Source organism: Eulemur rufifrons, chromosome 20 (genome assembly GCF_041146395.1).
Source record: "Eulemur rufifrons isolate Redbay chromosome 20, OSU_ERuf_1, whole genome shotgun sequence".
Lineage (NCBI taxonomy): Eukaryota > Metazoa > Chordata > Mammalia > Primates > Lemuridae > Eulemur > Eulemur rufifrons.
The window spans coordinates 51667269-51734862 of record NC_091002.1 but is presented as its reverse complement, the minus strand read 5'-3'; the positions used below and the strand labels follow the sequence as shown (position 1 = coordinate 51734862).

At 65.4% G+C, this 67594-nt stretch overlaps 2 protein-coding genes across 6 annotated transcripts in view; both read left to right on the top strand.

The window, feature by feature from the left end:
- The window catches only part of EEF1A2 (eukaryotic translation elongation factor 1 alpha 2), an 8986-nt gene extending 6681 nt beyond the window's left edge, over positions 1-2305 (top strand). Inside the window, exons 6-8 of the mRNA XM_069495797.1 lie at positions 1-168; positions 948-1182; positions 1938-2305. The exon at positions 1-168 is cut by the window's left edge and continues 89 nt beyond it. Of these exons, the coding sequence (XP_069351898.1) occupies positions 1-168; positions 948-1182; positions 1938-2065 (531 nt within the window). The 3' untranslated portion in view covers positions 2066-2305. The remainder of the gene's footprint in view (positions 169-947; positions 1183-1937) is intronic.
- Positions 2306-11375: 9070 nt separating this feature from the next.
- KCNQ2 (potassium voltage-gated channel subfamily Q member 2) lies at positions 11376-51431 on the top strand. 5 transcript variants are annotated; one of them, XM_069495472.1, is made up of 17 exons: positions 11376-11722; positions 26311-26401; positions 27092-27218; positions 27500-27675; positions 28151-28276; positions 29317-29427; positions 30127-30222; positions 32962-33056; positions 34307-34336; positions 36111-36179; positions 36332-36361; positions 43990-44213; positions 44865-44970; positions 45417-45548; positions 47015-47122; positions 49467-49590; positions 50706-51431. In XM_069495472.1, exons 1-17 carry the CDS (start codon positions 11427-11429, stop codon positions 51429-51431), a joined length of 2667 nt encoding a protein of 888 aa, XP_069351573.1. In that variant the 5' UTR covers positions 11376-11426. The 5 variants fall into 5 exon arrangements, with proteins under 5 accessions (XP_069351573.1, XP_069351574.1, XP_069351578.1 ...); XM_069495473.1 differs by lacking the exon at positions 47015-47122 and adding an exon at positions 40404-40457; XM_069495477.1 differs by lacking the exon at positions 47015-47122 and having other exon boundaries at positions 44026-44213; positions 44868-44970.
- The last annotated feature ends 16163 nt before the right edge of the window (positions 51432-67594 follow it).

Genomic DNA, 67594 nt, shown 5'->3' with positions numbered 1-67594 from the left:
GAGGTGAAGTCGGTGGAGATGCACCACGAGGCGCTGAGCGAGGCCCTGCCTGGTGACAACGTCGGCTTCAACGTGAAGAACGTGTCAGTCAAGGACATCCGCCGGGGCAATGTGTGCGGCGACAGCAAGTCTGACCCGCCGCAGGAGGCTGCCCAGTTCACCTCCCAGGTGGGCAGCTGCGCTGGAGTCCAGTGGGCCCTGCCTGTGCAGGACAGCGGGGCCGCCCTTGGTGGGGTTGCTGTCGGGCACGTCGCCTGGTGCCCGGCAGGAAGCAGCCCCCATCTCAGGCCACGAGGGGTGAAACCGCTGCTGGGACGGGCACCAGCCTCTGTGCACTCCTGAGTGTGCGGATCCCACGGCTGTCCTGGAAAACGCTTTCATTCACTTACTGCCTGAGACAGCTCCGTTATACTTTTATTCTCTCCATTTTTCATTGCACCCTCTTTGGCCACCTCTTCATATGATAATGATTTCTGTTTTGAGACAGGGTCTGGCTCTGTCACCCAGGCTGGAGTGCAGTGGTGTCATCATAGCTCACTCTAACCTCAGACTTCTCAGCTCAAGGGATCCTCCCACCTGGGCCTCCCAGTGTGCTGGGATTACAGGCGTGTGGTGCCATGCCCAGCCTGACACTGATCTTTAAAAACTGCTTTGAGATACAATTGAAATACAATAATTGAGGTGCAATTGTGTTGCCCCCCACCCTTCCCACCTTAGCTCTGGCCAGGGTTGGCAGCGTAAGCGCTGCCCTGGCCTTTTCAAACAATGCACTTGTCAGGTGTTTATCCCTCATGGATTGTCACATGCTTAATGAGGACGCTGGGTCCAGGTCTGGGGTGTGGGTCCCCACAGCCTGAGCCTCCTCCGCAGTTGGCACTCTGGGCCCCGCGACTGGAGCCTCCCCTGGTGCCCACTGTGCCTGATGGCCACGTGCAACTCTGCCCCAGGTCATCATCCTAAACCACCCCGGGCAGATCAGCGCTGGCTACTCGCCGGTCATTGACTGCCACACGGCGCACATTGCCTGCAAGTTTGCAGAGCTGAAGGAGAAGATTGACCGGCGCTCGGGCAAGAAGCTGGAGGACAATCCCAAGTCCCTGAAGTCGGGTGACGCCGCCATCGTGGAGATGGTCCCAGGGAAGCCCATGTGTGTGGAGAGCTTCTCCCAGTACCCGCCTCTCGGTGAGCCAGCACGGTCGGTCGGGGGAGGTGCAGCCCTGGGGGCAGCTGATCCAGGCCAAGGGCAGGGACTGCTGGGTGGCAGGGACGGGGGCGCTGGGTGACAAAAGCAGGACCTTCTTTATTATGGCAACCTTTTCTGCTGAGCTCAGGCTTAGAGTGTAGCAGGAGACCACGTCCTCCGTGTGACTGGGCAGACCTGGGGTGGCGTCCTCTCCGCACTCCCCTTGAGTGACTAAGGCCCTCAGTCTAGTAGCTGAATTAGGATTGGCCCGCCCCAAGTGGTCAACCCACAGACGTCCATCTGACAGCTGCCTTGGGCAGGGCTGCGGCTGGCCATTGTCATCACAGCTAAAGGGGCGCACTCCGAGTCAAACGGTTTCTAAGGACATTTCGAACATCGTTTAATTCCTGCACCATCGCCTTGGGAGAGCCCTATATGCTAATCACGGGGCCACACAGCCAGGCAGGGCTTTGCAGACGCAGCCGGGGAGCAGTCGCAGAGCAGGAGCAGAGCTCGGCTGCGGTGGCTGGGCCTGCAAGGGAGGATGCGCGAGCGCCAGTGCGCCTGCGCGCTGCATCCTGCTCCGCCGGCCGCCGAGCCCCGCCCCGGCCCCCGCGCCCTCCACGCGCCCCCCAGCCCCGAGCCCCGCGTCCCCCACCCCTGGGCCACACGTCCCCGGGCACCCCGGGTCCCCGACCCCTGGGCCCTGCGCCCCCACCCCCGGGCCCCGTGCCTCACGCGCCCCTCCCCGCAGGCCGCTTCGCCGTGCGCGACATGAGGCAGACGGTGGCCGTGGGCGTCATCAAGAACGTGGAGAAGAAGAGCGGCGGCGCCGGCAAGGTCACCAAGTCTGCGCAGAAGGCGCAGAAGGCGGGCAAGTGAAGCGCGGCCCCCGACAGCGGCGCCGCGCCCCGCCCCCGGCCCCGGCCCCGCCCCCGGCGCGGCCCCCGCGCCCCGCCCCCCCTGGCGCACGCCTGCACCTCCGCCTGCCCGGGCCCGCCGGTGCGCGACTGGATGCTCGCCATCAAGGTCCAGTGGAAGTTCTTCAAGAGGAAAGGCCCCGCCCCGGCTTCCCGGCGCCGCCGCGCTCAGTGCCCGTTTTGCCAATAAACTGAGCGACCCAGAGCCGTGTGCGCCTGCTGGGGGGTCGCGTGCGGGGGTCGCTGCGCCGCGCTCCGAAGCCCGTCGGCCCGGTGCTCTGCCGGGAACCTGAAGTCCTGCCGGGACCGTCCTCCCGCGCCCAGGCCCGGGCCCGCACCGGAGCCCGGGGTCCGAGGCCCGCGGGCCTGGCGTCGGAGGGCGGCCTGGGACAGACGCACTCCTGCAGACCTGCAGGGCAGGGGCTGAGCGTTTTGGGATCTCTCTGAGGACCTGATAAGAGCTCACCATGAGTGATGGCCGCCCCCCCATACATGTTCTTCATAGGGCTGCGGGTCCCTGTGACCTTGGAGCCTGGTCTTGCTCCCCGTCCCAAGCCGGTCACCTGTGGCTGGAGCCAGTGCTGGTCCCTCCCCCTGCCCAGCCCAGGTCCTCGCCACAGGGGTCGTGTAGGGTCTTCACCCCTGGAAGCTGGGAGGCCAGTGGGCCTGGGGGCTTTGAGTCTTCACTGGGGCCCTGGGTACATCTGGGCCAGCCCGTGCCCTGACCATGGCCAGCGAGGCCAGGCAGTGGCAGGACGCTGCTTTGGCAGAGACCCCTCTCTGCTCCTGGAAAGCCTCCTGGCCCATGCCGGGTCTTCCTGTCGCAGACCAAGGTTGGGTCAGGGTGAGGTGACACCCTGGGGCGTGTGCACAGTGCCGAGGGTGAGGCCTCTCACCTGCAGTGGTGCCGGACTGCAGGGTCCCGCGGGGCACTCAGGACGACTAGTGTGTGAGTCTCTTAGGGCTGCTGTGACAATGACCGCAAACAGCATGGCTTCTGGGGGCCGTTCAGAATCAGAATCACCAGCCCAAGTGGAGGTGTCAGCAGAGTCGCCCCTCTGTAGGGGGGAGGGAAGAGCCCATTCCCAGCCCCTCCCAGCTCCCAGGGGTGGCCGCATCCCTGGGCTTGTGGCCGAGTCACTCCTGTCTCTGTGCTGTGACCTCGCCTGCTCCTCTCCCTGGGTGTCAAGTCTCCCTCTTACGGGGATCCCAGTAACCCAGGACAATCTCCCCATCGCCACGGGGATCCCGGTAGCCCAGGACGATCTCCCCATCGCCACGGGGATCCCGGTAGCCCAGGACAATCTCCCCATCGCCACGGGGATCCCGGTAGCCCAGGACAATCTCCCCATCGCCACGGGGATCCCGGTAGCCCAGGACGATCTCCCCATCGCCACGGGGATCCCGGTAGCCCAGGACGATCTCCCCATCGCCACGGGGATCCCGGTAACCCAGGACGATCTCCCCATCGCCAGGTCCTTAACTGAATCTGCAAAATCCTTTCTTGTGATGTGAAGTCACAGTCCCAGTTTCCAGGCACGAGGGCCTGATGTCCTGGGGCACGTTGAGCCCACTGAGCTGGCTGAGGGTGGACTGAGGAGTCCGTGTCACGGCAGTTCCGCCATCCAGGAGAGACGGGCAGCCCAGTCCCTGGGAGACCCTGGAGGGGTGCTGGTATCTCCACCCAGTCCCGAACTGGGGGCCCTGAAAACCACCTGGAAGGAGAGTAGGACAAGGAAGACCCCTGGAGCCAGGCAGCAGTGTGGCTGGGAACTCGTTCCCCAGGGGGTGCTGGCAGCCACGGGCCCACGTGGGAAGGGTTGGGCAGATGGTGTCAGGCCACCGAGGCCTCCGGAGAGGGCAGCCGAGTCAGCACATGAAGATACCGGATGCCAGTCAAACCCGAGCCTCAGATAAATACCAAACAATGGACCTGCCAGCCCATCCCAGGCCTTTCCTGGGCACCATCACTGATGCTTGGGACCTAGAGTGGCCAGGTTAGAGCTGGGGTCAAACTGGAGAAATTTGTCAGCCTGAGATGGGGCGAGAGTGGAAAACAGCCCCTGGAATCGCCGGAAGCCCCCTTTGGGCAGTCCCTGAGGGGCCAAGGGGTCCCCCAACTGCAAACTCTGGCCTCCTTGGAACCCAGGTCACCCAGATGCTGTGGGTGGGGTGAGACCAGCCAGGTGCCTGGGTCTGCCACTCTGCCTGCAGTGGTCGGTTCCGGAGCCGCCCTGCCCCCTCCAGCTGGGGCAGGGCCCAGGAGGGCGTGGGGACGGGTGGGGGCACTCCCTGCTCCCCAGAGTGCTCAGCAGATGTGCTGGCTGGGAGGGTGAGATCTCCAGGGAGGGTCTCAGCCTTTGGCTCCCCTCCTGGGGTGGGGTGGCGAAGGCTGCCAGGCAGGGCTCTGGGCCTTGCTGCACCCCTAGTGCACCAGTGGGGTCCGGGGCGGGGCTGGGCTTCCCACTACCTGTGGGGGAGGGGCAGCACATGCAATCAGGGCACCAAGATTTTTCCACCGACTTCCAGGGGTGCCTGTCCTGTGTCCAGCCCACTGTCCACTCTGGGTTGCAGCTGTGGCTTCTGGGGAGTCCCTGCAGCCGCCCACACTCAGGGTGGGAGAGGCTTTGGGTGGGCAGGTGGGCACTGACCGCAGACCGGTGTGAGAGAGGAAGGGAAGGGGGAGGTGCCCCGTCAGGGACAGGGCTGGGGGACGACAGGCAGAGCGGCAGGTGTTACTCCAGGCTGCGATCTCACACCTGTGGTCTCAGGACCCTGTACAGGCTACATGTCACCATTTGGCACTGGAAATTAACCATGAGAAATAGTGAAAACACAAGCAGCAGACACAGCACAAAAGCATCGGCAGGTGCCCTGTGGCCTCTGGAGAGCGCTGCCCGGGCAGGAATGGGAGCCAGGACCCTCGGCGTTGTTGTGAAGACAGGTTTGGCCCCGGGGCCTTCTGGAAGGTTTTGGAGGATGCTGGGCAGTGGGCGGCACTCTGTGAGCCTCTGCTGTAGGCAGCAGGGTGGTGGGCAAGCGTGCAGGTTCAAGTCCGAGCGCTGACGTCTGGCGTAGAACAATGGAGCGGGGGCGGGGGGTCGTCTCCGCGCCTCGTTTTTCCTACAGTGAAAAGGTCAGATGGCACCTGCCAGGGGGGCACCTTCCCAGGGGAGCAACCACCTAGGGAGGGCCTGCCCTGGGGGCCATCCCCGGCATTAGGTGAGAGGATGCTTGGTGTGGGCGGGTGTCTAGCTCCGGGAGTTGCACTCAAGCAGGCCTGAGAGGGAGGTGCAAACTTGGGGCTCCCCTGGGCCCAGAGGGGGGTGGGCCTTTCCCCACAGCACTCAAGCAGAGCTCTCTGTGGCTGAGGCCTGGGCAGACCCCCTGAGGCTGTCCACTCGGGGAGCCTGGTGGGCAGCCGGACGGGGCGGGGTGCGGTGAGAGTGGGCACCACAGCCAGGACAGTGTCCCTGGGGAACTGGCACATCCTGGCAGGGCTGGGGGCCCAAGAGGGGACGTGGGCTGGTGCTTGCACCCAGCTAGGGCACCGGGGCTGCTGCGTGGCTGGGGAGGACGCTGGTGCGCAGAGCGGTGGCCCAGCACGGGGGGCTGGTGAATAATTCAAACAGGATCCGCCGGCTTCATCTGCACTTGGGACGCTGTGGAGCTTGGGACGCTGTGCAGCGGAAAGGCGGTGAGGCCCTGCTGAGCCGGCCGAATCCCATCTGCCCCCTGCCCTCATCTGCCCAGGACTCCCGCCCCCTCCCCCAGGTCCCCAGGGTGCTGGGGGGGGTGACAGTCCTGGATCTGAACAGTGGCTTCGGGACCCTGTAGCCCTGGGAGGAGACCTCGTCACTCCAAAGGCCCCACCTCCTAACACCGTCACACTGGAGCTGGGGTTTCAATGTGTGGATTTGGGGGGACACAGACATTCAGTCCCCAGCAGGCTCCGAATGCTCACCGGTCTGCTGAGGCCGCTCAGGTGAATCGTGTGCCCCTCAGGGTGTCCGTGCTCAGGCCCGGGCAGGAGCACGAGCTGCGGGGGCCATGGGCGGTGTTTGCTGGTGAAGGTGGCTCTTTGGGGCCACCGCAGGGCCCTCGGTACTGGCCAGGGCTCCAGCTCCTGCCCAGGCTGATGTGTCCCTGGCTTGCTGGTGAGAGAAGCGTTTGGCGACCTTGTCCTGGGCGAGGGCAGGGCAGAGGTGGAGACTCTGGCAGCCCATGGGCCCTGCCCCCGGCCAGACACTGTGCAAAGCCTACTGGACATCCGTCCAAGCCAGGCACTCAGACGAGCCTGGGCTGGCAGTGGGCGGGCAGCCAGGGCAGGGGCCGGCAGCCTGTGCTTGGGCAGGACGTCGCCGCCGCACCCAGCTCTGCGGCCCGCATCCTCCCGGGCCTCCCGGCAGCCCGAGCCCACGGCCCCTGGCCAGCCAAGGGCAGCCCGACGGGAGGCCCCAGCACGTCCAGCTCTAGGTCCCAGTGACAGAGTCGATGGGCACCTTCCCTGGGTGGGCTGGGGGCTGTGACGGCTACCTGGGCCCCTGGCTGAGCTCGCTGGGCAGCGGGGGAGGCAGCACTAGGGGGAAGTGAGTGCGAGACCTGTTTGGATTGTGCTGAGGAACCAGAGCCCAGAGACGGTGTTGGGGGGGTTCCCGCCCCAGGGAAGCCCCTGGGCAGGGCCTGCCTGAGAAGATGCAGGGTGTCCCCGACACTAGCAGAGGAAACAGTCCACACCAGGGCTGCTTCCCCTGCTCAAGTGGCACCCAGGTGGCGGTGTTCCCGGGTTGGGGCAGAGCGGCGCGGCGCAGAGTGAGTGGCGGGCAGGCTGCACAGGTGAGCAGCACGCAGTGTGGAGGGTGCCGAGGGGTGTGTGGACGTGCAGCCACCCGGCGGGCCGCAAGCACAGCCCCAGAGAGCCGTGAGGCCTCCGTGCCTCACAGTTTAGCTGCCACAGAACAGGACGCTGGTCACAGCTTCTTCATTTGCCTGTAGGCGCAGGAGGGGCGTGTGGGAGGCCACTTACGACCCTGCGGCCGGGATGTCAGCCCCTTTCTGGACGCTGCCATGGCCACCCTGGCCGTCACAGACAACCACGGAGGAGTCCAGGTGTTCCCGGTGGTTGAGAAATGCGAATAAACACCCTCATGTAATTATCTGGCTTGCCAGGGGCTAGGGAAGCTTGTTGGGAGCTCCGGTCCTTTTTAAAAAACTATAAATTAAATTTTCATTGACTTTAGTGTAAGATGTTAAAAAAAAATCAATGCTTTCATATCTTAAATCTTTTCCTCACGTCCCTGCTCCCCTGCGGCTGAACACAGCCTTCCTTCTCCTAATAACGGAAAATTCCTGGGGGGCAGGGTGCTGGCCCCGTCTGTCTGGTAGGTACTTCCTGTTGTCCAAATTATAGGATTAAAACAGCAGCAGCTCCGACCCAGGTTAAGTGATTGAGAACCTGTCTCTTCTCATTTCCCCAAATGAAGTCTCGCTTCGCGGCTGGCGGAGCTTTCCTGGGCCTCTGCTGGGTCGTGTTTCCCTGCAGGCCTGTGGTTGGGGGGTGCTCTCTCCTTTCCTCGGGGCGCACACGGGGGGAGGGATGAGGCAGGAAGCTTGGCTTTTCAGTGCCCAGTGTGCAACTGTCTGCAGAGGTCGCAGGAGGTGGAACTCAGGTGTGGCTGAACACCTGGACACAGGGAGCATCTGCGTGGCGGCGTCAAAAGAGCACTGGGGCGGTGCCGACAGGGGCTCCAGCCAGCTGCTGTCCGGCTGCTTCTACCTGCACCTTGGACACGTCCTGCACAGCTCACGGCGGCTCCCGCACCGTGGGGCTGGCGGCTCCGGCCAGCGGCAGCCTGTGCGGCGTCTCCACTCACATCCCTGTGCGTGTGCTCATCTCTTGCGGTCCCAGCGTCCCAGTGTCCCAGCATCCCAGCGTCCCAGCGCTGATCCTGAGACCAGGGTCGTGGCCCAGCAGGGCTGCAGCCCCACCTGAGTGAGGCAGAGAAGGGCGATGCAGGCGGTACCGAGTGTGCTCCTCCAGCGCGTCATGCGGGCAGGGTCCCCGTGTAGGTTCCCCAGAGAGGGTCATCCAGGTTGCTGGACTCGCCTCCACCATGGCGGCCACGACGACCACTGACCGTGGGCCCTACCTGTGGGCACAGTCCGGGGCACCCGGGAGCAGGCAGTCACAGCCCCTTGCAGGAGCTTCCGATGGGGGAGGAACGCACGGGAGGGCTTTGGGGCAGCTGGGGATTTGGGAGGGCTCAGCGCTGCGTGCTCCGGCCTTGACCGTCAGTTTGGTCGGTTCAGTAGTTCAGTTCTCCAGCTGCGCAGGGCAGCGGGCGATCTGGCTGGAGCCCCTGTTGGAGCAGCCACGAGGCCACCTGCCCCAGCAGAGAAGAGGGAAGCGGGCTGGGCTGGAAGCTTCCCAGGGAGAGATTGTGCTGAAAGAACAGCGCCCGCAGACGCCCTGGCCACCGGGCGAAAGCCGTCTCCCAGCTGGAGCTGGGCGTCGTGTGCGGCTGAATTTTTCCACTCATCCTCTCTGGAATCCTGTCGATGCAGTCTTGGCAAAGCCTGTTTGAGCCTGAAAGCTTTTCCCATCTATTTTTAAATAAATGGAATTCCTGCTGCTTACATGAAATTTACCCGAACCGGGCATCTTCACGACCCTGCACGCTTTGCCTGGGTGCGGGTGGGGTGGGGCGGGGCGGCACGAGGGTGCCCAGACTGCTGACAGCGTACAGCCGTGGGTGTGCAAGACACAGAATTAAAAGCATAAATGATTAATGAGCTGGCTCCTTGAAAGGACATCCTAAACAAAGGAAGCAAAGATTTTCAAACCTTGATGGCAGGATTCACTTTCCAGAACCTTCGGGGAGGGGGCAAAGCTGCTGGCGCAGAGGCCGGGGGCAGGCGAGGGTGGAGGTCTGCCTGCGTCCGGGGCTGGCCCCTCGGCCTGGCCGCGGCGTCCTTCACAGCTGCCCCAGGAGACTGCGAAGGCAGCCGATGGCTCCCCCAGACCTCAGGGATGTGTTCTCCTTTTTTCTGAAAAATAAGACCAGCATGTTTGTCTCTCCCCAGTGTCCTGGAAGCCGAGGGAGCCCTAAACCCTGCTCCCATCTCCGTGCTGGTGCATCTGCGGCAGTGGAACCCGGGAATCTCTTTTCCCTCACTCTCCGTGAGCCAACCCGTACCACAGGCCCCACTTTGCTCTGGCATCAAACCCGGGACGCTTGTTCCCCAGGAGGGACCGTGCCTAGCTCAGGAACTGCCCAGGTGGTGCCCGGTAGTCTGGGGCTTGCCCGTGACAGAGTGAGGCAGCTCAGCCCTTCCAGAGTGCACACATGTGAGCCGTGGTTGCTTTGTCCCGCTTCCGGTGAGTGTGAAGGAGGGTCGCCCAGAGGCGGAGGAAGAAATCCGGCCAGCTGTGCAGGGAGATGCAGGCGGTGCAGGGAGATGCAGGCCGTGCAGGGAGATGCAGGCCGTGCAGGGAGATGCAGGCCGTGCCTTCTTCCGTTTGCACCAAGAGGTCTCCCCCACCCCTGAGGGCCGGCGCGGCGCCTCCTCCCTTAACCCAGGCCCGGGCTTGGCTCAGTACGCTGGGGGGAGGCATGCAACTGAGAGGGACTGCAGCGGCATGGGGCAAGCCCACCTAACGCCGGTCACATAGCCAGCGTACTGGCATGGGGGCAGGGAGGTGGAGGATCAGGCGTGTGCCCAGGGGCGTGTACATGCTTGTGTAAGCTGCCGTCCATCCCAACATTCTAGATAATTTACAAAGTAGCTGCCTGCATTGACCCTCATGCTTCCAGTCTAACTAAAAAAACCAACAAACCCCATGGTCACTAGCTCTGGAAACCACAGGGCTGACCCTGTGCCAGGGTTAGCACTGTTTATATATTTAGTGACAAGTTCTCACTCTATCACCCAGGCTAGAGTGCCGTGGCGTCAGCCTAGCTCACAGCAACCTCAAACTCCTGGGCTCAGTGACCCTCCTGCCTCAGCCTCCCGAGTAGCTGGGACTACAGGCAGACTCCAGGCAAATGCCACCACACCCAGCTAATTAAAGTTTTACTTTTTGTAGAGACGGGGTCTCGCTGTGTTGCCCAGGCTGGTCTCAAACTCTTGGCCTCAAGTGATCTTCCCGCCTTGGCCTCCCACAGTGCTGGGATTACAGGTTTGAGCCACTGTGCCAGGCCAGTTAGTGCTGTTTTATGAGTGACCTGTGAGGACAGTGCCAGCGACTCAACAGAGGGCCTCTCTCTTAGTAGACCCTGTGGTGCCAGGGGAACGCGGAAGGGGGCTGGATGTCGTCAGGAGATGCGCCTGCAGCCGACACCCTCCCAGGTGTGCAAGGAAGGCTCCGACCAGGTGAGGCGCTGAGGGCATTGAGTGCTCCGGGGCCCTGCAGGGCTCAAAGATGGGTCCCTCTGGCCTCCCAGCAGCAGCTTCCAGGGGGACCCTCCCAGGACACCCACCATTCCCTGGCAGAGGGGAGGGCACCTCTGCCCACCCTCCCCCCAAGGGGACACCCTCCTTTGTCCTGAATGGTGGCACTAGCATGTGGCCCCCGCTCCAGCGCCTTCTGGATGATTCTCTCAGGCGTCCCCTCTGCCTGCACTTTCCCTCTTCTGGCCTCATGTCCTCTGTGAACGCCCCTCCCAGGACCCCTCCAGGTGGGGCTCGGGCCACCTCTTGGGAAGCCTCAGTAGCCCCTCCCTGCATACAGCAACCTAAGGGGCCTAGCGTGAGGGCCCTGGGGGCTGAGCCGCAACAGAGGGCTCAGCTAGGGCCGGTCCCCTCCCCCTTTCCGGAGATGTCCACCCCCGGCTAGGGGGAGAACCCAGCCCTGCCAGGCGCTGGGCGCTTTGGGACCCCTGGGAGAGCAGGGCCCGTAGGGCTGTCCGCTTGCTTGGTCCTGCCCAGCTCAGACGTGACGACGGGCCGATTCCCGGTCAATGTGCACGTGGCCAGGGGAGCGGGAAGGGGTCGGTCGGGTGGCTCAGATGACCAGTCCGGCAGGTCCGCCTCCCCTGCCCTCGCGGTCCCTGCTGCGTCCCGCCTGGCGTCGCAGGGGTTAACGCGGGGCGGGGCGAGGCAGCGGGCGGAGCCGGCGCGGCTCCGGGCCAGGCGCCGAGGCGCGCGGAGCGAGGTGGCCGCAGCGTCCCCGCGCGCGGCCCGGGCCCGGCAGGAGCGCGGAGCCGCCGCCGCCGCCGCCGCCTCGGCCATGCGGCTCCCGGGCCGGGGGCCTGGGCTGAGGCCCGCGCCGCCCCCCGCGCGCCGCGCCCGCTGAGCCCGCGCCCCCGGGCGCCGCCGGCACCATGGTGCAGAAGTCGCGCAACGGCGGCGTGTACCCCGGCCCGAGCGGGGAGAAGAAGCTCAAGGTGGGCTTCGTGGGGCTGGACCCCGGCGCGCCCGACTCCACGCGGGACGGCGCGCTGCTCATCGCGGGCTCCGAGGCCCCCAAGCGCGGCAGCATCCTGAGCAAGCCGCGCGCGGGCGGCGCGGGCGCCGGGAAGCCCCCCAAGCGCAACGCCTTCTACCGCAAGCTGCAGAATTTCCTCTACAACGTGCTGGAGCGGCCGCGCGGCTGGGCGTTCATCTACCACGCCTACGTGTGAGTGGCCGGGGGCAGGCGTGGGGCGCGGCCCGGGCCCGCTCGCGACCCCGGCCGGGCGCGCAGCCCGCGACGGAGCGGCCCCTGCGCGCGTGTCCCGGGGCTGGGTCGGGACCGCGTCCCCTGCGAAGGCGAAGGGCGGAGATTGGAGAGCGGTTTTGGGAAGGCCAGGCAGGAGGGAGTTCAGGGAGTCCTGGGGTCAGGGGCCGTTCCGCGGCCGGGAGGCCCCCGCGGGGTTGTGTCGCCCCTCCCCCGCAGCGCTGGGAGTGTCGGGCCCCAGCCCCCTCCTCAGCCTGAGAGGCCCCTCCCCGCGGCCCTGCGCCGAACAAAGGCCGGCGCGGAGGGAGGGCGGCTCTTCGGTCCTGCGCCGGGTCTGGACAGGGGACCCTCGGGCTGGGCACCCCCCCTCCCAAGTGAGGGTGGCGGGGGAGGGGCTGGCGTCCCTCCGCCATCCTCCGAGCCTCTCTCTGCCTCTCCGGCTGGGGTGAGCTTTGGGATTGCTGAGGTGGGGAGGGGTCCCCCCATTACTCCCCATCCCAGCGGCAGGCGAGGGCAGCGGACCCCATGGGTGCCTGCACCCATCCCTGGCCGGGCCCCCAGCGCAGCTCTGACCCATCTCTGCAGCTGCCTCCGTGCACTCTCTGGGCTCTGGACCCCTCGTGGGCAGAGCGGAGACCCTGCAGGAGGGGCTGCAGCTGTCCTGGGCGCCAGCCCTGGACCTAGAAGGACCCAGAAAGGCTGTCCTGCCTCCCCAGGCCTGGCGCTGGGCGCATGGCAGCGTCCTGGAGCAGGGAGGCGGGGGCGGCCCAGACCCACACGCCGGAGCCCATGGGCGTTCTGCGTGCCATTTGCACAAGTCGCTGCGTGTGGGAGTGCGTGTGCGGCCTGCGTGGCTGGCGTGCACAACCTCTGGGCACGAGGGCGCTTGCTCTCCCATCCCAACCCAGCCAGGGACTCGGCCATTTTGTGTGAAAGAGGCATTTTGGGATGGGAGTGCGGAGCGCATTCTGGGAAATGGTCTCTGCCGGGTGCCCACGGGACAGAGAGGGTGCGTGCCCACAGCGTGCCCTGGGTGGGTGCGTTCTGGACAGACCCTCCGTGGAACGTGTGGGGGAGGGTTTTTGGGTGGGGGGAAGGTGCTAGAAGGAGGATGCAGGGCAGTGTCCTGGGGGAGACCACGGCCTTGGGAGGGCCTCTGGGCACGTCCAGCCCTGTGCTGCACACACCTGCCGGTCCTGAGACTCCAAGGAAGGGCCAGGCCTGGCGGGGGCGGGCAGCGCAGGGAGCGCCAGCCCCACCTCCGTCCCCACCTGGCGGGAGGCCGAGGGGCTCCCAGTGGGACTGGCCCTGTTCAGCCAGGTCCTGGCCTGAGGTGGCTTCTGGGACCTGGACAGGACAGAGCCCACCCCTTACGGCCACCTGCCAGGGTGGCCCTGGGCCCGGTGGTCAGTGCCCCCTGTGCGTCCGACCTGCGTTCCTGCTGACCAAGGCTTGGTTCTGCTTTGGGTCCCGTGGGCTGGGGCTGGGCAGCCCTGGCTGGCGGCATTTCCAGGGGCTGCCCTCTGGGTCAACAGCCCTCCGTGTGGCCAGTCCCTGCCCGGGCCTGCGTTGGTCAGCCCCTCCGTCCCTCCTGCCTGTTTCCTGTCTCCTGACAGCTGCTGCGTCCAGCACTTGAGCAAATCGTGGGGAGCCCTGCACGTGTTGGGGGCTGTGTTGTCCCCACCTGGGCATCCCCGAGTCAGGACAGGCCTTTCCGGAGAGCAGCTCTGCCCTTTCTGGGCGAGACCCTCAGCATCGGGGGCTGCCTGGCCTCAGCCTGCTCGGCCTTTGCTATGAGCACAGGGCGTCCTCTGCTCCCACAGGGCGGCTCGGACTCAGGGGAGGCGGCCCCACTAGCTGGGGGTTTCTTCTGGGAGTGGGCAGGAGGGACAGTGCTAAAGAGCAGGGGCTCCAGGACTGACTGACTCAGTTGGACACGTGCATCTGGTCTCAGAAGCTCTGCAAGCCTCAGTTTTCCCGTCTGTAAAGTGGGCACGGCTGCTTGCCCCCAGGGTGCACGGAGACCACTGAGGGTACCCAGCAGGCCATTTGTGAAGGGGGCACATCTCAGCACCGCTGTTGTAACTCAGCACCCACCCCAGACCCCAGGTGTGGAATCCTCCACTGTTCCTGACTCGAGGCCCGTCCGGGGACCCAGCTCCACTCTGACTTCCCGAGGGTGTGCCCCATGTCCCCTGCCTGGCCTGCCTGGCCCGGCCCATGTTGTGCAGTGGGCATCATTTGGTTTGTTTATTCGTGTCATGAAGATCGAGCTGAGCTGGGCCTGGGGTGGAGGCTGGGGCTGGGGTTCCGCAGCTGCTGTGCTCGGCTGGAAGCAAGTCCCCTCCTGGTCACCTGCCTCCTGCCTGTTGCCACCAAAGTCTGGCTTCTGAGGAGTCAGGTTGTGCCAGCCTCTCTGGGTGTCCCTGCTGGGGACAAAGGTGGAGAGGGAGGCTGTGCCCTGTGCCCCCAGGGCTCAGTGGTCTCGGGCCAGGCCCACCGGCGGCCTCTTCTCTGCAGAAGGCCCACTGGCGGCCTTTTCTCCACCGGTGGCCTCTGTGCGCAGCCACGGCCACCGCTCGCTCCGCTGTGAGCTTCCCCAAAACCTCTTCTGGACACAGCGGCCTTCCCTGAGTCAGAAGGGGTTGGAGAACCTGCCCTTGGCTGGGGTGGGGGCTGAGGTGTGGACCCTCCTCCGTCAGCCCCCCCAAAGGGGGTGTGAGCCACAGAAAAGGCACCAAACTGGCATATGTGTCCCCATGGGGCTGCCCCAGGGAGCTCCCTGGGGTGTCCCAGCGCTGTGGGGGGTCTTTTTGGAGCCCGAGTGGGGCGCCACCCTCTTTCCATTCTTGTGCGCAGGACGAGAGCCGGGCGGTCACTCCCCATAGAAGTCAAATCTCTACCTGGCTCAGGTGAGGTGGGGGACCGCACCTGTGCTCCCGCCGTGTGCCGTCTCACTGCGCACCTGCAGAGGGTCGGGTAGCCCCATTTTTACTGAGGGGGAAACTGAGGCCAACAAAGGTTGTGTGAGCCCCAGAGCTGTCCTGCAGGATGAAGGGGGTCCCAGCCTCAGAGATGAGGGCTTGGGCCGTGTGGCTGGATCTTCCCAGTGCACAAGCCACTTGGATTGAGTCTGACACAGGCCAGATGGAGACTCTGGCTCAGTGGTGACGGCCCGGGCGGGGCCCGGACGGTGTCCTGTGCACGTGTCCGGGTGGCCTCCGGAGGCTCCAAGGTCTCAGGGTCCTGTGGCCACGGCCATCTCTCAGCAGTGACAGTGGGTGTCCCACAGAGGCGGGACGGGGCCACACCCTGTGGGTGCCCTGTGTACGGCTGGGCGCTCCCCAAGTGGCCCTCAGTGACCCGAGGGGGTGGGGGCCCCCTGCATCCCCCTCAGCTCTGCTGCTGGCCCCGGGAGGGCCACTTGGGGGTCCCCGGGCATGGTGGTGGGTGTTGGCCGCCTTTGAGGGGCAGGTGCAGGCAGGGCCACCCGCAGGGCCAGGGTCCGGTCTGCTGACCGCATTTTGTGCCGAGAGAGACCTGAGTCTCCGAACGGCCCGGCCGCGTCTCCACTGCCTGCGTCGGAGCCTCCCTGCAGCTCCCGGGTGGGAGACACCTATTGATTGAAGAGTTGAAGAATTTTATGGAAATTTCCCAAAAGGCGAAAGTGCCTCAGAGGGTTGTGGTTTCCAGGGAAACCTGGTGTGTCAGACTCTCTGGGCCTGCTGGGAGGCTGGAGGATGGTTTAAAGCAAAATTAGTCTAACATGATAAAATATTTTTAATCGCTATGTCTAATTATGTTATGGAATGCATCTCTGTAAACATTCTTATATGTGCCAGGTAATAGAAAAAATAGTTAACATTAATAGGTAGGTAGGAAGCTCAGTTCTTGACGACTTCACAGATCAGAGCGGAGAAAAATCTCAGCTTTGTTAGAAATGGGTACAAGTCAAATGTTCAAACCAATCACCACAGGGAGGCGGGCTCGGCTGGCCGGGCCTCGGGGCCTCTGAGGCGGACGCCGCCGGCCCCCCGGTGCCCACTGTCTGGGTGCGAGCCCCATCTCCACTGTTGAAAATGCTTCGGCCCTGAGTGTTTCTGGAGAAGTTTCGCTCCCGCGGCGTCTGGAGACAGTGTTTCCCCAGTTTGTTTTAGTCAATAAATTAATTAATCCGCAGATCTTTTCAGTCCCCGTGCTCCTGGCGCGTCCACGCAGCGTGCTCACTCAGCAAGACGCTCCGGGCTCTGCCGGTGAGAGCGCAGGGCTGGCCTCCGCCCCGGGGCTGACAGTCCTCGGCCGCGGCACGCGCTGGCCTCCGCCCTGCAGGTGCTGGCAGTTTGGACAGGAGTTCGCTGCACAGAGGGGGAAATGGCCAGGCCCAGGGGACTAAGGACCCTGGGGGAACTTCGTGGAAGGTGCTGACAGCAGGGCCTTGAGCCTGGGCAGGGCAGAGCAGGGCAGGGCCCGACCAGCATGCAGACAGCGGGCCTCGTCTCCCACGGAGGTGGCCCGTCTGTGCCTGTGCCCTGGGTCACGTGTATTCCCTAAGTGGTTATCACCGCTGGGGATGGTTTAGAGGCCCTGAGCTACCTGTTGGGTGCACAGGATGGTCAAGGTGGGACCTGGGCTCTGGCTGGAATCCTGCCTCCCCCAGGAGGACCCTGGTTTCCTTGTCTGGGTCACAGCTCTGTCTGCCTGTCTGGTTGCCGTGGTGCTAATTGGATGTGGGTCCACACAGTGCTCTCTGTGCCGACGTGAGCCAAGGGCATCGCCACAGAGGTGGTGGCGCGATGAGGTTCTGCAGAATGGAGTCCTCACCTGTCCTGGCGGCGTCCCTCTGCCGTCTGCCCCGTGGGCAAGGTACCGGTCCCGTTGGTTAGCTGCGAAGGGGTCGAGGCTGCCCCTCCCCTGACAAGGAGGTTCAGGTGCCGCTGGAGGCGAAGAGCGTTTGTTCAGGTGCGAGACCCGGTTCTGAGCGTCAGAAGCTTGCCGGCCCGTATGTCTGGTGGGCCTGGCCACAGAGATGCTGGCATCTTCCTAGAACGGAGCTTGCCTGGTCCTCTGCCAGGTGTTTGGGGACAGATTCCTGTTTGTGGCATCCTGAGGGTTGGAGTGACTTTGGCTTGAAAAACACCATCGTGGGCAGGTGTTATCAGTGGACACCTGAGACCGTGAACGGAGCCCTGAGCCCCGTGGACATGTGGATTCCACGCAGACGACATCCAAACCCACACGACAGCTTGGCCTGGCAAGGTTGAGCCCCTAGGACGGAGAGCTGAGCACTGTCCCCAGAGCGTAGGGATGCCTGAGCCCCCAGGACGGAGGGCTGAGCACCGTCCCCAGAGTGTGGGGACGCCTGAGCCCCCAGGATGGAGGGCTGAGCACCGTCCCCAGAGTGTGGGGACGCCTGAGCCCCCAGGACGGAGGGCTGAGCACTGTCCCCATAGCGTGGGGACGCCTGCCAAGCATGGCCCTTCCCTCTGCGGGGCTGGAGCTCGGCTCTGCTCTCGACAGTTGCCGTGGCTGCAGGAGGAAAAGTGCCTTCCTGTTTTCATGGGTGACACCTGTCCAACTTGCTTAGTAAAGGCCAAAGCAGGTTATTGGATCAAGGTAGAAAGAACCTGCGGATCTGCGGCTGTCCCCAAAGAACATTCTGGAACTGACTCCCCTTCGCTGGCCAGGCCTGCCGAGGAGCTGTCAGCTGAAGTGCAGACCGGCTCTGACTTCTCCCAAGCGACTGTCCCTGCTGACCCGAGCTTGCTTCTTCCTTCCAGGAGGGGTGTCCACAAGCCCTGCAGAACCAGGCTCTGTCCCCCTCACTCTGGGTGAGGTGGCAGGAAGTGGCCAGGGATGGTCCCCGAGTCTGCTCCTGTCGTGTGAGAGCCCTGCCCACCGTGTCGGAGGAAGGCGGCCTGGACGCTGCTTAGCAGATGGGGCGGCCTGGAGTTGAGGCGACAGGATTGGGTTTTTGCCTGAACCTGGGTGGGCCACGCTTTTCATCCACCCAGGAGGAAATAGGGCCCGACCCGGAGCCCAGCGCTGCCCGTGGACCTGTGGGGCTGGCGTTTCTGGAAGGATAAGGAGACTCTGAGATGCTCTGCCCTCAGGAGGTGGCAGTGGCTTGTTTTCCCTGCAGCCACTCGGGGTGTCTCCGGTGTGCCATGACCCCGCGGGGAAGGACGGCGAGGCGAGGTGCCACACTCTGTCCCGCTGGGGAAGAGCGCTGCCCACGTCTGCGGCTGGGTGACTCCCAGCCAGTGCCACTGAGGCAGCAGGACCCCGACCCCCACTGGAGTCCGGGAGCCCTTTGCTGGCCCTGGGGCAGGGCTTTGGGTTCCAGCATCGGGGAGTTAGAATCTAAAACGTTTCCTCCGTTAGAAACGGGCAGAGCCGTGCTCTGGGGGGGTGGGTTGGGCGTCACGGTGGGGGTCTCCCAGGAGGGGGTGAGTGACCACGTGCTGTGCAGACACACCAGGGTCTCCAGGATGGCAGTGATGGGGGACACGGGGTGACAAGAGCCTCTCGGGCCTGTAATCCCCAGACACCAGCGAGGGGGGGACTGAGGGCTCTCGGAGAGTGGCCGCCCCTCGTGTGCTCCGGGTGGGAGTCCGCCCGTGAGGAGGCCCCTCTGCTAGCATCTGTCCTGCTGCCTGCTGGCCCGGGCTGGCCACAGGGTGGGGACCCGGCACAGCAGCGACCGGCTTGTCAAGCAGCGTCTGGCAGAGGAAGTGATGGTTTGGGGACAGTGGCCGCTCCGCTTAGGGGATGGAAGGGTGTTTCCCAGGCACGCTCCAGAGCTGCCATCAGGCTCTGCCGGTTACTCGGCTTGAATAAATTAAGTCTAATTTTTGGGGGGTTACCGGGAACAACTTTGTCAATTCGCAGAAGAGCAGGTGTCCAGGAAGCCCCGGCGGGAGGTGGAAACAGGCGTCTCCATCCCTCGATCATCTGGGGGGCTGGGCCCCCAGAGCCTCGTGCGCATCAGCACAGTGGGGGCCGCGCCCCTGGCCCCCCGCCGCCTGTGGGCTTGTCCTGCCCCTGGGAGCCCTGGGCGCGGGAGGAAGGCCAGCGTCCTGGGGGAGGGGTGAGAAGCTTCCGGAAGCCCGTTCAGAAGGGGCCGGAGAGCCAGGCGGGTGGCTGGGAAATGCGTTTCTGCCCCTGCTGGGGGCTCAGGCTGCCGGGCCTGTGCGTGGGCTGCGAGGGTCCGTCCGCGGCGGCGGGCGCGGCGCGTGTGGACTCAGCGACTGGTTCCCCTCGGGCAGACACCGGGGGTCCCAGCGTTTTGCCCCCACAAGCAGCACTGTGGTGAGGCCTCCGTGCACACGTCTGTAGGATGAGTTCCTAGAAGCTGTCTGGTTACTGTAAAAATGTTCTTATCCCAAATGGCGGTTTTCCTTGGGCCAAATATGCAGGGGAGTCAATGTTCATTGTTAGTGAAGAGCTACATTTTGTGAGACGCGTCCTGGCCGGGGAGGCCATTGGGTGCAGAGAGGGAGGCCCCAGGCCCTGCGCTCGGCCCTGCCCTGCCGAGGTGCTTGGCCCTGCCGGGGTGCTTGGCCCTGCCAGGGTGAGCTCTAGGGAGGGGGTGGGGTGTGGCTGCTGACCGTGGTCCTGAACCGGAGCCCACGGCTGGGCCTCCTTGTGGGCGGAGGGGCCGGGTGGTGTGAGTCCCAGGTGGGCCCAGCCCAGCCCACAGAGGGTGGGAGTGGCAATGGCGGGGAGGGCCTGGTGTTTGGGCAGCACCTGCCGGGTGCAAGGCTCAGGCCTGGTGGGGCAAAGACACGGGAGGCCTCTTTCCCCTACGACTGGCATTTCAGCCAGCGACTCGCAGAGCATCTCCTCGACGACGAGTGCGGTTTAATGAGCCAGAGCTGAGTTAAGGTCACGTGGAAGGGCCGAGTGCTCCGCCCTGAGCCGGGGCACACCGGGCTGCGTCTCTGGGGGGCTCTGGCGGCCCCTGCCCAGCGAGCCCTGCTTGGTTTCTTAGAGAAACGCTTGTGGTTTATTACAGAAATGGGGCATCTCCATGTAGCAAGCTGGGAAAGTGCTGGAAAACGAAGAGGGACATTGGTTCTTCCTGATCCTTTCCGAGCATCTGCTCCCATCGACGCGGTCCCTAACCGAGCAGGGCTCCGGCTGGCACAGCCCTTCCTGTGTGAGTCTGTCCTGCGATGTCCTCGTGGTCAGACGTGCCCGTTGGGCAGGTGCTCGGCCGTCTCTGTCTTGGGGCTGCCCTTCCTGTCGCGCCGTCCATGGACACTCAGCCGTGCCGGTGACCGGAGTGTCACTGTGCTGCACGAGCATCCCTTGCAGAGCATCCCCTGCAGAGCAGGTCCCACCCCCGGGACTGGTCGGCCCCACAGAGTGGCCCGGAGAGTGCCGGGGGCTGCCTGGGCAGGTGGGCCGGCAGCCCCTTGCAGAAGGGGGCACTGAGAGTGAGACTGGGGCAAGGAGGAGGCCGCCCTGGGATGTGCAGGGGAAGAGGATTCGGGCGGCAGGAAGAGCATGTGCAAAGGCCCTGGGCTGAGACGCAGGAGGGAGCCGGGCGGGTGGTGTCTGGTGTGGCCGGAGCAGCGTTGGGGGCCAGGCCAGGACCTGGGTCTGTCCTCGGGATGGGGGCTGGGTGGGGTGACTGGTTTCTCTCACTGCTTCTGAGCTGGCAGTAGGGCGTGGCTGTCCCCGTGGTCTAGGGGGCAGTGGAGAGTGGGCGCAGTCAGGACGGGTTGGAAGGAAGGGCCCTGGGAGCTCCTGGCGGCCAAGTCCGGGAGCACCTGGGTTGGGGGCCATGAGCCCGGGGGCGGGGGCTGGGGGATGCAGCCGGGAGGGTGGGCCAGGGACCTCTGCGTGGGACTGGGGTGGGCGCTGCGGCCAGCCCTGCCTGGTGCACCTGCTGGGTCTCTGTAGCACCTGCGGTCTGTGTGGAGCAAATAGCCATGTGGGGCTACCGTGCCTGGGGCGAGGCCGTGCCTGGGGGCAGCTTTTACCGCATGTAGCACCAGTGGGCTTCCTGCCAGGGACCTAGGAGTCCCCCCCCACCCACAGGTCCTGGGGCCTCCTGTAGGTGCTACAGCAGTGCGGGGGTGGTGCTCTCTGGGGCCCTGGGGGGGTCCCTGTGCACCTTGGGCATCTGGCGATGTGCGGAGAGGGCAGGACTCTGACTTCAGCACCCCACCGCCCCATCCTAGGAGAGCCCCGGCTGGCGGAGGGACGCTGGGCGTCCTGGGTCACTGGCCTGTGGGGAGGGGCCGGCAGCCGGGTGCAGAGACCATGAGCCAGAGCCAGCAGCTGGGCCTTCCCGAGCTGTGGGCTGTCAGGGCCCTTGGCGTGTGCCAGGCCTCAGCTCAGGGGGCTTCCGCGAGGCAGCCCCAGGGCTGGGAGGTTCCGGGAGAGGGGGCTCTGTGTGCAGTGATCCGCACGCCTGCTTCACGCCTGCGTCACGCCTGGAGCGGCCGTCCCCAGGACTGCTGTCCTTCACTCCCGAGATTGGACGTGGCAGGGCCTGGAAGCCGCAGTTCATTAGGGGTGAAATTAGATTCCGGTGGCTGCGCGGCTGCCGCCTAACAGGCAAGGTGGTGGGATTCCCCGCTGCCCAGCAGCCTCTGGGGCAGGCGGCGGCTTTGGCCCCACACTGGTTTCTTGCTCGGCCCGGGGCCCTGCTGGGCTCCTGGGCCCCCGGGGGGGGGCACGACCGCACCAGGGTAGAGGAGGGTGCAGGGTGGCTGCAGCCTGCTTGGGCTCGGGCCCCTCGTCAGGGGGGCTCTGGGCCTCTGTTGCTCACCTGTGAAGTGGACATGCGTGTCCAGGGGTTGCTCCCTGCCTGGCTCGGAGACACCCAGACAATTTTAGCCCCTGGGGTCTGGGAGTGGCCACCAGGGGCTGGGGTGGCCGAGGGAACTGGAGGCTCCTCCCCTTCCTGCCCTTTGTGTCTTAAATTTCAGTTTTGTTGACGTGAAATGAGGTCAGTGACTGGGGAAGGGGCCTGCCTGGGGCACCTGGCCGCAGAGTGGGGGTCTGGGCTGCGGGACGGGCCTGGGCCTCCCTTCCCTGCTGCCACCCTCCCCTCCCCGAGCGCGTGAGGTGACTCAGCACCGCGGTGGCAGCAGCTGTGTCATGCTTTCCTAGAAAAGAAATGTCCCCTGTAATGGGGGGGGCGGGAAAGGGGGAGGCAGAAGAGAGGAGTCTCCCTGGAGGTGGGGGTCCCTCTCTTGAGCGCAGAGGCACACGCATGCACAGCGTACATGCACGAACACGCAGGGACACGTACGCACACACGCCCTCCTGCGTCTTAGGACCTGCTGGTGCCGGCTGTGGGCGACCACCCAGGGTGCTGTCTGGCCCCAGTGGGGGGCCCCTCTGGCCCAGTGCCTGTGTCCCCCCCAGTCCCTCCCATGGCCCCCAGCCCTGTCTCCCCCTCTTTGCACATGGGGCTCATTTCAGAGGAGGGGCTGCCACCGAAGCTGGGGGCTCAGGCTGTGGCTGGGAAGTCCCTCCTCACGTCCGCCTGAGGTCCCTGCTGCTGCGTAGAGACAATCCATCTGTGCTGGATCCAGGGGTGCTGTGGCCCAGCCCTTCCTCGTGACTTGGGGATCTCTGGTGGCACAAGGGCCCGTGTGCGTCAGGGGTGTGGGGTGGGTCCCGGCCGACGCCCGCTCTCCGGGGGCCTGTCCCCACCCCACTGGGTGCCGCTGCCCAGGCCGTGGGGGTCCTGCCTGCCCCGTTCTGGCCCCAGGTTCCTTGCGATGCCGTTGCCTTGGCAACCGCTGCCAGGGAAGCTCCTGGAGTTGAATCCATTATCATAATTAGCCCGATTCTCCGTCCTTTCCTCGCCTGCAGGCGTGGCCGGCTCCCCCTCGGGCTGTGGGGGGCGAGGGGCTGGCCTCCCCCCAGGGCTCCCGGGTCTTAGTTTGCCTGTGGCCTCAGGACCGGGCTGGGCCTTCTGCCTGGTCCCGCAGCGGGCGTGCCGCCCCCCCCCCAGCAGGGCGCCCATCTCCAATCCCAGAGTCCAGCCGTGTGCTGTGAGGGGCCGGCCACGGCGGAAGGTTCTGGGCCCTTCAGTGCTCTGAACACACGGCCCCCATGGACCCCCCCGCCCCCACCCCAGGCCCCCGTCCCCCCTCAAAGCAGAAGAGAGTCAGGAGCAGGACACCCCCGGGGGAGGAGAGGCGGGGGGCGCACCGAGGCCCACCGTGGGCTGTGCCCCTGCTTGCCTGGCGCTGGGCCTGAGGGTGCCGAGCCCTCACCCCAGAGGCTCGGAGGGGCTGGACCTTGAGAGGACCTCAGGCCACCAGGGACGCCCTTTGGGACCATGTAGCCCGAGGGGCAGGGAGTGTCCCCTGCTAGGGCCGTGCCTGGGGATGCCTGCCCGTCCCCGGGACAGACGGCGGGCAGTGACAGGCCCTGCTCCTCATTGAGCCTCAGTTTACCCGTCTCTAAAGTGGGCACGAGTGTGGATGCCTTGGGGACGCTGCCGTGTGCGGGGCAGGCGCTGGCCGTGGGGGAGCCTTCCCTCGGGACGGGGTCTGGGAGTGGGCGCGTTTCTCCGCGTGCGGCGAGTGGACCAGCGGCTGAGGAGGGAGGGGAGTGAGCTGCGGTCTGGAGCGTCTCTCGTGCCCCACGCTGGCGCGGGAGCCGCGGCCGGCCGTGGCAGGGCTGCTGTCCCTCCCGGGTGCATCTGTCCGGGGCGGAGCCCCGATGTTCGCCCAGCGCGCCCCCGGCCTCCTGCCCGTCCGTCTCTCTCCTCCCTGGCACCGGCCACCCCCGGCCCAGCCATCTGCACCATCTGTTCTGAAAACTTAAAAACAAAACTTGGAGCCATCGCCGGCACTTTCCGGGTGGGGGTGCTGGGGAGGGATGGCTCCCAGAGCCGGTTTCCTCTGAGGAGGGTCTGTGGGCACAGCCGGTGTGGCGGGAGCCCAGCTGGAAGTCTCTGGAACATTCCGAGGGGCCGGCTGCAAGATCCTGTGTTTCTGGGTTGGTTCGCCCTGGTCCTGGGAGGGGCTGGGAGGGGCGCACCATGGACAAGTCCACGCGTGCCCGTGTCGGGCTTTCTGCAACGGTGCAGCCACCGTGGGAAGCAGGGCTGGGGCCCCTGCACACCGTGGCGCCCGGCCGCCTCCGTATTCTCCGCAGCGTGAGCAGCGGCCTTCCTGTCCCCGCACTGAGGACGCAGCGCGTGTGTCTGTGGGGCTGGCCCTGCCCTGTCTCCAGCCGGCCGGACTCTGCGGATCCCGGACACACCCGCCTCCTCTCCCTCTGCCCAGAGCACCTTTCCCTTCGCTTCACCCTGCAGGGTCCGTGCCAGCAGACACCTCCTCGGGGAAGACCACCGGGATTGTGTCTCCTGTGGGCTGAGCTGGGTTCCAGTGACCCGCCTGTGCTGGGTGGTGCCTCGGGGCCCCTCCTGAGTCTCTCCCGCCACCTGGGCCTCTGGGGCCCTGAGCTGGAGCCCAGGGATCTCCCGGGGCTCCCTCCCACTCCTTCCCGCTGACCCCCGAGCAGACGGGCTGCGAACAGAGGCGCACGCGACGTTGTCCGTTTTCCCAGAGCTCAGCTAATTAAATAAATCGGCTAATGAGCAAGGGAAATTAATTGTGGTTTTGCAATGTGGCTGCGTCTTTGCGGGTGTTTTGTCTGTGCCAGCGGTGCCATCTCTGCCCAGGAGCTGGGAAGTGTCGGGGTCCCTGGGGTCTGGCCAAGGCCTCCGCTGGGCACCCGAGGGCAGGGCAGGGCGGGGGCTGGGCCCCGAGGCTCCGTGGTTACCGTGTTGCCGGCTGCGTGACTTGCCGGTCGATTGTGAAGACAGTGCAGGAGAACAGGAGGTGACGGTTTGCCCGGTGGCTCCGTCCCCGCCGGCTCCTGTTCTGCGTCAGGCCTGGTGAGCGTGGGGCTCCTCTCATGGCCCCGTGACCACGGCTTGTTAGGAGCACGGCTCGTTTGTAGCTGTGACCAAGGACCCGTTGACCCGTTGGCCACGTCCCCTGCGTATCCCAGGACGCCTGCAGAAAATGTAAATGAAACTATGATTTGCGTCGTAACCAGTGGGTTTTCTAACATGTTCCATGACTTCAGCATGTGGGAGTTTCTTTCCTGCCCTCCCACCGAGGACTTCCTGCCAAATGGCAGTTTGCGGCTTGTGGCTCACAGTGCTGCTCCCAGGAAGGAGGAGATCACGCGTGTCTTGGCCGCTTGTGGGTGGCCTTGTCATGGGCCACCTGCCAGGTTCCCACGGCAGGGTCCTTGGGGCAGGGGCACCTCCTGTCTGCGGCTGTCTGGGGTGGGGCAAGGGGGCAGGTGTATCAGACCCCCTGTATCAGAGCAGGTGTATCAGAGCAGGTGTATGGAGCAGGGGTATCAGAGCAGGTGTATCAGAGCAGGTGTATGGAGCAGGGGTATCAGAGCAGGTGTATCAGAGCAGGTGTATGGAGCAGGGGTATCAGAGCAGGTGTATGGAGCAGGGGTATCAGAGCAGGTGTATGGAGCAGGTGTATCAGAGCAGGTGTATCAGAGCAGGTGTATGGAGCAGGTGTATCAGAGCAGGCGTATGGAGCAGGGGTATCAGAGCAGGTGTATGGAGCAGGGGTATCAGAGCAGGTGTATGGAGCAGGGGTATCAGAGCAGGTGTATGGAGCAGGTGTATCAGAGCAGGTGTATGGAGCAGGGGTATCAGAGCAGGCGTATGGAGCAGGGGTATCAGAGCAGGTGTATGGAGCAGGTGTATCAGAGCAGGCGTATGGAGCAGGTGTATCAGAGCAGGCGTATGGAGCAGGGGTATCAGAGCAGGTGTATGGAGCAGGTGTATCAGAGCAGGTGTATGGAGCAGGGGTATCAGAGCAGGTGTATGGAGCAGGTGTATCAGAGCAGGTGTATGGAGCAGGGGTATCAGAGCAGGTGTATGGAGCAGGCTGTGTGGCCCACAGTCAGAGAGCATTTGGGGGAATCTTGGTGTGGCCACGACCTTGAGGCAAGAGCTGGCCAAGGGTCGGTAGGAGTCAGGTGAGGGGAGGACGGCAAAGAGCAACCGTGGCAGGAACCCGTGGCTGGGGGTGCCGAGGCTCCTGCAACTTGGGAGAAGGAGAAACAGAGCTTCCCGGCAGCCAGGACGGGGCCGGGAGGTGATGGGAGAGACCTGGCGGCTGAGCAGCAGGTGCAGTCGGCGAGCTCTGTGCCTCGGAGTGTGGGGAGGAAATGTCACGTGCACGGAGCGGGCAGGAGCGGTGACCAGATGCTGGCTGTGGGGCGGGCGCTGCTGTTTCTGCAGTGGTTGATGGGCAGCTGTTGTTCCCTCCCTGCTCCAAGTTCGGAGTCTTTCCCAAAGCACGCGGGTGTCAGGAAGAAACAGGCGGAGGGTGGCCGGGTCGGGGTGGGGCTCCCTGGGGCAGCTGACCGAGGCGGTGGCCCCGGGGGGTCCTGGGGCAGCCATGGACGGGGCCCCTGCTCCTCCCACGCTGGCTCTCGGAAGGGCGGTGGGGTGGAGTCTGCTGCTTCCAGAAGACGGCCTGGCGCCTGGTCCCCGTCCGCCGGGCGCTGACGCTGTCCCTCCGCCCCAGGTTCCTGCTGGTCTTCTCCTGCCTCGTGCTGTCGGTGTTCTCCACCATCAAGGAGTACGAGAAGAGCTCCGAGGGCGCCCTGTACATCCTGGTGAGCCCAGCGGGGCCTCCTTCCCCGAGGCAGGGTCTCCTCTGACACCCGAACGCTGCTCCCAGGACAGGGACTCCCCGGTGACACCACAGGCTCCCACCTCCTGGTGACGTCACAGCTGCCGCCTGCCCCACCTCCATTGCCCCCCAGGGGTCCAGCTCCCCTTTCCCATCTTCCTCTCTCCAGCTGGAGGGCTCAGGCGGCCCCCCACAGGAAGCGTGGGGTGCTCCCTGCAGAGGTGGGCACTGGGGGGGCTGTGACACAGCAACCCGGTGTTGACACGCGGGAGCCATGGCAATGGGAGTGCAATTTCTGTGCTGCTCTTGGTAACGGGGTGGGGGCCTCAGTGAGACGGACCCTCACCGAATGCAGCCCCTGTGTTCTGGGCACGGGCTGCCCCTTTGTGCAGTCACCTGGGACCCTCCCTTGGTCAGCCCTGCTGTGCCCCTCCCACTGCTCTGCAGGGCAGGACCACCAGCTCGGAAGAAGGTGGACCCCCAGTGGTCTTCGGGCCCAGGTGTTCTTGTGGCTGCAGGGTCCTCAGAGGCCGTCTGGGGTTGCCGGGCCAAGCTTGTGGTTCCCATCTGGGGGCCTCCCCGCACTGTCCCTGGGCCAGAGCTGCCTGTGTGGGTGTCTAGGCGGCCTCAACCCCTGGCCTGGAGGTGGCCTCAGCCGTGGCCTCCCCCGCAGGAAATCGTGACCATCGTGGTGTTCGGCGTCGAGTACTTTGTGCGGATCTGGGCCGCGGGCTGCTGCTGCCGGTACCGCGGCTGGCGGGGCCGGCTCAAGTTCGCCAGGAAGCCGTTCTGTGTGATTGGTGAGGCCCGTGGGGGTGGGTCCCAGGGTGGGGCCGGACTGCAGGAACAGGGCTGGCACTTTCTGGAAGTTTCTCTCACCTGCTGACTGGGAGGCAGAGCCTGTGGTGATGTGGTTAACGCCAAGAGGACGGACAGGGCTCCGGGCAGCCTGTCCCAGACCCCGCAGGGAGGGCCCGGGCTGCTCCGGCCCCACACGCGGGCCCCACGCCGGCACCGCATGCACCGCCGGCCACCTGCCCGGCTCCTGTCCGCACCGCGAGCCCTTCGCCCTCTCCCACAGACATCATGGTGCTCATCGCCTCCATCGCGGTGCTGGCCGCGGGCTCCCAAGGCAACGTCTTCGCCACGTCCGCGCTCCGGAGCCTGCGGTTCCTGCAGATCCTGCGGATGATCCGCATGGACCGGAGGGGAGGCACCTGGAAGCTCCTGGGCTCTGTGGTCTACGCCCACAGCAAGGTGAGCGGGGCCACACAGGGCCAGCCGCTCCCAGAGGGAGGGGGTACACCGGGCACGTGAGCTGCTGTCCCCGGGCTGGGACGCACGGGGAGGGGCTGCCTGGGCTGGGACCACGAAGCTGGCGGCCCTTCCTGGTGCTGCTGCGCCAGCCCTCCCGCTGGCCCCGTGCGTGGAGCCAGGAGCAGGGGCCCAGGGCGGGACGGACGCGGCCCCGTGGCACCCAGGGCGGGACGGACGTGGCCCCGTGGCACCCAGGGGGGGACGGACGTGGCCCCGTGGCACCCAGGGGGGGACGGACGGGGCCCCGTGGCACCCAGGGCGGGACGGACGCGGCCCCGTGGCACCCAGGGGGGGGACGGACGCGGCCCTGTGGCACCCAGGGCGGGACGGACACGGCCCCGTGGCACCCAGGGCTGGACAGGCATGGCCCCTTGGCACCCAGGGCGGGACGGACGCGGCCCCGCCTGTCTCACAGGAGCTGGTCACTGCCTGGTACATCGGCTTCCTCTGCCTCATCCTGGCCTCGTTCCTGGTGTACTTGGCGGAGAAGGGCGAGAACGACCACTTCGACACCTACGCGGACGCGCTCTGGTGGGGCCTGGTGAGTCCTGGTCCTTGGGTCGTGCCTATCCCCGGAGGAGGTCACTTCTCAAGGATGTGCGCCCGGGGCTCCTGCGGCGGAGCTGGCCGCACACGTCTCTCTGGGGCCACCTGCTGGCCACCCGTGGCCATGACAGCATGTGGTGGCGGCTAAGGCCGTGGTCTGGGATGGGTGTGCAGGTGGGAAGAGGCTGGGCCCCGGGAGCCTCTGCCCAGCCGTGGCAGGTTGTTGTCCTTCCTCCGTGACCCCCACCTGCTCTGCCCTCGCTCACCAGGGACCGTAGGGGGAGGGGAGGCCCCGGTGCGGGTCAGGCGTGGCAGAGCCTGTCCACCCGCCACACACGGCAGCGCCCAGGCAGCTCCTCGGCTGCACGGCGTGCCCTGCACACGCCTTCAGGGCCTGGGGACAAATGCCCAGCGGTGGCACCTGGACCACGGTGAGGTGTCCTGCGCCCCCAGGGCATGGGGCAGTTGGCCTTGCTGCCTGTGTCCCCTGACCTGCGCTGGGTCTTCACTCAGATCTCAACCCCCCACTCTACAACTCCGTCCGCCCAGGGCCTGGCCTGGTCCTCCGGACTGCAGTGCGGCAGCTCTGGTGGGCGGGGGTGCTGCCACCCCCACCTGCCTGGACTCCTGCTTCCCCATCCCCAACCCCCAGTCTCGCCGAGCTGCCTGGACACACGCCCGCCTCGGGCCCCGCTCGTCCTCCACCCAAGAGAAACATTAATACTAAACACGAGTCCCCCAGGGCTTCCCGAGGCCCCAAACAGCCCACTCTCCCTCCCCACTGCACCTCCCTGTGGGGACACTCCCGCACCTCCTCCGGCTGTCCCTCCTCTGCACCACCCCCGGGCCAGGCAGCCCCATCACCTCCTGGCACCCCTGGGCCAGGCAGCTCACCCTGTCCCCATCAGGCCCGAGTGGGTGCTGGGAGGAGGTGGCCCACATCTGTGCCAGCCCAGACCACCAGGTGGGCGGCCAGTGTCCAGCCTGCCCTCAGGGTGCAACAAGCCCCGTGTGACCGGAGCCCGTGTCCCGCAGATCACCCTGACGACCATCGGCTACGGGGACAAGTACCCCCAGACCTGGAACGGGAGGCTCCTGGCAGCAACCTTCACCCTCATCGGTGTCTCCTTCTTTGCTCTCCCGGCGGTGAGTCCTGCGCCCTTCTGCCCTTGCGGGAGATGGGGCCCTGCAGGCTCCCACGGTGACCACAGGCCACCCTGGCACTGTCCCCTGGGAGGCCCTGGGCCAGAAGCACTTGAGTGGGCTGTGTCAGCCTGGAGGCCCGAGCCCCGAACTGGTGGCGCCCGGTGCCCGATGACCACTCCCAGAGCCACGGTGTGGCTTCCGCTGCCCTGTGGGTGACCGGCAGCTGCTCTGGGTCGGGATGGGGCTGCACAGGGGGGTTCTCCCGGCGGAGCACCACTGCCCAGTGGCACAGGCCCTTCTGCGGCCTCCAGGGGACCAAGGGGCCATCGCAGGCAGGAGGGAGAGGGCTCTGCCGGCTGGCCCGGGCAGCAGGGCAGGGTGGATGGGCAGCTGGCGTGGGGCTGGCAGCCTGGAGGGTGGGGCACTCGTCCCAGGACTGCCTTCGGGGTACACAAACCGGGAAGCAGTGTCCTCTCCGGGTCTGCGTGGGTCTGGCTGTGTTTCCTGCGAGCCAGAGGTTTCCTTGACCCCAGATGTAAGGGCTTCTCCCAGTCTGGTCTCCAGGAAGTGGGGGCGTGATGTCGGAAGGCGGAGCCCCTGGGCCACGGAATGTGGTGGCAGTGGGGACGTGGGTCCCGGGATGTGGCCCGGCCCCCGAGCGGGGCTGGGTCTCGGTGTGATCTGCCTGGCGCTTTGCAGGGCATCCTGGGGTCGGGCTTCGCCCTGAAGGTGCAGGAGCAGCATCGGCAGAAGCACTTTGAGAAGAGGCGGAACCCCGCTGCAGGCCTGATCCAGGTGGGTCCTGGCGGCCCCCGCCCGGGGCCCAGGGGGCCGTCCAATCCGGCTGTGTTGCCCGCCCGGCCTCGGCCCGACGTCACCGTCTTGGGCAGCTCCTTGTCTGTAGACGGGGTCGCCGCTCTCGTTCCTCCCAGGAACGTGTCGAGGGGAGGCGGGTTGCAAGTCAGCGTGCTGAGAAACGTTCAGACACGGGGGTCGCACACCAGCGACGTGTGGGCGCCGTGGGTGGCCCTTGTCCTGTGCGGGTGCCTGAGCCCCAGCCATCCGTGTCATCGTCCTCAGCGTCCCGGCGGGTAGGTGCTCACTCGTCCTGCCGCTGCAGGCTGGGCCCAGAGAGGTCGGCACTCGGTTGCGAGTAGGTGCCTGAGCCTTGTCTGTTGACTGTGAGCCTGGCTGTGGACCCCCGAGCCGTGCGGCCCCAACCCCACTCAGCCCTGTCCTGTCACTCAGGAGGCCGGGGCGCCCAGTGGCCGCTCTGGCACCCAGCAAGTCATTCCCGAGCCTGCAAATGTGAGCAGAACAGCAGGACACCCTCAGCTCTACCAGAGTCGGACCCGAGGGGCACTGGGAGCTGGACGTGGCCCTGGGCTCTGCTGTGTTTCTTTTTTAAAGATACGGCTCTTGTGGCCCGTGGTGGCACGTGACTGTAGACCCAGCTGCTCAGGAGGCTGAGGTGGGAGGCTCGCTGGAGCCCAGGAGGCTGAGGCTGCAGTGAGCTGTGTGGCACCTGTGAGTAGACACTGTGCTGCCACCTGGACATCAGAGTGAGACCCTGTCTCTCTTTAGAGAAGAATAAAAACAAAAAGACACATGAGAAAAAGATGTGGCTCTCGTGGTCTTAGCCCTGGGTCCAGCCTGCTTTATGTATGTATTTATCTTTCAGTATAAAAACTCTAAATGGCTGTTTTTAAAAAATGCAATAGAGTATAAAGAAGAACAAAAATGCCCCCAAAATCTCACTCCACTGTTGACAATTTGACTTCAGTGACCACATATGACAAAAAATACAGTCTTTATATAAAATGGTTTAGGAAAGTCACCAAACAACTACAGCCAACAACAAGCAGCAACAGTCGTCCCTGGGGAGGGAGGATGATCTGATGTTCAGAGTGACCACCGTGTAGTTTTCCAAATGTCAAATTTTCAACAAAAATTTATGAAGCATGCAAAGAAACAAGAAAGTGTGGTTCATGCCGAGGAAGCCATGGGAAAGGACTCAAGGAAATCAGGAGAATGATGTCTCACCAAATTGAGCATCACTCAAGAGACAGGAATTATAAAAGGAACCAGATAGAGATCCCGGAGCTGAAGAGTACACTAACTGAAATGAAAATCTCGCTAGAGGGGGTTCAACAGCAGGCTTGAGTGGCAGAAAGAAGAATTAGCAAAGGTCAGTTGAAATTACTCAGTCTGAGGAGCAGAAGGAAAAAGAAAGAGGAAAAATGAACAGAGCCTAAGAGGCCTGGGGGACGCCGTCCGCTGCACTGGCGTCAGCAGAATGAGCCCTTGAGGACGTTATGGCTGAAAACATCCCAAATGTGAGGAATGACTTGAATCCGTCCATACGAGGAGTCCATGAACTCCAGGTATTAACAGTGTCAGCTCCAGGAGGCCCACCGAGTCACATGACCATCAGCGGCTGAAACTCAGCGACAAGCAGACTCGACGCAGGGCAAGGTGCCGGCGTCGTGGTTGCTGGGTGGGTGCCACGCCGCCCCTCACACACGGGGTGGCAGAAATTATAAAAAATGGGAAATAAGTGTTGGTGAGAACGAGGAGAACGTGGACCCTCACGCGTGCTGGTGGGAGTGTAGCGTGAGCGGACACTCTGGAGCACGGTTTGGGGGATCCTCACACGTCACACATGGACGTTCATGACCAGCACTGCCACTCCAGGTACAGACAAAAGAATTTAAAGTAGGTCTTCAGCCAAAAACCACACAAATTTCGCAGCAGCACTATTCACACAGCCCCAGAGTGGAAACAGCCCCGGGGTCCATCAGGGGATGAGCAGATGAGCCGTGACGTGCCCACAGGACGGGAGCCATCCAGCCGTGCCAAGAGCGAGGCTGTGACGTGTGCTGCTGCGTGGACGGGCTTTGAGGACTCTGTGCCCAGTGAAAGGAGCCAGGCAGAAAGGCCACGTGGCGTTCGGCCCCACAGACGGGAAATACCTGGGGTGGGGGCTCCACGGGGACTGGTGTGGACAGGTGGCTGCCAGGGCTGGGCAGGGGCAGTGGGGTGACCGCTCTGCGTGCAGGGCGTCCTTCCGGGGTGGTGAAGGCGTGTGGAGTTAGACAGCGGTGATGGCCACACGTCAGCGGAGGCAGGAGACGCCACCGCACTGCACACGTCAAAATGGTCAAAATGCTGAATTTTACATTATGTGCATTTCACCAAAAAACAAGGTAGGAACAGGCCAGGTGGAGTCAGTGAGACCCGCAGGCTCACAGCCGGGTTGTACTCAGTCCCCGCCGACTGGGGAGACCGGGGAAGCTCACGTGCCCGTCGGCGCCCACAGCCGCTCACTGCTGGCAGGAGGGAGGCGCGCCCCCCGCCCCCCGCCCCGCAAGCTCCTGCACCGGGCACACGGGCCCCACCCTCCCGCTGGGATCTTGCCTGTCTGCCCTGCAGCGGGTAGACTGAGGCCTCGGGGTCAGGACAGGTGCCGCAGGTCCCGGGTGGGGCCAGGTGGCCCTTGCCACCCTCGCTGACCCTCCCCGTCTCTCCCCGCAGTCGGCCTGGAGATTCTACGCCACCAACCTGTCGCGTACCGACCTGCACTCCACCTGGCAGTACTACGAGCGCACGGTGACGGTGCCCATGTACAGGTACCGCCTCCAGGCCCGCCAGGCCGAGCCGCGGCCCATCGGTTTTGTTTTCTATTTTCCATCTGTTCTTCAACCCCGTTTTTTGTTGTTCATTATTTTGATCAGTTGATTTTTTTTCTTTAAAATGTATGCATATTTCAAAAGAATTCTGTGTGTGATTTATTTCGAAGTATTAATTTTTTTCTTTGTTTTTAGCGTTCGGCTTGTGTTTCTCACCTCCATTCCCCGCCCTTTGCTTTCCGCCCCTTGGCTGGGGGCTGTGGCGTGTCGCGGGCACGGCCAGGACGGGCCCCTCCCCGAGGCCTCCAGCACCTGGAGGTTTGCAGCTCCCAGCCTGCGGGGTGGGAGGTCACTGTGACCTCCAGCCAGACCAAGGCTTCCGGTGGGGAAAGGAAGGTGACCCCAGAGCACAGTGAGGCTCAGGAGACCCGGGTTATCCTGAGGGTCCCAGGTGCCCCCCAGCAGACTGAGCACACAGACACCCAGGAGCCCCTGGGTAGCAGAGGAGGGGGGCCCTAAGAGCCTTTCGGGGGGCAACAGGGGAGGCAGCGGCCACAGGCCAGGTGAGCTGAGAGGCCACAGGGCAGCGTCCCAGGTTTCTTGTTTCTCGAGAGTGGGTGGCAGCCCCCAATGTCTCTGTGCGGCTGGTCTGGGATCAGAGGTGCCGAGGGCACCCGATGCCCCAGGACCAGAGTCCCCTGGGGTGGGCACTGCCCTCCCTGCCTGCCTGTTCGCTGCCCCGAGGTCCCTTCCCTGCTCCGGGGGGTGTTTCTGTCCTGAGCTTCCCCACGGTGGGTGGGCGTAGGGACTTCTAGGCGTGGGGGGGTCACCCTTAGGTCCAGAGGTCAGCTGTGGTCGGACAGGCCAGAGGCCGTCCCCACTTCTGCCTCCATGGGGGGGGAGTCCCCCCGAGGAGGGTGCTGAGTCCTGAGTGGTCCTTGGCCTTCGAAGTCGTCCTCTGGGCCTCCCCGGCCCCTCTCAGCATCTGTCCCACCCGCAGCGGTGGCAGGCGGAGCCTGGAGGGCCTGGCCACGCCCGTCTTTCCCGGAAATGTGGGCGTGCTCCGGCAGCGCGGCTGCTCCCAGCCCAGGGTCGGGGACAGGGTGACCTTCCCGCTAATTTTCTTTGTTCTGTTGTTTCCCCACTTTCCTTGACTTTTTTTTTTTTCATTTTCTTTTCCTTATCCTGTTCTTTTTAAAAAATTTCCGTTCTTTTCCCTTTGCGTGTGTGTGCGTGAAAACACTTGAAAGCTCACAAACTCAAACCTACGGGGCCTCCAGGTAGGAGATGCATGGGACGGAAGCCGTGTGTGTGGTTCTCGTTCTGTCTGGGCCTGCGGGCCCGGCTCGCCCGCCCCACCCAGCGCCCTGCACCGTGCCCCGCGTGGTCCCCGTGCTAGAGTCTAGGCCTTGTCACCCCGCGGCCCGCTCTGCCTGGAGCCCCCGTGCCCACCCTCCCCCTGTCCCCGCTCCCTCCTCAGCTGCTGCTTCCGTGCTGCTGGGTCCTTGTCCTCGTCTTCTGTTCCCGTCCCGCTTCCTGCCTTGTCCTGGTAGCTGTGCCCGCTCCCCTCCCCCCACCACCGGCTCACAGCCTCCACCCACGAGCCCAGCGAGAGTGTGGACGTGGCACTTCTGCCCCCGGCGCAGGGCACTGCCCGGGCCAGTGACGGTCCTGCCCTGGGGCCGCTCACCTCTGGGGCCCGACTTCGGGGTCTCCCTCCCTGGACTTGAGCCCCCCGAGTCTTTCCACTGCACCAAGGGGGCGTGTCCAGGCCGGGGAGCACAGACGCCTGCCCTGTCTGGCCCCTGCCCCATCGGCGTGTCCTGGAGGGCTCTCCCACGGCCTGCGAGCGAGAAAGGGGTGACTTGCTCAGGCTGGGGAGCACTGAGCCGCCACACGGCCAAGGGCTTTCCCCTGCGCAGTAGGTGGGCTGGTGCCCGACGACAGTGTCCAGGCAGAGCCCTGCACAGCGCGGGGCAGCCAGGAGTGGGGGCGACTTCTCCGGGACCCCTCCCTCCTGGGAACCCGTTAGAACATTAACCTGCCACTGCCGAGGGACGGGGCTGCTGTGCCGGGCAGTGGCGGGTCTGGCTCCTTGGCCATCTCCGCCCCCAGCGTGCTCAGAAACAAGATGCCCCCACACGCGCGGAGACCTCGCCTAGCCTGGGTGGCCCGCCCTGAAGCCGGCAGACCCCAGACCAGCCTCTGCCTCTCAGGGGACGCACCGCTCCCTCCGTTGGCACGTGGCACCCTCGTCCTCCACGGCCCCCGGAGGCGGCCAGGGCTGTGTGCACATCCGTGCCCGGCCAGTGGCCTGTCTGTCCGGGGGCTGCCGCTGTGTGTTGAGGCGTGTCCTCCCGTGACTTCCGCCTGGCTGAGGGCTGATGTCGCGTGTCTCTAACCAGGGCCTGAGTTGGGGGGTGGCCGGCTGTCCCCTCAAGACAGACTCTGGCCCGTGCGGGGCTCTGCGGCACCTGTGGTGCCAGGTGACCAGCACCTGGGCTCCTGCTTGGTCCTGACCCCCCTGGACCGTGGGCGCCCTGTGGCGGGGGGGTGAGTGGGAGAGACGGGGGCAGAGTCCACAGGACCGAGGGGCCAGGTGTGGCTGCACCCCAGCTGGGACACCTGGGGGCTGGGAGTGGCAGTGACGAAGGCCGGCGGGCGGGGTGGGCACGAGCAGGACTGGGAAGGGGGCTTGGAGCAGAGCCAGGTCCCTTGCCCTGGGCAGACAACGTGTTGGGGTGCTGTTTGTAGCTGTGCTGCCCTGGGGGTGTCCAGGCATGGGGGGAGGGTGTCCCCGGCTGTGCCCCTCCTCCACCTGCCCAGGCTGCAAGGGCCGGGGTCTCAGCCGGGCTCCGCCCCCTCTGCCCGCCCTGCGGTCACGTCCCACGTCCAGGGCCCCAGGCTCGAGGGGCAGCCGGGGGAGGGAGGGTAGCGCTGCCACGGAGCCTGGCCACACCACGCCCCGCGTGTGACAGCCGCTCCGCCACGAGAGCTGTGGGCACAGGTGAGGGCGGAGCGGGGTCCCGCTGACGGGCGGCCTCCTCTCGCCAGGCTGATCCCCCCGCTGAACCAGCTGGAGCTGCTGCGCAGCCTCAAGAGCAAGTCGGGACTCACCTTCAGGTCAGCGCAGCCGGGGCGGCTGTTTCCGCACCTGTGCCTTCCCGAGCCCTCTGACGCAGCCCCCCACCGCGGGGGCCTGGGGTGGGGCAAGGGCCGGAGGACGCCTCGGGGCTGCCTGTGGCAGCTGCTGACTCCGCTGCTTCCTTTTGCAGGAAGGAGCCCCAGCCAGAGCCGTCCCCAAGGTCAGTGCCTCCTGCCTCCGGCCGCCCGTGTGCCTGCGTGTGCACGCCCGTGTGTCTGCGTGTGCACGCCGGTCCGGTCTTTCTGGCCCTGCTCCCCTGTCTGTGCACAGCGTGTCTGGGGGCAGCGGCTGTCGTGGGGGCTGCGGTTGCCTGGTGTGGGGGCCTCGGGCTGTGTCGGCCGCTGCCCGTGGGGATGTGGGCCCCCAAGTCTTCCTCGCTCGCCCCACCCCCTGCTTTGGGCTGACTTTGCGGCACTGTGGATCGGACAGCTGGGGGCTTCCTGGGTGGGCTTCTTCCAGCCGCCCACGAGCCCAGCCCCAGGGACCGGGCAGGGCTTCTGCTAGGGTGCTCCCTCCGCTCCAGGCCCCGCGCAGGGCAGGGGGAGAACCCGGGGTGGGAGGAGGCGCCTCGCCCGATGCTGGGCAGAGGCTCCGAGTTTGCAGACAGTCTCTGGAGCACGTGGGAGAGACTCAGGGTCCCTCATGCTCCCAGGAGGGCCGGGCGTCCTCTCTGCGCCCCGCGTCCCGCTCCGAGGAGATGCTGAGTCGAGGTTGCTTTCTTCTGCCCGGTCCCCCGCTGGTGCCTGAGGTTCTGCGTGTCAGGCAGGTCAGGGACGGGGCGGAGAAAGGAGCAGCGCTCTGCCGTTGCCCTGGTATTAAAAAGAAAATCAAGATGATTTCACAGATTTTGAGTCTGAGGACCCCCTGCCCCCCTGCGAGCGCCTGAGCTTCCCTGAGCGGTGCCCCACCCCCCTACCGCAGAGTAATTCGGCCCCCGCTGCCCTCCCCAGTGGCCCCTGTGCTGGGGACTCAGACAGGACACGGGCTCGGGGTGGGGACGGCACTGGAGAAGGACCAGGCCTCCACTGCCCAGACCCCACCAGAGGGGACTAGGGTCGTGCCTTGAACGGAAAAATGGGCCACGCTTTGACAGCCGGCGGTGGAGCCCGGGGAGCCGGGTTGGCATTTGCCAGTGGAGCCCTCAGCGTGGCCAGCACAGATGCGGTTAAGAGGAGAGCCCAGGGCCCTGGCGCTTGTTGGGGGGGTGCCAGCCTCGGTGTCGCTGTTGGGGGGACGCCCAAAGCCGCGATTCGGGGGCTGCCCGTCAGCGCTGTCCTGGGACAGACCCGGGAGGCTCCTCTGACCTCTGCTGGGGGTGCCCGCGTGCAGCCCCGCGGCCTGGCGTGTTCTCGTGCTTGCTGCCCAGGCTTGGCTGGCGATGGCTCTGGTCTCAGCCTCTCTCTCTCTCTCTCTCCCTCCTGCCCCTCCCCAATCCGGACACTCTTGCCGCCCCCAAGTGCTTTACTCACTGTCACTGCCCTTCTCGGGCCCTTTTCTCGTCTGCTCTGTTGTGGGGAGGAGGTGCTGGCCTGATGCCGACTCCAGGTGAGGACACGCGGGGCCTCCGGGCTCTCTGGTATGTTCCGTGGCTTCCCGCTGCCTGCCCCGTCTCCTCCCGCGTGTCCAGTGGTCCCTGCCTGCCTGTGCTCCCCACGCCCTTCCCCGAGGGCAGCACCCGCCCGCCCCAGCCCTCCCCGGACGCTCGCTCGAAGCCACGATTCCGGCCTCCTCCACCCGGAGGGCCGCCAGGGCCTCTGCAGCAGCGCTGAGCCGCCCGGGTCTGAGGCTTCGGAAGGCGCCTGGGGTGCCGTGGACTGAGGAGTGGTCCCTGCCGGTGAAGAACCCTCGTTCTGGGGTGCTGGCCTGCAGCCAGGTAACAGGCAGCATCGCTGTCCCTGGCCTGGGGCAGCCGGAACCCTCTGTCACCACACGTGGTCGGTGTGCGGGGAGTGGCTCTGCCGGGTGTGACCCTGGAGGGGCTGCCCCATAGGGTGCCGAGGGCCCCACCGTGCTGCCCCACCAGGCACAGTTATCCACGGGGGCCAGAGGCCAAGTCGGTCTCTGTCCTTTGGACGTGGGACCTGCAGCCACCTGGCAGGGCCCTCGGGGCCAGCTGGTCTGGGCAGGTGGACGCAGGACCCTCACTCAGCTCCAAGACCCCCGGCCCCACTGACTGGGGTCCTGCTGTGGGGTCCAGTGGGGCCCCCGTGCTGGACGGGTCGGGGCAGCCTGTGCTGCTCCACGTGGGTCTCGTGGCTGCGCCTGTCTGTGTCGTCCGTCCTGCCTGTCACAGCCCCTGCACCTGTGCTGGGAGGAGCCCCAGACTCCGCGTCTGTCTCTGCCCTTCGCAGCGTGGTGGCTGCATGGTGGCTGAGTGTGTGGGACCATCTGTCCCATCTGGTCTGTGGGCGTCTCTGCCCCACCCCCTGGGCCCAGGACCCCCGTGGGCCTGTCTGTCCCCCAGCCCGGCTCGGGGCCTGCTGGACGGTTCTGGCAGGACTGTCGGGGAGGGACAGGAGCCAGCACCAGCCTCAGCCCAGAGCGGACGGGGCATCCCGTGGACCCAGGCAGGCCAGGGGTGGGGGGCCTCAAGCACCCAGGGCGGATGGGTCATGCCAGGGGCACGGTGGCTCTGTCTGGCTCTCAGACGATGACACAGAGCCATGAGCCATGCGTGGCTGCAGAATCAACACTCATACAATTAAAGTGCAGTTAGAGACTCACTCCTGAGTCTCGAGTGCCCTGGCCAGGCGTGGCCTATGGCCACCACGTCAGACCTTTCTGTAGAACTTTCTCCCACCGCAGAATTGGACCATGGGGTCCTGGGAGGTGCTTCTTGGGCTTCTTGGTTGTGCTGGGGTCTAAACTGGGGGCCTTCAAAGGTTTGGGGAGCCAGGGGCTCTGCCTGCCTTCTGCTCCTTTGCCAGGGGGGCTGTGTTTGGGCCTGGGGATCCCGGGGGTGCCAGGCAGGCTTTGGTGACTGGCCCTGGGCAGCTTGAGGAGCAGCAGTTGCCCTCGGGTGAGGGGCTCTGCAAACAGCCAGGGCCTTGGGGCAGGTCGCTGGGAGCACTGTCCCCGAGGGAGCCCCGTCTCCGCGGGAGCCCTCCTGCCTGGGCCAGACATTGAGCTACCAACAGCAAGCCAGCCAGCGACGGGGTCCAGCCTCTGCCCTGCGTCGCAGACCTGGGGCACCGAAGCCGCCCCCGACTCAGAGCAGAAGCCGCCGCGCGGGGTGGGGTCCGGGCAGCAGCGCTGCTCACGGTTAGCGGAGCATGTGCTGTGCGTGCAGAGGTCCTCACACGGACAGCGTGCGGTGGGGAACACGGGTGTTTAAACAGACGCGGGAGGAAAACAGAACGTTGAACACTTTCCTCCAGAGCTTGTTTCTCCCGAGAGACCGTCACGCTGGGGTTCCCTGGTGCATAGTGTGAGAAGAGCCATCTTGGAGGAAACACCTGCCACAGTGGGGAGAGGCCTGGAGGAAAAGGGAGCTTTTCTGTAGTTGCTGCTTACTGCCATTTTTTGCCTTAAAATTTGCATGTTCTGATGCAGAGATAAGTCTTGGGGTTTCCAGGAAGGTCCTTGGAAAACGCCCAACACCCATCGCGCCGGGGTATGGGGTGGGGGTGGGGGGCTTGCGGGGGGAGCCGCTCAGCAGGAGGTGCATTCGCCGCCAGATGACCCCGCCGTGACCCGAGCCCTCTGGGGCTCCCCTCCGCGGTGGGCGAACCGAGGCCCAGTTCTCAGGGACGGGCACTGTGGGGCGGCCTCGCCCACTGGCCCACAACGCCGACCGTGCTAGTATCCCCGGCATCACGCTCCACCCCCAGTCCCGGGGCCGCGTCCATCCCAAGCGGGGCCTTCACGAGGTCTTAGCCCACGTATTATTTTTTGGTTGGCACGAATGTAGCAAAAAATAATACATCCTTTAAGACACAAACCCAAGCTGTGGCTTTGGAAGGAAAAGATATTTTTGGAGGGAAAAACAGGGCCTTTTTTTCCCCCCAAAATAGGGCACTGTTTTCTCTTCCAGGCCATGACGACTCTGGGGCACCCTCCCCGCTGTCCTCGTCAGACACAAGCTCTGTGGCCAGGACTGTGAGCCTGGAGCCACCCCAGGGGGTGCCGGGCCTCAGTTTCCCGCTCCCTGGTCACATCCTGGTGCGGGCGCCCAGGACTAACTGTGCTCTCCTCGTTTGCAGTAAAGGCAGACCGTGCAGAGGGTCCCCGTGTGGATGCTGCCCTGGACGCTCTAGGTACCACGGAACGCGCCGCACGGACTGGCCCCTGCTGCACGGCTCCTCCCTGCTTGTAGAGGTCTGGAGAGTTGGGGAGGCTGGCGCCCAACCCCAGCTCTGCCCAGCTCTGCCCAGCAGCTCGGCCTCCCCAGCCCCTTGCGCTGGAGCGACCGGTGCCCACTTGTCCCGGTGACGCTGCACGTGCAGGGTGGAGCTGGGCAGAGGTGACGCCGCTCGCGGCAGGAGGGGCCGGCCAGGGCTCTGTGCCCAGCCAGGCGTCTGCGCCCCCTGGGCTCCCCGACGGCTCTCGGAGCTTCCTCAGGGGCTGGTTCCGGGTACCTCTCCCGCACCCCTGAGGATGACCGCGCCTTGCCGGCCGCCTTGCCCGCGGGAGGCAGCTCCGCCTGCCACAGCAGGCACCGCCCCCGCCCGAAAGCCAAGGCCGTGGTTTCCCCTTCTTATCGACAGGCCTGTGTGGGACAGGCTGGCGCAGTGGGGAAGCTGCCCGTGTACCGAAGGCCCTGCCCCCCTTCCCCGCCCCCGTGGCTGCCCTGTCGCTCGCTCTGGGGCCCCTCCCTCCCAGCAGGTGCAGCTGGCAGCGTGTGGGCGGTGCTGTGCCAGGTGCGTGCATGCGGCCGCGGTGCTGGCCTGGAGCAGCGGCACCGTGGCAGGGCCGGGCTCGGCTGTGCTTGTGCATCTGCATCCGTGCATGCTCCGGCTCCCCCGGCCCCCAGCGGGCCGCCTCCCCACCTTCGCGTCTCCGTGTGGCGTCTCTCCGCTGCTGGCGGGCAGACAGTTTGCGGCCCCAAGAAGGGCGAGCGCATGTGCCTGCCTGGGAGGTGCCGCCTGCGTGGCCAACGCTGTCCTGCTTGGCCAGAGCTGCTGTGTCCACGGTGCTTTGGCCAAGGCTGTCCCTCCGGCAGGGGCTGGGGGCCGGCTGCCTGGAGACCAGACAGGTGCAAGTGTGGGGCGGCCGGCAGCCCAGGGCGCACGAACCGGCCACGCTCTGCCTGCCTGCACTGTCTCGGGCGCCCGTCCGCCCTCCCTCGCTCTGGGCCGCCATCGGTCCAGACGGGGCCGGGCAGGTCTCTGTAGATGGTGGCACCCGGCCTGATGCGATTGCGACCTCCTGCTGGCGGCAGGCAGGGGACCCGGCCTGAGCCCTGCAAGCACTGAGGTGCAGGTGCCGTGGACGCCCCCTGCACAGAGAGCGCGGTTCTGATCGAGGGCAGCAGCCGGGGACGGGGGAGCCTTGCCCCGCGCGTGCTTGTCCTTGGCTGGGGGCCTGCCGGGCTCCACCGCGGTCGTCCGAGGGGTGCTCAGAGGGTGCGGAGCCCGCGACTGTGCAGGTCCGGGGAGGGGCGTGTCTGAGCCTGGCCTCGCTGTCTCCTCCGGCAGAGCGTCCCGAAGGTCCGGGGTGGGAGCCGGGCACGGGGACCGCGGCACTGCACAGGCCAGGCGAGGCTCCGTGGGTGGCTCCGTCTGCGTGTGGTGGCTCAGCGGCTGCCTCCCTGGAGGCCCCGGTGGAGAGTCTCCTCCAGCCCCGCCTAGTGGGGCCGATACCTCTTGCAGGGAGGGCTTCGCTGCTAGAAAACCGAAACGGCGGCACCAGCTCCTCCCACCAGGGCCCGTGGGCGCCTCCTCCAGCCTCTCCTGCGGCTCCCAACAGACCCTGAGGTTCTGCCCTCCTCACCCGGCTCCCTGGGTCCTCACCTGGCTCCCTGGGTCCACACCGCCGGCTGCTGGTGGGGCGGCAATTCCTAGACGCAGGCAGCCCCGCAAGAGGGCGTGGTCAGCTGTGGTTGGGAAGAGGCGGCTGCTTCTCTCCCCTGGTGCTCAGGCCCCGGGGAGCCGGCAGAGAGGCCTGAGACCGCAGGACGCTGCACAGTGTGGTTCCGCCTGCCTGAGGGTGGGCCGGCTGCGGGAGGGCAGATTCCCACCTGTGGAGCAGTGGGAATGTGGAGGAGGAGAGAACATTCCAGAGCCAGTGTCCCGTTGAGCCGGTTTCTGGTTGGGCCTTGGTGCCCCAGTGGCCTCCCCGGCTGTGGCTCTGCTGGGCGGGAACCACCCGACAGAGGCTGGCGGGGCACCGGGCGCCGGTGTCATGAGCAAGCAGGTGCCGTCAGCTCCCGGACACAGGACGTCTCGGGGGTCCGGGAACCTCCCTGCCGCAGTGTCTGCCTTCCCGACTGGCTCGCGCCGCCGGGGGCTTCTTTCTCCCTCTCAGAGACCCGTGAGCCGGCACAGATGGTCCCGCAGTTGCCTGCAGCCTGGGGATGGGCCTGGGAGGGGGGCCAACCCCGTCATGGTGTCTGGGCCGGCGGACGGGTGCCGTGGGCTCTCTTCTCCGCGTCGTCTGGTGGACGTGTCTCTCTGGCTGTGGGAGCCACAGTGGGGCCGGGAAGTGGTGTCGGAGGCGTCGGTGACCACGTCAGGCTTGTCCAGGGCCAGGGACGGTGCGCATGGCCCTGCCCAGAGCCGCCTGGGAACCTTGGAGACTGGCTGGCAGGAGGAAGGGAGTAGGGCCTGAGCTCTCCAGGCTGCGGGGAGGCCACGCCTGTCTGGCGCCCGCCACGCTCTACCATCCTGTCTCTTTGGAGCAGGTGGGCGTGGGGACAGGGAGGCCTGAGGACCCTCAAGAGTGTGGGGACAAAGGCCTGGCTGGACACAGCCGTGAGCCTCACTCTGCTGCGTGGGTCTGGTGGCTGCCACAGTCCTACTGCCCTGGGGCCAACCTCATCCCTTCGATCCTTCCCGCGCCGGGGCATTCCGTTTGGCATGTCCTGCTGTGGGCAGAGCCCAGACATGGGGCAGCCCAAGCCGCCTGAAGCGCCTTCCTGCCAGGAGGCTGCCGGGGGTGGTGGGAAAGGCCCAGGGTGTGGCTGGGCAAGAAGGGGCTGGGGGTGCTGGAGACCCGGGGGCTGCGGGCGCGTGGAGGAGGCCGTGGAGGGGCTGGCAGGGCAGATACGCCAGGCCCACAGACAGAAGGTGCCCAGGGAAGAGCCACCGCCCCGGGCATCTGGGACTGCTCAGCCGAGTGTCCCCTGGCGGGCAGGACAGTGTGAGGAGGCTCTGGCGCCTGCTGGTGGCAGCGGGGAGCGGGTTGAGGTCCACAGTCAGCAGTGCCTCACACCTGCATCCTGGCTGCTCAGGAGGCTGAGGCAGGAGGGTCACTGGAGCCCAGGAGCTCGGGCTGCAGCGAGCTGTGATCGCGCGGCTGCGCTCGGCCGGGGCGACAGAGCGAGACCCTGTCTCTGAAAAAGAAAAAGAGAGTCCACAGACATCACCACCGCCTCCCGGCACAGCCGAGCTCTGTGCCAGCCGCGGGAGCTGCTGTCCCCCCCGCCGCCCCTCCCCGCCCTCCCCTATGCTTAGTCCCCCAGCCGCGCCCCCTGCCCCCCTGCCCCCGCCGTGGCCCCCACCGTGGTCCCGCACCTCTCCCGCGTGGGCCTGCGACGCACGGCAGACCCAGGCTGCCTTCTTGCCAGAGTGACTTCTCTTGCTGTTTCTCTGTGTCCGTCTGTCTGTCTGTCGGTTCTCGCGGGAGCAGTCAGAAGGTCAGTTTGAAAGATCGTGTCTTCTCCAGCCCCCGAGGCGTGGCTGCCAAGGGGAAAGGGTCCCCCCAGGCCCAGACCGTGCGTCGGTCACCCAGTGCCGACCAGAGCCTGGAGGACAGCCCCAGCAAGGTGCCCAAGAGCTGGAGCTTCGGGGACCGCAGCCGGGCGCGCCAGGCTTTCCGGATCAAGGGCGCTGCGTCTCGGCAGGACTCGGAAGGTGGGTGTGGCCACGGCGCCCCCTCCCCTGGCGCCGCAGCCCCCTGCCTGCACTCTGGGGCAGGAAGCCCCCCTCCGCACCCCCGTCCTCTTTTTTCAATTGAGGTGAAATTCGCGCAACATAACGTGAACTGTTTAAGAGTGTACAAATTCAGTGGCGTTTAGTACATTCAGTGTTGTGCAGCCGTCACCTCAGTCTAGTTCCAGAATGTTCTCATCGCCCCAAAGGAAAGCTGTGCCCGTTAGCAGTCCCCCACCCCTCCAGCCCCAGCCACCCCCAATCTCGGGGGTGTCCCACATGAGTGGGATCATACGCGTGGCTCCTTTCACTGAGCGTGGCGTGTGACACTTCATCCGTGCTGTGGCGTGTGTCAGGCTTCATTCCTTTTTCCAATTGGCCACTATTCTGTTGTGTGGCGACGTCACCTTTTGTGTGCCCGTCATCGGCTGGCAGGGATGCCCTTTAAAGCCTCGGGTCGGCCACCCCCTGGCCACGGCCTGCAGAGAAGGTCCCGGCCAGGGGACCGGCTGCAGGGGCTGGGCAGAGGGGCGGGTCTTCAGGACAGGAGGTGCGCCCGGTCGGGCGCGTGGACAGCATGTGCCGTGGGACCACAGGCCCGACGCTCCCTCACAGCTGTCTCCTTCCACCCAGAAGCAAGTCTCCCGGGCGAGGACATCGTGGATGACAAGAGCTGTAACTGCGAGTTTGTGACAGAGGACCTGACCCCGGGCCTCAAAGTCAGCATCAGAGCCGTGTGGTGAGGAGCTTGCGCAGTGCGGCTGGGCGCAGAGGGGGCCTCCCTCGGGGGCACCTGTGCCGGCCTCACGGCACCGGCCGCGTGGCAGGTGGCAGGCGGCAGGCTCCCAGGGCAGAGCCAGGCGAGAGGTCCGGCCTGGTGTTCCGGGGTCCACTCTTCCCGGCATGCCGGCCTCGGGGGCTGGTTTGGGGGATGGGGCCTCGGGTCTGGCATCCCCATAGTCCGGCTCTCATTGCTTATGAAGCAGCTCACGTCACCTGCGTCAGGTGTGGCGGGGAGGGTGTGGCCTGCCCCAGGGCCAGGAGACCACAGGAGTGGCCCAGAGAAGAGGCTGCGTCGTCCGGCCCTCTCTAGGGGCTGTGACTTCGGAGACACTGGAGCCAGGCTGGCCAGTGCGGCCCGGGTGGTCTCTGGCCGGGCTCACGGCCCTGCCCACACCCCTGCAGTGTCATGCGGTTCCTGGTGTCCAAGCGGAAGTTCAAGGAGAGCCTTCGGCCATACGACGTGATGGACGTCATCGAACAGTACTCTGCCGGCCACCTGGACATGCTGTCCCGCATCAAGAGCCTGCAGTCCAGGCAAGAGCCTCCACCTGCCCGCCGCCGGGGACACGGGCAGGGCCTCGGGGCCAGAGCCCAGGCGAGGCCCGCGTGGGCAGTGCCCAGGGGGGCGGCGCGGGAGGGCGTGCAGGGCCCTCCTCAGCTTTCTGTGGTGTCTTCACACGGTCTGTCTGTTTTTAATGTTTCTGTCGTCTCTCCCATCTCCCCCTATGCACGCTGTGTGGCCAAGGGTGTGTGTGCACTCACGCATATATGTGTGCACATGTATGCACTCGTGAGTATACATGTGTGTGGGTCCCTCAACGTGTGCATGTACATGGGTGTATGTACATGTGCCCCTGTGTGTGTGCAAATGTGTGGGTGCGTGCATTTGTGACCCTGTGTGCTGTGCCATGTATGCACATGTGTGTCGATGCATACATGTGTGTGGACACATGTGCACACGCGTGTGCATGTGTATTGGAAACGGATCGTTCTATTGAGAGATGAAGCTGCAGGGTTTCCGTGGGCTCCACCGGGCAGCAGTTATGCCACGTGGCACCTCTTCTTCCAGAACACGGGGTGCTCTTCTAGAGGGGAGGCCACCTCCTGAGTGGGCGCTGGGTGGACGCATGTCCAAGGCTTGCGGTAGCTGGGCGCACACGCGCTCTCCTGCGTCGGCCCCACGTGTGTGGGAACTGAGCTGTCACCATGAGAGTCATGTATATGAGCACGTACATACACACACAAGCAGGGGCCTGAGCACACCCGTGCACACATGTGCATCCTCACGTACAGGCCTGGTGCCCACACACGTGTCCCGTGAGTTCACACACGTGCTCACAGGTGTGCACCCTCAGCCACATACAAGCACCGCGCACGCCTGTGTGTTTGCGGCACCGTAAGGAGCCAGCGCGGCTGTTGTCGTGAGCTGCCCCTCCCCAGAGCGTGGGCGACGCGTGCCGTGTGCGTGCGCGTGCGAGAGTTCGAGTCACGACTGCTGTGGGTGCCTCCACATCTCCTGCCCCGGCTGTTTGTTCTCCAGGCTCTTCCGTCCTCAGTTTCCCTCTTCCTTCCTTTTCTGTCTGGGAAACAAAGTCAGCCCGAGGAACGCAGGTGTTTGCTGTCAGCCGCGGACGCTGCGTTAGACGCGGTTGCGCAGCCGGTGCCTCCGGCACTGGGTCCCTCTGCGCCTGCTCCCGGTGGCGGGCGCCTGGGGGCCGCAGCGCGGCTGCCCAGCACCCGGCTCCTGGAGGCAGGTGCTTTGCTTGAGACACAGGGAGGTCACGCCAAGGCGCGTGTAGGTGCACACATGGGCCCCGCTCCAGACTCCGAGGTCCAGCGGGTGCGGTGTCGCCACGGCCCGTGTTTCTGCAAAGCGTCACTGTTGTTTCGGGCGGGGTTGTCCCCTCTGTTCCCGCCACTTTCTCGCCAACTGCCCCTTTCCCTCTGGTGTTGCTCTTACGATGCATTTGCTGGTGTCTCTCTTCTGTTTGCTCTGCCAGGGTAGATATGATTGTGGGCCCCCCACCCCCTTCAACTCCCCGGCACAAGAAGTACCCCACCAAAGGACCCACCGCCCCTCCGAGAGAGTCGCCCCAGTACTCACCTAGGTTAGGACGCTGGCGCCGCGCCCCGCCTGTCTCTGTGAATGGCCGGCCCTTTGCCCCAGGCCACATGACGGCAACACCCCACTATTCTCTCCGTGGACACAGGGGACTTTGGGTTTTCTCTGCTCTTGGGCCAGGGCCCGGCAGGCCGTGCGGGATGTGAGGACCGAGAGGGCCCAGGCGCTCTCTTGGCAGGCCCTCCTGGGGAAGCCGGGGCCTCCACGGACGCCCCTGTGACACCCACCTGGGCAGAGGGACAGCACCTCCAGGATCAGATGCAGGGTCAGTGGCCACCAAGGTGCCCCCCAAGGCCAGCCCCCCGCTGGGGTCGACCTTGGTGCCATGGGGCTCCACGCGGGTCGTGGTGCCTCTGCAGCTCTTTCCTTACGGGTGAGGGTCAGCAGTGGCAGCGCTGGCCTCATGCGCCACTGCGAAGGACAGATGAGACGCCCACCGGGCGCCCAGCACCGGGCAGGGCCCCAGGCTCTGGTACTCGCCTCGAGCTGCCGTCACTCGTCAGTGTGGCTGGTAGGGAGGACACGGTCCCTGCTCGTGGAGGAGGGGCAGAGCTCGCGGTGGAATCGGGCACGTGGAGGGTGACCACAGCCACCACAACCCGGCTGACAGCCCATGAGCAGAGCGCTGTGAGCCAGGGTGTCTGCACGAGGCTGAGGGTCAGTGTGCCGGACGTCTTGAGCCGGTGCTCTGCCCATGAGGGGGGAGGCCCCGGGGACAGGGCAGGACGGCGTCTGTAGCACCCTGAGATCGAAGCCCTGTCCTCTGGGCATTGCTGCAGGGACGGCAGCCGGACACTCAGAGCTGGGAGCCAGGAGGCCCTGGCAGGGGACACGCAGAGGAAGGCGGAAGGCCCGTCTGGGCACTTGCCCCACCCCAGGGTGTCGAGGGCAGGAGTTGGCGCAGGGTCTCTGAGGACCCTGCCCGGCCCCAGCAGCAGCAGCTCCGGGCTGAGCCCGTATCCAGGCTCCCGTGGGACCGAGTGGGGCGGCCCGTCATGTGGCAGGGGTGAAGGTGCCGAGCGTCTGTGCCTGGAACGTGTGACACTTGGGAACACCAGCGAGCCCGGCTCCCCCCGCCGCCCGGCCCTCTGCATGAGCCCAGCATGGCGCCCGGCGGAGCATGAGGGTCTGCAGTGTGGCTGACGCAAGCCTGAACCCTGCCCTCCCCCACCCGTCAGAGGCAGAAGGTGGGGTGTGGCCCTGTCTGGCTGGTGTGGCCCCGCCGAGGTGTGTCGCGCGTGAGGCTCCAGCGCAGAGAGCCAGACGGGACCTCGCCCGGGTTGGCCCTGCCCAGTCGCACCCGTCTCGAGCTGCGTCTGCCCAGCTGGGCGTGTAGACCTAGCGCAGGGCCTTTGCTTCCCGGGGAGCGCTCAACCCACAACACCCCACGGCCCCTGCCCGCCCTCGAGGGCCTCGCGTCCATGGGGCCATGTGCATCTGTGGATGCCACGCCGGTCAGACAGACGCCCCTGCCCCGCGAAGGAGCCTCCTTCCCTTCTCACTGTCACTGGTGACCTGCTGCCTCCTTGGAGAGGAACTCAGCCGAATTCTGCATCCTGCACACACATGTGCACACTCACGCACACATGTGTAAACATGTGCACACCCACGCACACACGTACACAACACACCATCACACACACGAGTGCACACACCCGTGTGCACACACATGCACACACAAGCATATGCACATCCGTGTGGACACGCATGCACACTTATAACCTCTCTGGTTGGCAGTGGCTTCGTCTCGCCCCTCCCGGTCTGTGCGTGGTGGTTTCTGTGCTGTTCTCTGTCCCCCACGCCCGTCCTGGTGCATGGAGCCGTGGCTCTCACCGCCCTTCGCTTCTGTTGTTCCTGCTGTAGACGTTTGACTCTGTCCCCGTCACCCGGGTGGGCCAGCATCACGGTGGCACATTATGTGGGAGTAAAGCTCTGGGTGGGCGTGGCTCGGGTGTGGCCCAGCGGGGCACCCGCCAGCCCTCACGTGACCCTCTGGGCCTCCAGCAAGCCCTGGCCGGGGCAGGGGGCTGGCGGGCAGGTTGGGCGGGGGTGGGGGCTGCAGCCCAGGGGGAGCCGAGTGGGGTTGGGCCCAGGTGGGGGCTCCCGCACTTTACTCCTCGCTAATGTGCCAGATCCACTGGGACGGGACGGACAGGGCACAAGACCCCGCGTGTCCGCGCAGGGTGACACGGACGCACCAGTGTCCGTCTGGCCTGGCACCCACTGCCCCCTGGCCGGCTCTGGGCTGGGCCTGGCCCAGGAGGAGAGGGCCAGGGCCCTGCAGCACCCACCCGAACTCATGCGTGGGGGCGGGTCTCTGTTCCCGGTAGAGTGGACCAGATCGTGGGGCGGGGCCCGGCCATCACAGACAAGGACCGCACCAAGGGCCCGGCCGAGGCGGAGCTGCCAGAGGACGTCAGCATGATGGGGCGTCTCGGGAAGGTGGAGAGGCAGGTAGGAGAGGCCGGCGGGGAGTCCTGAGCCCGGGGGCACGTGGCCCCGTCCCAGCTGCGGCTGCTCCGGCCAGACCTCGCAGATCCCACCATGGGCCACTGCTGTGCTCAGGTGCTTTCCTCCCGACAGCACCCGAGCACCACAGTGCCCAGGTTGGGCAGCTGCCAGGCTCAGCCTGCATTCGTGCATCCCTTGGGGGGTCCCCGGGGAGCTTGCCAGGGGTTACACCGGCCAGCCATCCTCCAGCGCCCTCCTGCCTGACCCCCCACCACCCGCGCCTGGAGTGGGAACAGCCGGCCCCTTCCCTGGAGCGTTTGCTCTGACGGCGACGCTCAGCAGGCAGCACGGGCAGCCCAGACACACGAGGGGCCCTGTGGCTTGACGCCCTGTGGCACACACTGACCGGTGGGGTCAGATGCTGAGCTGCCCTGGGTCCTCCTCCTCTTGCACCCCAGGGCAGCTCAGCATCGGCCCAGGTCCTCCTCCTGCACCCCAGTGGTTCCTCCTCTGCATCTCCCCAGGGAGCAGCTCAGGACCCCCCACATCTCCCCAGGGAACAGTCCGGGACCCCACCCGCATCTCCCCAGGGACCAGCCCAGGACCCCACCCACATCTCCCCAGGGACCAGCCCGGGACCCCCCCCCATATCTCCCCGGGGACCAGTCTGGGACCCCCCCCACATCTCCCTGGGGACCAGCCGGGACCCCCCCCATATCTCCCTGGGGACCAGCCTGGGACCCCCCCTGCATCTCCCCGGGGACCAGCCCGGGACCCCACCCGCATCTCCCCAGGGACCAGCCCGGGACCCCACCCGCATCTCCCCAGGGACCAGCCCGGGACCCCCCCATATCTCCCCGGGGACCAGTCTGGGACTCCCCACATCTCCCTGGGGACCAGCCGGGACCCCCCCACATCTCCCCAGGGACCAGCCCGGGACCTCCCCCACATCTCCCCGGGGACCAGCCTGGGACCCCCCCGCATCTCCCCAGGGACCAACCTGGGGACCCCCCCACATCTCCCCAGGGACCAGCCCGGGACCCCCCCATATCTCCCCAGGGAGCGCCCCACATCCCCCCACCTCCCCGAGGGGCCGGGCCCAGCATTGCCTCTTGCAGGTCTTGTCCATGGAGAAGAAGCTGGACTTCCTGGTGAGCATCTACATGCAGCGCATGGGCATCCCCCCGACGGAGACCGAGGCCTACTTTGGGGCCAAGGAGCCGGAGCCGGCGCCCCCATACCACAGCCCGGAGGACGGCCGGGAGCAGGTGGACAAGCACGGCTGCATCATCAAGATCGTGCGCTCCACCAGCTCCACCGGCCAGAAGAACTTCTCGGCGCCGCCGGCCGCGCCGGCCGCCCAGTGCCCGCCCTCCACCTCGTGGCAGCAGAGCCACCCGCGCCAGGGCCACGGCACCTCCCCCGTGGGGGACCACGGCTCGCTGGTGCGCATCCCGCCGCCGCCCGCCCACGAGCGGTCGCTGTCCGCCTACGGTGGGGGCAGCCGGGCCAGCACGGAGTTCCTGAGGCAGGAGGACGCCGCCTGCCGGCCCCACGAGGCCGCCCTGCGGGACAGCGACACGTCCATCTCCATCCCCTCGGTGGACCACGAGGAGCTGGAGCGCTCCTTCAGCGGCTTCAGCATCTCCCAGTCCAAGGAGAACCTGGACGCCCTCAACAGCTGCTACGCGGCCGTGGCGCCCTGCGCCAAAGTCAGACCCTACATCGCGGAGGGCGAGTCAGACACGGACTCGGACCTCTGCACGCCGTGCGGGCCCCCGCCACGCTCGGCCACGGGCGAGGGCCCCTTCGGAGATGTGGGCTGGGCGGGGCCCAGGAAGTGAGGCTGCAGGACCGCCCGCCACCCCCTCCGACTCTTGGCGCTGAGGTTTTTAGGTGGGAACCCTGTGGGGGCCTTTTCATAGAGTAACTGGGGTGTGGGGTTTGTAGGGGTGAAGGGCAGGGGGCGCCTTGTGGCAACGCTGTATGAAAGTTCTTTTCCCACCGTGCTGGAGGGTGGTGGGGAGGGGCCCTGGTGGCCCCAGGAGCACCGTGGGGCAGCAAGGCCACCCTGCCCGCCTCCCCAGCGTGGGGAGCAGACCAGCGTGGGGGCTGCCGTGGTGACCGGTCCTGGGCGCCCGGGCGAAGGTGTGGGGTCCGGAGCAGAGCTGGGGACGACCTTGGCCTTGGAGCCTGTTTCTGAGCCCCGCTGGGCAGCTGCAGGAGGCAGGGCCGCCCCGGGCCAGGCCTGCCGTTGCCACCTGGGTCCCTGCCTCTGCCCTGTCTATGGGCTCAGAGGGGCGACGCCCTCTGGCCTCCTGGGCACCCAGCTAGAGAGCTGCTGGTCAGCGTCTTCTCGTCCCTTCTGGGTTCTGAGGGGTCTTTCACTGGGAGTGGCCTGGGGTTGGGACCCTCGGCTGCAGCTGAGGAGGGGGTAGGGCCTCGGAGCCAAACCCGAGTCCAGAGTGAGTCTCAGACCCTCTGGGCCTCGGGCTCAAGGTGGGCCCAGGGCGCCGGCTCTGCGGGTTCCTCCGAAAGCGGCCCGTGGGGGCTCCTGTGGCCTTGGCCCTGGCTCTCCACTCTCCTGCCTGCCCCGGCTGGGTGCTGGTCCCTGGGCTGTGGCCAGCACCACGAGACCCGCCCAGACCCCCACGGTTCTTAGCCGGGGCCCCCACCTGGCCCATCCCCCACCCTGACAGGCCTGGGCCGCCCACCCCCAGCTTGCCAACCCCCCCCCCACCGACCGTCGGTGGACGACGTCACCCCTGCCTCAGCCTGGCTGGGGGTCCTGCCTCTCCCTTCTGTCCCCCCAGAGCTCACACCCCTGCCCTGCCCTCCACTGACCAGTCCCTTGGCTGTGGCCTTTCGGGGTCTCAGGGGACGCGCCACCCCCGTCCTCGGCTGAGCCTCCTCCTGTTCTGGCCTCCTGGGCCCTCAGGGCAGCCTTGAGTGGGGCAGCGGGCCCAGCCCCCAGAGGCAGAGCGGGACCCCCAGTTCTGGTCCTCAGCGTTAGTGCCATGGGGGAGACAGCACTGCAGGCGGGAAGAGCCCTCGGCCGTCCTCACGCCACTTCCGCTTTGAGTCTGTTCTGCCTGGAGGGCCTTGTGCCCAGCGAGTGGACCGTCTTGCCCGTGGGAAGAGCTTTGAAAGCAGCGTTTGAGGGTCACATGCTCCTGGCTTTCAGGGGTCCTGAGTGCCCAGGGATCTTTGGGGAGCCATATCTGCCACCCATGGTGGTCAAGTCACCGCTGCTGCAGCCTCCCTGCCCACCCCCACCACGGCCAGGCCCGCCGGACCCCGCATCCTACCTCCCCGTGTGCGGAGCCTGCCCTCTGGGCCTCCAGGGCAGTGCTGGGTGGCCGCACGCCTTGTGGTGGTGAGAAGCCCCTTCCAGCGTGGACACTGCGGGGTTTCCTGTGGGTCTGAGCCCCGCTCGCCCTCAGGGAGGCTCCAGCCGGGGGCCCACAGAGGGGGGCTGAGCACGTCCAAACCAGCCCAGCACCAGCCCGGCCCAGCCCTCCCCACGCCCGGCTCCAGGCCCCTGGGGAGGCCTGTGTGCTGTGCCACCCCGTGCTGTGTGTGCTCTGCAGTCCCCTCCCTGGGGCGCTGGGAGCTCCTGGGCACACGGGGGCTCTGCAAGGAGTGTGAACCGGTCCCCTCCCCTCCCAGAAGCCCTGCTGCCCCGCGGGCCAGGCCGGGACAGTCGCTTGGGTTGCAGCAGGAGGGCGAGGAGCGCGTGTCCCTCGAGAAGCCTCTGTTCTGGGAAGAGGGAGGGCGCGTGTCTGTGCGGGATGTTCGGGGGCCGCGTGGGAGACCCCGGCCTGAGCCCAGCAGCGTCCACTGCTGGCTCCTCGCCCCCACTAGGGCACAGGAAGGAGGCCCGACGCTTCTGCGAGAAGTGTGTGCACTTTCTCGGGCATGTGAGTGTGGCCAGGGCCCCCACAGCAGGGGCGGCAGAGGTTTCCCAAGATGTTTGTTAGCACATGCGTCCCCACGTGCCCACTGCACATACATGTGCTCACACATGTCTGCACACATGTGTACACCTGCACACTCACCACACACCCATGCAAGCACATAGGTGCACACACCCACACAGGCACACCCTGACACACACTTACAAGGCACACTGTCTCACAAGTGCACTCTGACACGTGCACACTCACACAGGCACACTGACACATGTGTGCACTCACAGGCACACTGACACACGTGTGCACTCACAGGCACACTCTGACACACGTGCACACTCACATAGGACACTGACACGTGCACACTCACCAGGCACACTGACACGCGTGTGCACTCACAGGCACACTGACACATGTGCACACTCAGGCACACTGACACACGTGCACACTCACATAGGACACTGACACGTGCACACTCACACAGGCACACTGACACGCGTGTGCACTCACAGGCACACTGACACATGTGCACACTCACAGGCACACTCTGACACACGTGCACACTCACATAGGACACTGACATGCGCACACTCACACAGGCACACTTTGACATGTGCACACTCTGACACATGTGCACACAGGCACACTGACACACGTGTGCACTCACATAGGACACTGACACGTGCACACTCACACAGGCACACTGACACACGTGCACACTCACACAGGCACACTTTGACATGTGCACACTCTGACACATGTGCACACAGGCACACTCTGACACGTGCGCACTCACATAGGACACTGACACGCGCACACTCACACAGGCACACTGACACGCGTGTGCACTCACAGGCACACTCTGACACACCCGTGTGCACGTACCAGGTTTCCGGCCCTGGCAGTCCTTCTGTCTCTCATCTCTCTGGCTGTGCTGGATTTAAGCCGCTGGGGAGGGGCCGGAAGGGAGCAGTGCTGAGTCCAGGAGTAGCGGATGGTTCTGGAGTGTTGAGCCCTGGGGGGGGGGTTCCGGCTGTCCGGGGCTCCTGGGCAGCAGTGGCAGAGGGTCCACTGGAGCCATGCAGAGGGTGGGGGTCTGCCGAGCGCTGCAGCGGCTGGGCTGGGCCCAGGGGCATCCTGGAGTCCAGCCGGCCCGGGGTCCTGGTGGCTCTGTGTCCTCCTCGGTGCCTGGCCCCGCCCCGGGCCAGTGTCCCCATCTGCCATCAGCGTTTCCTGGCCCAGCATCTCCCTCTCCTGTTCCAGGTGAAATTGAGGTCCTTGGTGTCCTCCCCACGGCCTGTGCCAGACCCCCGGGGAGTGGGCCTGTCCCTCTCCTCCCGCCCACGGTGGTCCTCGAGGGGCAGGTGCGGGGCTGCTCCAGGCCTGTGTGCCTGGCTCCTCCCTACGGGAGGCCACAGCAGCCCCTGAGCACACCCTACCTGTGGGGCCTTGTCTCAACCCCCACCGGGAGGCTGGCAGTGCGGGGGCGTCTCCCTGGTGGCCCTCTAAGCCGTGGGCCCATCCCCTGAGTCCCCACCCCGAGGAGACTCACCAGCCGGGTGCCATGAACGTTTTAATGTATCTGTTTGTCCCCTCCCTGAGCTGGAGGCTGGTGGCCGTGGGCCGAGAGCTGATGTGGGAGGGAAGGAGGAGGAAGCCCCATACAGAGCACCCCATACAGAGCACCCGTTCTCCATGGAAAGAGCTGGGCCCAGAGATAGTTCTACATGCTTTCCAGAAGCCACAGGGGCGGATGGAGCTGGGAGGCCTTTGCGGAAACACCGCGTTGGTGTCGGTGTGTTTCCGGCTCACCTGAGCGGCAGATCCGGCGCGGATCCAGCGCCAGCAAGCGCCCTGGATCCCACAGGACCAGGAGGACGACGTTTTCAACAGCCTCCAAGGACACGAACCACAAAACAACGTGGTGTGAGGGGGACGGGCTGGACAGCAGGACTCACCGTGGAGGGAGAGGCTCCGAGGGTGTCCGGGCGCTTGGCATCCTGGTGGGGGCTCTGCCTGTGCCCCAGTTTCACCCGTGGGGGGTTCGGATGCCAGCGTGGATGTCAGCTGCCCTCAGCCCTGGCGCGAACTGGCCTGCCCTCTGACCCTGCGACCCCACCCCCGTGCAAACCTCCCAGGCGTGTGTGCCCGGGGCGTGGGGTGGAGAGGCTGGGCCTGCGTGGCCTGCAGGCCAGAGTGGCCACGGGGGCAGCGCGTGGCCGTCCCAGGCAGCTGCCCCGTGTTCGTCACGGTCTGCTGAATCTGGCCGTGAGGGCGGGGGGACGGCAGCCCCAGGAGGAGGTGGCGTTGGGGGGCCTTTAGGAAACAGGGTAGAGGGGGTGGGAGGAGGGCGCCCTCCCTGGAGTTTTTAACGGCATTTGTGGGGTGAGACGTAGAGTCGAGTGAGCTCCAGTCTTGGACACTTGCCTTCGATGGCCCTGGTTGACCGAGGACACTTAGTCTGGCCAGTGGCCCGGTCCTGAGAAATCCTCGGTGTCTGGCCCTTGGTCAGGTGCTGGTGAGGAGGGGACAGTGCCCAGGCAGGAGGGTGACCGTCACTCTGCGCCCCACGTCCAATTCCACCTGGTTTTACAAAGTCGTTGCCTTAATGCATGTCGATGGGAGCTCGCCAAGGTCACCCCACGGCCCCGCCTCTGCCAGGCACAGACACCCCGGACCCTGCCCCGGTCGGGCCGGCGAGGGACCAGCTCTAGGGACGAGCGCAGGGCAGGAGGCTCTCACTGGCCGTCACACACTGAGACGCTCGAGCCCCACCCCCTGGACGCCTCCGTCTGCCCAGGATGGCGTGCGCCACGCCCACCCGCACCCCACCGCGGTCCGCCGTCCTCCGGCCCAACGGCGGCCGCAGCCGCCCCACCTGCGCTGTTGCCTTTGGCTGTCTGCACTTTTGTTCACGCTCCAAAGAATATTTCATAATGCCTTCAGTACTGACGTACACTTTTAACCGTTTTGTACGCATCGTGTACCAGTGACCAGGCCTCTGCTGGTGGACGTCACGCCGCACACCCCGTCCGACCTTGCGCACCGTCTGTTTCTAGGGTAGACGCCCAGGGAATGAACTCTAGTTTTCTAACAGATTAGCCAAGACAGGAACTTACTCCACATGGACAGGCTGGCGCTCGTGCTGCAAGAACGGGCCAGGTGGGTCTCGGGGGACTCGGGGGTAGGATCCCACGCCAGGGTTGCACGTGAGAATTTCTGGGAGGTTCTGCTGCCACAGGGACGAGCTCGGATGCCCGGTGGACCTGTGCACTTAGTAAAATGCAGTGATTCAACCTGGACAGCGTGTGGTCTCGTCACTGGCCCCCACCTCCGGACCACGCCCCGCCCAGACCCTGCTCTGCCCCGAGGTTCTCAGGGCCCTACGCTCTGTTGGTGTCCCAGGGCCGCCTCACAAAGTCCCACAGACCAGGTGCCGAAAGCCACCAGAAATTCACTCTCTCACCCTCCTGGAGGCCACGGTGTGGATCCACGCGTGACACCCAGCCCAGGCCCAGGCGGGTCTGCGAAGGGTTCCTGCCTGGGCTCATGTGCGCTGGGGCAGCTGGTGACACCGTGTGCTGTCCTCGCCCTGGCCACTCTCCCTCCACCCCTCAGCCTCCTTCCTGCCCGACCCCGCCTCCTGCTTAGGCCCCGGGCACCCAGCAGGTTGGGGGTCAGGGGCGGGGGACGCTCAGCCAACCCGCCTGCTACCCCCAGGAGGGCCCCGGCAGGGCCTGGCTGCCACTGGCTTCCTGACATGCAGCTCCACCCGAGCGGGTGACTGTTTTCAGGCTGTCCCACCTCTGGAACCTCCCCCCCCGCCATGCCCTCCCCGGCCTCTGGGGCTCAGCCGAGTGGGGCAGGCGGCCCAGCAGGGCTCAGTGACCCAAGAGGCAGTGACCAGGGCAGCCAGGTTGCCTCCCTGCCGGCTGCTCCCCTTGGCCCCTTCCCAGACCCCGTTATGCAGCAGGAGGGGCCTGGCCCCTCATGCTCCAAGATTTCCAGAAAGTTCTGGGCTTCGCGTGTCCTGGAGCTTAGAGAAGAACTGGGCCAGGTTCCAGGTCAGCTGGTCTCCTGCCCCCAGGCCCTGGGGTCGGCTGCTGAGGTCACCTCTAACCACCCACAGCACCACTCGTCTGCGGTGCCCCTGTTAGTGCCACAGGGGCCGTCACGGGAACTCTGCAGGGCCACGGGGGCAGGGGCAGCACAGCCCCGTCAGCTGGGTGGACGCCTTGCCGCGGCGGCGGCACCAGCAAGGCCTCAGCTGTCTGGGCGGGCGCCATGCTCTCTGCAGCTTTGGGGGAGGCTGGTGGCCAGCTTGGACCCCAGGGGCTGCGGTGGGTCTCTGGCTCCCGTCCCCTCATCCACGCTTGCATCCTGGCTGCAGGGGCACAAGGCTGCGGTGGGAGGGAGGACCAATCCCCTGGCCACCTCGCTGGCCAAAGGACAACAATGGCATCGTCTGCTTCCTCTCAGTGGTCTTTGAACTGTTTGCCTTATTTCTATGCCAGAAAATTCTCTTAATTTCTGTAGGAACTGTCACCTAGGATTAGGATTAGGATTAGGCCTTGCCTGTGACGACAGAAATCCTAAACAACCAGATACTCACATTTGCCTCCCAGGGTCCGAGAGAGGTTGTCCGGGCTTGTCCGTGGGCAGCCTCGTGCTGCAGGAACCGCGTGTCCTCCCATCTTGCTCTCTGCTGTGCCTGTCTTCCTCCTGCAGGGCACCACATGGCTCAACACGGATGCTGGCGTCAGGCCATCACACCTGCATTCCAGCCAGCAGAAAGCGGGTATAGGGAAGAAGGGCACACCTCTCTCTTTAAGGTTGAGTCTCAGAAGTGACACCGGCCACTTCTGCTTATGTCCCATTGCCTAAGACTGGGCAGTGAAGTTCTTGTACCGGGTGCTGAGTGCTGGCTAAACCACGGGTCTATTACTAAGAAAGTCAGGGAAAGGTCCCCGGCCCAGGTCCTGTGCACAGTGGGGCCCGCGCTGCCCGCCGGGCCCTCTCCAGCCAGGCCACAGCTGCGGGCAGGGCTGAGCGGGAAAGGGCACCCGCCCCAGGACTGGGCCGCCTGCCCACCGGCCCTGGCTGTGCACAGACAGACGGTGACCTGGTGGGAAGGGACGGCCGACCAGACCTTCGTAGCAACTGTCCACTCGGTGTCCCTCTCCTCCCCCAGGGAGGGCCAGGCAGGTCGCCTCTCGGTCTCAGCCCAGGGCGGGGTGGTCAGGACAAGCCCTTGCTCTGACTAGCAGAGGCGAGCCCCCAGTGTCCAGCGGTTACTCGGTGGTGGCCCTGGGTCCATCTCTGTCACCCCTGCCTCAGATACCACCTGGTACCCTCTGACCGCGTGCCTGTCAATCCCCACAGCCCCGCAACGGGTGGTCGCTTGGCCTCGGTCTGCCCCGGACATTCCGCTGCCCTCACCTGGCCTTGTCCTCACACCTCATGGTCGTATCTAGTAGCCTCGACACCTGGACCCCTTTCAGGGTAGGACCAGGACCCCAGGGCACCACCCCAGGCGGAGGCCAGGGGCCCTAGACCCTTCCACATTCCAAGCAGGAGACCTCTTGTAATTCGGCCAGGTTGTATCCTGGGGGGGGTTGGTCCCCTGAGACCTTTAGTCTTACTGGTGACCCACTCCTGGCCTCGGACAGTGAACTCAGGCGCTGCCCAAGAACACGCGCCTGAGACCCGGGTCCCGAGGGGGGCCTGGGAGCCACGACGGGATTTCAGACTGAGCTCTCCTCCCCTCTCCCCCGACTCAGACGTGGCAGCCACCGAGAGGGTCCGAGCTGGGTCCTGCTCCCACAGCCATGGGGCAGGGTGGGCAGCCTGGCAGCTGCTGGCCTAGCTCTCTCTGGGCCTGCCGGCTAGGCCCTGCCTGTGGTGACCCTCGAGGACACTGTCCCCAACGGGCTCTCCTGGCTTTCTACTCCGACGCCAAAGAGCCTGATTGACCTGGGGAACCTGCCGGGAGGCTGAGTCACAGCCCAGACGGGGCACAGGTGGTCAGCGGGCCAGGCGGCCCCTAGGTTCCCCCAGCCCCCTCGGGCCCCAGCACTCCGAGCACCCCGCAGTCCCACCCTGGGCACGGGAGACTGGGGGGCACAGGAGACTGGGGGGCACAGGCTGCCCCCAAGAGCCTCAGTGGTGTTTCTCCCCCAAACCCCAGCGGTGGGCGGATGCGGGCGGGGTGAGGCTTCTCGCGCTGAAACGGCTGCAGCCACCGCACGTCGGTTTTGGAGGAAAAACACACAAACGAGTCCTCAGTGATTTTCCCGCTGAGGAAACAGACGCAACGAAAGCAGCGAGGTGGAGCCGGCCTGTGCGGGGCACCGCGGCCCGGCCAGCGGAGCCTCGGGAAAGGTCCCCGCGGTTTGTGACCAGGGCCCCCACCAGTTGGGGAGTCGCCAGCCACGACCCCTGGGGTGCGTCTGAGGGGCCGCTCAGCAGCCGAGAAGGCGGCAAGAGACAGTCTGACGCATATTCCATGCGCCTGTCACACCAGCGCAGCCCGGAGACGGCGCCACCTCAGAGGACCCTGCCGACCGTCAGCCGGGGAGAGCCCGGCCGGGCACCGCCTGCTCGCTGCTGGGGCCGGGGTGCCCGGGCGTCCTGGGCGGCAGCTCCGCGGGGCAGGGGTGGGCCGGGCTGGGGTCCGGCTGGCAGGAACGGGACAGGCGAGTTTGCCCACACAGAGGTGTTGGGGGGTCCCGGGGCTGGGCACGGGCCCGGGGTCTCGGCCGTCAGCCAGCACCCCCCACGCAGCACGGGCAGGGGGATGCCTGGAGACGCGAGCTGCCCCTTCCCGGCAGGCAGGGTCACGGTCCCTGGAGGGGCCACCTCCGGTCCTGACCCCCCAGAAGGGCCCCCACGCTGGTGTGTCACCCCCCCAGGCCCCACCAACTCTCCGCGGAGACCCCCCAGCACACACCTGGACGGGGTTCTTACGCCTGGGGTGCTGTGACCCCCTTTCACAGATGAGACCACGCTCTGGGTCAAACGGCAGAGTCAGGTCCGCAGCCCGGCGGCGCTCCCCAGGGTCCTCCCGGCACCTGCTGCTGCCCCGAGCACTGCCAGCGCCGGGGGCGGGCGCCGTGCCCGGGGAGGCCGGGGTGGGAGTCTGTCTTCTCCTCATGCAGCCCGGCCGCAGAGCAGAGGGGACGCGGTGTCCTGGGGCTCGGGGGCCCTCAGGAGCCTCCATCCTCCTGTTCCCTCAGGCCAGGCGCCCCGAGGGGCCCCCAGACCACTCCTCGGGGAGGGCTCCACCCGCCCGACCCCGGAAGGGTCCTGACCGCGGGGTGGACGCACCAGACACAGAAATTACGGGGGCAGGACCGTCAGGCCGGAGGAGGGGTGTGTGGAGGAGGGGTGTGTGGAGGAGGGGTGTGTGGAGGAGGGGTGTGTGGCGCCACCCGCACCTTCTGCTTCTCCGAGTCGGAGCAGGCCGGGAGAGCTCGGACTCCTGGTTCACATCACGCTCATCTTCTCCCTTCTCCTCTGCTGAAAGTTGGGGCACACCAGGGAAATGGGGGTGACCCTGGGCTGAAATAACACTGATAGCCACGAAACGGCTTTTCACATCTGCTGGCCCCGGCCCATCTGTCCACGTGGCTCTTAACCTCCTGGTGGACGCAGAGCCCTCCAGGGAGCCCAGATGCTGCATCTCAGCTCCAGCTGCCGCGGTGCAGGGCCAGGGCTGAGGGGCTGAGGGGGCTGAGGGGTCTGAGGAGGCTTAGGGGGATGAAGGGGCAGAGGGGGTGAGGGACTTAGGGGGCTGGGGGGCTGAGGGAACTGAGGAGGCTGGGAGGCTGAGGGGGATGAAGGGTCAGAGGGGGCTGAGGGACTGTGGGGACTGTGGGGGCTGAGGGGGCAGAGGGGCCTGAGGGGGCTGAGGGGCTGAGGGGGATGAAGGGTCAGAGGGGCTGAGGGACTGTGGGGACTGTGGGGGCTGAGGGGGCTGGGACCTGAGGCAACTGAGGGGGCTTGGAGCACTTGGGGGGCTGAAGGGGCTCAGCCAGGGGCTGGGACGGGGGGGCTCATCTAGAATGTTCAGTTATCTTGTCTGTGGAGAAAGGAGAAGTTTTCTGAATCTGTGTTATGTATTTAGTTAATATTTTTGCCTTCTAGGGTCCACAAGGGGCAACTTCCCCGTCTGGGCCTTTCTGGGAACTCCGTACGGGGCAGCCCCCAGGCCCTGTGTTGGCTCCTCCCTGTCCGCACCCCAGTCCTGGTCACATGTTCACGTCCCACCTCCTCTTGCCTCCAAACAGGATCACGGGAAAAGGCGGTGTAGGACATGCAGAAGGGCCCAGACGTGTGGGTTTGCGCAAACGCTCCTCCTTCTGTCATGACATTCATCCGGCAGACCCCGTACACGGCCACCTGTGAGCACGTTGCTGTGTGGACACAGGACGGCACGGGCCTGGCCCGCAGGAGTGTGCCACACAGTGGGGTGTAGACAAGGGGCTCCGGGAGTGCAAGGCCAGAGTGCGGTGTCTGGGAGGCCGGAGCAGCTGTCTGTGTACACGCCCCCGCCCCGGCGGCCGCTTTCTCCCTGCCCGGGTGATTCTCAGAGCCCCTAATCCCCGAGCTGATGGGGACAGCACCTTGGATGGCTGGGCCACGCGGGGCACTCAGCCTCTCAGCAGGACCCTGCCTTCAGCGCCTAACTGCAACTTGCGCCCTGTGAGCTGCAGCTGCAAGTCGGAGCCCCCCAACCCCAACCTGACAGCCCGCCGGGAACACGCCCTCCCAGCACCGAGGCGCCCTGCGTTTCCCCAGCGCGCTCTGCCCAGTGTCGTCTGGAGGGGGTGGGAGAAAGGTGACAGTTTGATGAATGAACAAACGAATAAATGCACAAGAATGAAGAGGCTGAGGCTGAGCCTGTTCCTTATCTCCCAGTGCAGGTAAATTCTAGCAATTTCTGTGCACTGAGAAACATGCGTCAGAAATAATGACTTCACTATGGAAAGTTGAAAGGCAGAGCCGGTATCTGAAATGATACTAGTTATTCAAATGTCTCCGGGGGGAAGACAACATCTAGGCACCAACGAAGGAGACTTTTCTGTTGCCACAGCTACAGTGTGCTCCGCAGTGACGAAGCACAGGACTGGGGCACAGCTGTGCCCTTGCACCCCAGGTCTTGGGGCAGACCCTTTGCGACGGTGCCAGCCCAGCTTCTCTGCAACGCCGACGCTTACGAGGTGAGTGCCAGAAACCAGAGCACCTTGCTATTGAGTCGGGAGACACCTGGCAGAGACATCGGCTGCTCTGGAAGTGTCCCCCGCACGGGGAGAGATGGTGCTGCCACTCAGCCCTGAGGGTCGGAACCCCGCATGCCCACTTATCCTCGGCCTCCCGGCCTTGAGACGGAGGACAGGCTCCGGGTGAGAAGGGGCCAAGGTCTGGGCTGCTTCTGTTCCCAGAATGCCTTTGTTCCGCAGGAGCGGGGTCCGCCCAGCGCCCCAGCGTGGACGGGAAGCAGCTGGCTTTTCGCTGGGCCATGCTGAGACCCGGTGGTCCTGTCTGCAGAGCTGTGTCTCCTATGGGGCTTCCTGGCAGGAGGTGCAGTGGTCACCACTCGGCAGGCCCCCCTCCCGTCCTGGGCCTCGGCCTCCTAGTCTGTCCCAGGCAGGTGGGCGTATCTGGGGATGAGCTGCACTGGAGGCACAGAGAACCGCCCAGGTGGAGGGAGGTGGGGCAGGCTGTCCTGGCCCGGAGGGAGCCTGCGCTGCGCATCTGCAGGGATCTGGCCTCAGCCACGGTGTCGCGAGCAAGCGGGACCTGGTGCCTCAGAACAGCCTGCAATGGCTGTGCCGGTGAACAGGTGGGGAAGGGGGCGGGCCCCACTGCCTTGTCCCCGCCCACCCTCCCACCAACCTTTGGTCCCTCCCACCACCCGCTCCGCCCTGCCCTGCCCACCACCGACTCCACCATTGGCCCCGCTTGCCGCCCAGGCCCCACCCATCGCCCTGTTGAGTGGAAGGCATGGGGATGTTGCTCTCCAGTTCACAATCAACACCAACATCACCACCATCACCATCATCATCACTATCATCACCACCACCATCATCACCACCATCACCGTCACCACCATCATCATCATCATCATCATCACCATCATCATCACTATCATCACTATCACCATCACCACCACCACCATCATCATCACCACCACCATCACCACCATCACCACCATCACCACCATCACCATCACCACCATCATCATCATCATCACCATCACCACCATCATCACCACCACCATTATCATCATCATTACCATCATCATCACCATCATCACCATCATCACTATCATCACCATCACCACCACCATCATCATCATCACCACCATCATCATCACTATCATCACTATCACCATCACCACCATCACCACCATCACCATCACCATCACCACCATCACTACTACCATCACCACCATCATCACCACCATCACCATCACCACCATCATCATCATCATCATCACCACCATCATCATCACTATCATCACTATCACCATCACCACCATCACCACCATCACCATCACCATCACCACCATCATCATCATCATCACCATCATCATCACCATCACCACCATCATCATCATCATCACCACCATCACCATCACCACCATCACCACCATCACCATCACCATGTTCACCAGCAGCCCAGCATTTTCCCAGAGCCTTCTCACCCACACCATCAAACGAAGACTGACTCCCAGGCCTGTTTCTTTGGCTGTGCTTCCTCCTTGGGGTTGGGGGAGCAGGAGCCAGGGCCAGGAGCTGGTTATCTGTGCTGCACACCTGCGCCTGCCCTGGCAGAGGTGCCAGGCCCTGGGAATCTGCCAGGGCTGGGAGCTCCCACCAGAGCCAAGTGTTTCCATGTGGCCAAAGAGCCCTGGAGAAGTTCCCAGTCTGCTGTTTCCACTTTGTCCAGAGAGAACAGAGACCAGCAACATGTCTGCCTCAGCCCAGACCTGCATGGGACCGAGGACTCTATTAGAGTCCTGGAAAACAGTGATGCTCAGACACACGCAGACCTTCACTTCTTGCCTCATAGCACTCAGCACCTCCCATGATCACCTGGTGTCATCGTGAACCCGGGCTCTGCCACCGACGTGTGCCCATCCTATGCCCTCAGAAAGCCAGGCTCAGGGGTCTCAGGATGCCCCTGCAGTCCCAGCTGCAAGCACCAGAGCCAGGCCTGTGTCCTGCTCTCGCTCTCCTCCAGATGGGGTGGCTGTGCCTCTTCCCCAGGGCTTTGGGCTCCCCTGGGGAGGTGAGTGTGCCCCCACCCAGCCTGCCCCCTGACCCGACCATCCCAAGCCTAGCCTCAGTGTGGCAGCAGAAGGAAGAATTCCTCCTCTGAATCTCTGTGTCAAAGCCTCTGGCCGTGGGCAAGGGTGGGGTGGGGTGCTAGGCTGCCCGGCCGCCCGGCCGCCCTGGCTGGACACGTCCACAAAGCAGGCACCTGACAGCCCACAGACCCGAAGGGGCTGCACAGAGAGGGGTCTCCCAGAGGTCTTGGCACTGATCCCAGGCAGGGGCACCCAGAACCTGAGTCGCCCTCCCACTCCCCACATGTACCGTGTTTGCTTGGCTTCTGATTTCATGAGCCTGGGGTCAGAGCCAGACCCTCTCCTCCAGGGAAGCCTGCCCCACTGGGCCCGGGCGCTGTGGCATCTGCTTGGCCTGCTCCCCAAGCAGGTGGCTGAGAGCCTGCAACGGACTACACCTCCTGCTGAGGTCCTCGTGTGCCCACAGGGTGGAGGACTGTGCCTTGTACCTGCCCCCAGGCTCCCACCTGGCCTGGGAGCCAACCTCTGACCCCGCCCCCCCACACCTGATGCAGGGAGGGAGGGGCCTCGGGCATCGTCGGGCGTCGTCAGCGAGCCTGGGCTGACCACTCCCAGGGCCCCTCTGGAGTGGGGACACCGGCAGCCTCCATGGGCATTACCCTCCATCTGCAATGTTTGAACTCTTTTCCACGGAAAAGACTCATGCCTTGCCCATGGAATTAAAAACAAATGAAAAGAAATGAATACAAATGGAAAAGTAAGTGAACCTAGGAGTACTGTTTCCCCAAAAGTGGTTGACTTATCACCTGCTACTGAGAAAATTGACAAAAATACCAGGTCACAGACCAGCAGAGCTGGCAGTTTCTCGACTGCTTCCTGGAGCCCTGGGTTCCTAGGAAATGCCCCAGAGCCTACGCAAAGGGGGCGGGGCTGCAGTGTCGGTAGGGGGTGCAGGGGTGGGGAAGGGGCAGGGCTGGTTGGGGGTGCAGGGCTGGTGGGGGTTCAGGGCTGGTTTGGGGGTGCAGGGCTGGAAGAGGTGCAGGGCTGATTTGGGGGTGCAGGGCTGGAAGAGGGGCAGGGCAGGTTTGGGGATGCAGGGATGATTTGGGGGTGCAGGCAAGTTTAGGGGTGCAGGGCTGATTTGGGGGTGCAGGGCTGATTTCGGAGTGCAGGGCTGATTTCGGGGTGCAGGGCAGGTTGGCCTGACCCAGAGCCCTCCCAGCCACATCAAGGCAGCTCTGCCTTCCTCTCTTTATAAATAGAAGTTCCATCAGGTAAACTTTCTTTTGAAGTTGAGGCCTGTGGACAGACAGCGTCAGGAGCACCATCTGGGGCAGCGGCCTGCGGTGCCCGTGGCTGCCTGTCCCAGATACAGGTAGGTGCAGAGACCCCAGGCCTGGCCCAGCCGGTGGACTCGAGTGGACGCCAGGTGTGTCCTGAGCCCTGGGTGAAGGTGAGACCTGCCCAACGTCTGGACGCATCCTGGCAGCCAGCGATGCCGTGACCTCAGGCCCTCATCCTGAAACGTCCCCCCTGGCGAGACCCTGGCACTGTCTCTTGGGGGGCAGAGGAGGCACCTAGCCCTGCCCTGACTCTCCCCCTCCCCCACCCGCCCACCTCCTCCCTGGAGGCTGCACCCAGCGAGCAGCCTGGGGCGGCGAAACTGCTGGAACCGTGCATCTCTGGAGTGGCACTTCTCTGCCTGCCTGGCGAGCCTGCGCCCCTGCATCCGAGCCTGTGGGAGATGAGAGGAGCCCACACACCCGCTCAGCCTCCGGGCGTCTCTGCGGGAGACAGAGAGGAGCTGCTGCGGGCAGTGGGGGTGTTGCAGCTAATTAAGCCCGAGGTGCAGTGCAGGGACCTTAATTAGCCGCATCCCGTTCCATCAGGCGAAGTTTGACTGGGGTCGGGAGGGCGGTGGAGGCAGCTAGTGCAGCCGGCTGCTCTTCCCGGGACAGCCCTTTCAGGGCACTGCCCGTCTGACCCAGCTCAGGGACCCTCCTCCTTCCGTCATCCCCTCCCCTTCCCTTCAGGTAAGCAGCCCGAGAACCTGGACTCCGGGAGGAAGTGCCCTTTAAATGTCCTCTGGTTCTAAGACAAGACTCTGGATTTGCCCAGTCCTTGGGGACTCCGGCTTCCTCCAGTGTGGCTGCCACAAGGGGGCCAGTGCTGGCCTGGTGGAGATGTCCCCACCGGGGGCTGAAAAGATCAGCCTGAAGTTGGGAGCTCTGTGTCCACGCTCTGCCCTGAGCCAGGGTCTCGACCCTCAGCCCTGAGGTCTTCCCGGCCAAGCCTCTCTGCCGTGTCCCTCGGCCCAGCCCAGTGGTCCAGCCTCTGGCTGGGGTCAGTTGCTACCGTGGCCTCCCCGGCCGTCCCTGGCTCCCCTGGGGCTGCTGGGGGTGGTTTGGGGACCATGACGCCAGGCTCCCATCTTGGGCTCCTTCACTGTCACAACTGAGCGCTGGGCACTGTTCCTCCCACTTCATGGATGAGAAACTGAGGCTCACGAGGTGAAGGAGGCTGCGCATCCCACCTGGGGGTGGCCGAGCCCAGTGCCCTTGCTGCATCGATTGCCCTTTGCCAGGTGGGGACTCAGTTTCCCCTGGGGTGAAGCTGAGGGCCGGGCCAGGCACCACAGAGGGAGGCAGCAGGAGGTCCTCGTGGGGGACTGGGGCACGCCGGTGGGAGCAGGCAGGTGGCCGGGTGCCCCAAACAGGCTCTTCCTGGTGTGCTCGACCAGGCCCCGGTGGGCCGTCCCTGGGGGCCAGAGGGCAGCCCACGG

Coding starts and splice junctions, on each gene's coding strand:
- KCNQ2 (XM_069495472.1), top strand. CDS start 11,427: ATGGTGCAGAAGTCGCGCAACGGCGGCGTGTACCCCGGCCCGAGCGGG. Junction 33,057..34,306: donor GTGACGGTGCCCATGTACAG/GTACCGCCTCCA, acceptor AACACTTGAAAG/CTCACAAACTCAAACCTACG. Junction 44,971..45,416: donor GTCAGCATCAGAGCCGTGTG/GTGAGGAGCTTG, acceptor ACACCCCTGCAG/TGTCATGCGGTTCCTGGTGT.